General features: G+C 36.7%; 3 protein-coding genes across 11 annotated transcripts; 2 read left to right on the plus strand and 1 right to left on the minus strand.

Moving 5' to 3' along the window:
* Positions 1-13,720: 13,720 nt before the first annotated feature.
* Positions 13,721-22,874, minus strand: LOC131653994 (uncharacterized). 6 transcript variants are annotated; one of them, XM_058924363.1, is made up of 16 exons: positions 22,273-22,874; positions 21,937-22,197; positions 21,460-21,639; positions 20,577-20,727; positions 19,574-19,908; positions 18,386-18,515; positions 17,897-18,025; positions 17,735-17,779; positions 17,421-17,500; positions 16,737-16,833; positions 16,255-16,344; positions 15,866-15,919; positions 15,636-15,701; positions 15,139-15,531; positions 14,615-15,050; positions 13,721-14,016 (listed from the first exon to the last, which is right to left on the minus strand). In XM_058924363.1, the coding sequence occupies exons 1-14, from the start codon at positions 22,635-22,637 to the stop codon at positions 15,379-15,381; spliced, it is 2,136 nt and encodes a 711-aa protein (XP_058780346.1). In that variant the 5' UTR covers positions 22,638-22,874; the 3' UTR covers positions 13,721-14,016; positions 14,615-15,050; positions 15,139-15,378. The 6 variants fall into 6 exon arrangements, with proteins under 6 accessions (XP_058780346.1, XP_058780345.1, XP_058780348.1 ...); XM_058924362.1 differs by having other exon boundaries at positions 14,615-15,055; XM_058924365.1 differs by having other exon boundaries at positions 14,615-15,531; positions 20,592-20,727.
* On the plus strand, positions 22,847-23,839 carry LOC131653995 (uncharacterized). Its single transcript, XM_058924367.1, has one exon. It carries the CDS (start codon positions 22,887-22,889, stop codon positions 23,679-23,681), a length of 795 nt encoding a protein of 264 aa, XP_058780350.1. The 5' UTR covers positions 22,847-22,886; the 3' UTR covers positions 23,682-23,839.
* Positions 23,840-30,027: 6,188 nt separating this feature from the next.
* On the plus strand, positions 30,028-45,955 carry LOC131653997 (uncharacterized). 4 transcript variants are annotated; one of them, XM_058924368.1, is made up of 22 exons: positions 30,029-30,275; positions 30,472-30,856; positions 30,975-31,091; positions 31,182-31,261; positions 31,650-31,796; positions 31,899-32,047; positions 32,154-32,284; positions 32,421-32,543; positions 32,650-32,723; positions 34,143-34,745; positions 34,867-34,978; positions 35,117-35,254; positions 35,675-36,004; positions 36,445-36,718; positions 36,822-38,113; positions 38,884-39,283; positions 39,385-40,292; positions 40,384-40,449; positions 40,527-40,652; positions 43,063-43,307; positions 43,399-44,540; positions 45,409-45,955. In XM_058924368.1, the coding sequence occupies exons 1-22, from the start codon at positions 30,157-30,159 to the stop codon at positions 45,423-45,425; spliced, it is 6,978 nt and encodes a 2,325-aa protein (XP_058780351.1). In that variant the 5' UTR covers positions 30,029-30,156; the 3' UTR covers positions 45,426-45,955. The 4 variants fall into 4 exon arrangements, with proteins under 4 accessions (XP_058780354.1, XP_058780351.1, XP_058780352.1 ...); XM_058924371.1 differs by lacking the exons at positions 43,399-44,540; positions 45,409-45,955 and having other exon boundaries at positions 30,028-30,275; positions 43,068-43,247; XM_058924369.1 differs by lacking the exons at positions 30,029-30,275; positions 30,472-30,856; positions 30,975-31,091 and having other exon boundaries at positions 31,183-31,261; positions 31,658-31,796.
* The last annotated feature ends 26,134 nt before the right edge of the window (positions 45,956-72,089 follow it).

Here is a 72,089-nt window from a genome sequence, read left to right on the forward strand (position 1 = left end):
AAATTAGTCACTTTTTGATGAAATGCTATTAGTGAAAAATCTGTTTATTTGATTTAAAATCTATAAATTTCATGTTGGGAGATTTTGTAGTTCGTAGTTCCCATAATGAGGCCAAAATCACTTAACACCCTAATTTTGACTTTTGTTGACTTTTTTATTTTTGATTGATTCTCTTGATTTTCCTTGGTCAAATGACTTTAATATTCATAGGTTGATGAATTTGATCATCAAAAGTTCATAGTTGAACAATTTTCTCAAAAGTCAAAGGTTGACCCACACATTTGACTTTTTCCAAATAAACTGCAATCTTGTGGATTTCAATTGAATCAAGCTCTTCTCTTCAAATGGAAAATATGAATGAATTAGAATGTTGATTTCGAGACCCTTGAATCATAGTTTGAGCCATGGAGCTATTTCTTGATAAAAAGTCAACTCTCTATATGAATTAGGTTAAAACACTAATTTGGGCACCATATGAATTTGAAAATTCTCAATCTAGAACTGAGCCATCCTTGGGCTTTGATTTTGATGGGAGAATCCTTTGAACACATGAGATCTTTTGAACTTCTTTGTGGTCCTTAAAACCCTAATTTGCTTAGTCTCCTCTTGATCAATCTCCTATCTTGGAACATGGTGAAAATGGCCAAAAAGTTGGAAGAAATCCATGTGAAAACAGTTTAAATTTCTCTTAAGTTTTTTGAACATAAACTTGTGAATCCAATATCTCTCAAAATAATCAATTTTTGAAGAAATGCTAAAAGTGTCAAAGTTGTTTATTTGATCAAAATCTCCACCTTTCATGTTCATGTTTGAATTCAAGTGTTATGGAGACATATTGACAAAATCATATCTCATAGCTCAAGTATTGAAATTCCATGCTAATATGGTCTCTTTGGAAAGCCCTTGATACATACTTAAATCCACTAGTTAAAAGTTTTCTCAAACTTCTTTTGGATCATGATGAAAAATGGCCACAACGTTGGAAGAAATCCTTATGAAAACACTTACAATTTCTTTACGTTTTTTTAACATAATCTTCTTAATCCAATGTCTCTCAAATTAGTCACTTTTTGATGCAATGCTATTAGTGACAAATTTGTTTATTTGATTAAAATCTATAACTTTCATGTTGGGAGATTTTTTTAGTTCGTAGTTCCCATAATGAGGCCAAAATCACTTAAAACCCTAATTTTGACTTTTGATGACTTTTTGATTTTTGATTGATTCTCTTGATTTTCCTTGGTCAAATGACTTTAATATTCATAGGTTGGTGATTTTGATCTTCAAAAGTTCATAGTTGAACAATTTTCTCAAAAGTCAAAGGTTGACCCATACATTTGACTTTTTCCAAATAAACTGCAATCTTGTGGATTTCAATTGAATCAAGCTCTTCTCTTCAAATGGATGTTATGAATGGATTAGAATGTTGATTTCGAGACCCTTGAATCATAGTTTGAGCCATGGAGCTATTTTTTTATAAAAAGTAAACTCTCTATATGAATTAGGTTAAAACCGTAATTTGGGCACTCGATGAATTTGAAAGTTCTCAATCTGCAACTGAGCCATCCTTGGGCTTTAATTTTGATGGGAGGATCCTTTCAACACATGAGATCGTTTGAACTTCTTTGTGGGCCTTAAAACCCTAATTTGCTCAGCCTCCTCTTGATGAATCTCCTATCTTGGAACATGGTGAAAAATGGCCACAAAGTTGGAAGAAATCCATGTGAAAACAGTTTAAATTTCTCTTAAGTTTTTTGAACATAAACTTGTTAATCCAATATCTCTCAAATAAATAAATTTTTGAAGAAATGCTTCAAGTGTCAAAGTTGTTTATTTGATCAAAATCTCCAACTTTCATGTTCATGTTTGAATTCAAGTGTTATGGAGCCATATTGACAAAATCATATCTCATAGCTCAAGTATTGAAATTCTATGCTAATGGTCTCTTTTGAAATTCTATGCTAATGGTCTCTTTTGAAATTCCTTGCTACATACTTAAATCCACTAGTTAAAAGTTTTCTCAAACTTCTTTTGTATCATTATGAAAAATGGCCACAAAATTGGAAGAAATCCTTATGAAAACACTTAAAATTTATTTACTTTTTTTGAACATAATCTTCCTAATCCAATATATATCAAATATAGGTTGATGATTTTTATCTTAAAAATTTCAGAGTTAATTAATTTTCCCAAAAGTCAAATGTAGACCCACACAGTTAACTTTTTCCTAATGAACTGCAATCTTGTGGATTTTAATTGAATCAAGATCTTCTCTTAAAATGGATGATATGAATGGATTAGAATGTTGATTTGGATACCCTTGAATCATACTTTGATCCATGGATATATGTCTTGATAAAAAGTCAACTCTCTAGATGAATTAGGTCAAACCTTAATTTGGGCACTAGATGAATTTGAAAGTTCTCAATCTGGAACTGAGCCATCCTTGGGCTTTGATTTTGATGGGAGAATCATTTGAACACATGAGAATCTTTGAACTTATTTGTGGGCTTCAAAAACCTAATAAGCCCAATCTCCTCTTGATCAATCTCCTATCTTGGAACATGGTGAAAAATGGCCACAAAGTTGGAAGAAATCCATGTGAAAACACTTAAAATTTCCCTTAACTTTTTTGAAAATAAACTTGTTAATATAATATCTCTTAAATTAATCAATTTTTGAATAAATGCTTCAAATGTTAAAGTTGTTTATTTAATCAAAATCTCCAACTTTCATGTTCATGTTTAAATTCAAGTTTTATGGAGCCATATTGACAAAATCATATCTCATAGCTCAAGTATTGAAAATCCATGCTAACGGTCTGTTTAAAAGCCCTTGCTACATACTTAAATCCACTATTTAAAAGTTTTCTCAAACTTCTTTTGGTTCGTGATGAAAAATGGCCAGAAAGTTGGAAGAAATCCCTGTGAAAACACTTAAAAGTTCTTTATGTTTTTTGAACATAAACTTCTTAATCCAATATCTCTCAGATTTGTCACTTTTTGAAGAAATGAAATTAGTGACAAATTTTTTTATTTGATCAAAATCTATAACTTTCATTTTGGGAGAGTTTTGAGTTCGTAGATCCCAAAATAAGGCAAAATCACTTAAAACTATAATTTTGACTTTTGTTGACATTTTTTATTTTTGATTGATTTTCTTGATTTACCTTGGCCAAATGACTTTAATAATCATAGGTTGATGATTTTGATCTTCAAAATTTCATATTGACCAATTTTCTCAAAAGTCAAAGGTTGACCCACACAGTCGACTTTTTCCAAATAAACTGCAATCTAGTAGATTTCAATTGAATCAAGCTCTTCTCTTCAAATGGATGTTATGAGTGTATTAGAATGTTGATTTGGAGACCCTTGAATCATAGTTTGATCGATGGAGATATGTCTTGGTAAAAAGTCAACTGTCTAGATGAATTAGGTCAAAACCTTAATTCGGGCACCAGATGAATTTGTAAGTTCTCAATATGGAACTGAGCCTTACTTGGCATTTGATTTTGATGGGAGAATCCTATGAACATATGATAATGTTTGAACTTATTTGTGGGCCTCAAAACCCTAATTTTCCCAGTCTCCTCTTGATCAATCTCCTATCTTAGAACATGGTGAAAAATGGCCACAAAGTTTGAAAAAATCCATGTGAAACACTTAAAATTTCCCTTAAGTTTTTTGAACATAAACTGGTTAATCCAAAATCTCTCAAATTAATCAATTTTTTAAGAAATGCTACTATTGTCAAAGTTGTTTATTTGATCAAAATCTCCAACTTTCATGTTCATGTTTAAATTCAAGTGTTATGGAGTCATATAGACAAAATCATATCTCATAGCTCAAGTATTGAAATTCCATGCTAATGGTCTCTTTGGAAAGCCCTTGATACATACTTAAATCCACTAGTTAAAAGTTTTCTCAAACATCTTTTGGATCATGATGAAAAATGGCCACAAAGTTAGAAGAAATCCATGTGAAAACAATTAAAATTTCTTTACGTTTTTTGAACATAAACTTCTTAATCCAATATCTCTCAAATTAGTCACTTTTTGAAGAAATGCTATTAGTGACAAATTTGTATATATGATCAAAATCTATAACTTTCATGTTAGGAGATTTTTGAGTTCGTAGTTCCCATAATGAGGCCAAAATCACTTAAAACCCTAATTTTGACTTTTGTTGACTTTTTTATTTTTGATTGATTTTCTTGATTTTCCTTGGTCAAATGACTTTAATAATCATAGGTTGATGATTTTGATCTTCAAAAGTTCATAGTTGACCAATTTTCTCAAAAGTCAAAGGTTGACCCACACAGTTGACTTTTTCCAAATGTACTACAATCATGTGGATTTCAATTGAATCAAGCTCTTCTTTTCAAATGGATGATATGAATGGATTATAATGTTGTTTTGGAGACCCTTGAATCATATTTTGCGCCATGGAGCTATTTCTTGATAAAAAGTCAACTCTCTAGATGAATTGGGTCAAACCCTAATTTGGGCACTAGATGAATTTGGAAGTTCTCAATTTGGAATTGAGCCATCCTTGGGATTTGATTTTGATGGGAGAATCCTTTGAACACATGAGAGTGTTTGAACTTCTTTGTGGGCCACAAAACCCTAATTTGCTTAGTCTCCTCTTGACCAATCGCCTATCTTAGAACATGGTGAAAATGGCCACAAAGTTAGAAGAAATCCATGTGAAAACACTTAAAAGTTCTCTTAAGTTTTTTGATCATAAACTTGTTAATCCAATATCTCTCAAATTAATCAATTTTGAAGAAATGCTACAAGTGTCTAAGCTGTTTATTTGATCAAAATCTCCAACTTTCATGTTCATGTTTGAATTCAAGTGTTATGGATTCATATTGACAAAAGCATATCTCATAGCTCAAGTACTGAAATTCCATGTTAATGGTCTCTTTGGAACGCCCTTGCTACATACTTAAATCCCCTAGTTAAAATTTTTCTCAAACTTCTTTTGGATCATGATGAAAAATGGCCACAAAGTTGGAAGAAATCAATGTGAAAACACTTAAAATTTCTTTATGTTTTTTGAACATAAACTTCTTAATCTAATATCTCTCAAATTATTCACTTTTTGAAGAAATTCTATTAATGACAAATTTTTTTATTTGATCAAAATCTATAACTTTCATGTTGGGAGATTTTTTAGTATGTCAGAAAAGCGACATGCTCTTCCTTAGTGATGTCGGCAGTATCCTTTTGGTGATGGGTGAGAAAATTGGTGTATGTCAGGTTCTTGGTTTCCCCGACGTCGAATTCCACAGACACCAGATTGACATCTAAGTGGTTAAATACGGTACCAGAGGGTTTTAACCCTATGATGGCTGCGACATCCAGGAGAGTCGAAGTGATCATACCACAGCCAGTATGGAATATGTTTGTCGAACCCTCCCAGAAGTACAAAGCAACTGTCAACATGCTGTGGGAATAAGGAATACCTGTGCAAGAGAGGCACAACAAGGTATAGATACCCAATTCCTTCCTCAAAGCTCCTTTGGTGGGTTCCAAGCGTGCCATCCAAGCACTAAACTTTAGACAATCCAAAGGTGGAGTCATCCTGAAGTTTCTGTCGAAATGACGCAGAGAAATAGGGTTCATAGAAGATATTAACGGTTTAGTTTCTTGACTGGTTGGGAAGAAAGCATCGTCATCAGTGGTGTAAATCTCAGAAGGAGCATCAACAGATAAAGGTCCTAGGAAAGATAAGGGTTTATCCTCGAGTTGGAAAGGAATTAGTACCTGAGATTTCCAGACATTTGCCTTCTCGTCTGAAAAGGGTGGCTTTGGAACGTAGGGTTTGCCATCAACGTGACAGATTTCGTAAGCCTTGGCCGAAGCAGTTCACATTTGAGTGTTTGCCATTGAAAATGAGAGAAGAAGAATAGTGATAAAGGGTAGAGTTTCTGAGTTTAAAAAAATGAGAAAAGCCGGAAACGAGAGAGAAGAAAATTTTTGTTTGAACAAAGGAGGCTATTTGTAGCCAACGCATCATGGTGGAAGAAGTGGGAAGGTTTTGATTTTTCCCAAATGCCAGATCGTGAAAAAGCTTGGGACACATGTGGTTGGATTGTTGCAATAGCGTGGGGGCCACTTCCGCCGTCAAAAACGCCATCACGATGCATTTAATGGACCCACGCCTTGAAGAAAAAAGCGTGATACGAAATCATGATTTCCTGATGTCACCGAAAAGACGGAATAGTAACTCCACTTTATGGGGTAGTGGGAACGACTGGGTAGAAGTAAATGTCTATAGCTTCATCGATGCCATTGTCTCATGAGTCGACAAATACCAATTTCGAAAATGGCATCTCTGGGGGGCATTTTGTTACCCTAAAAATCCCTTGCAGTAGGGGGAAACGTGTATGCCCAGCTGATAGCCTTAAGGGTTAAGGGAAGATTCCTACAAATAAAGTCGTTTCAGGCGACTAAGACTTGTATGGAGAAATATACATGAAAAAGTCGAAGTGAAGATACGTCGAATGAGAATATAGGTCGAATCAACCATGATGTGAATCATAGGTAATGGTCAAGAGTAGTCTTGTCGATCACAGAGGCTTCCCATACTTAGCGAAAATTATCATGTTTATGTCTTTGCCAAAAGCAAGCGTCGAAGCCAGGAACGGTTAATCCGTAAAGAGTCAAAGGCGGGAAGTTTCAAATTTCAAGATTACTGACAGTTACTTAAGAGGGTCGTGCATTGTAGACGCCAAATATATGGAAAGATCTCATGAAGCGGATGTTTGTGGTTTCAATTTTAGCCATAGATTACTGTTGAATAAACTTTAATGTTATTAAGTGGGCTTTTATTGATAAGTTAGTGAAAAATAAAGAGTCTCTTGTAGTTGAAAGGTTAAGAGTTTTTGTAGTGGAAAAGCCAAGAGATAGTGGCATATTAAGAGTATTTATTTGCTTTAATTTCCTAGTATAGCAGAAGTCTTTTAGGTCTATATAAAGACTTGTTTGTATTTTCATTTTAAACCAGGAAGTAAAAAAGTGCAGTTTTAAAGTAAGATATCCACCTGGAAGTATAGTGTAAAAAGTGTTCTGTGCAGTTTTAAAGCAAGCCTTCCACCAGTGGAAGTATAGTGTTAAAAGTGTCCAAAATTGTTACAACTGCAGAAAAGAAGTAGCAGTCAGTTTTTTTACAAATTGGCATCAGAGCTAATGGCGAATACGATGAGTCAAATGCCGCTACCACGATTAACGAAGGCGAATTACGAAAACTGGAGTATCCAAATGAAAGCTCTTCTTGGATCTCTAGATTCGTGGGAGACGGTCGAAACTGGTTTCACAGAACCAGATACCACGGGGTATACAGCGGCTCAAACCAAGGCGTTGAAAGAGACGCGTTCGAAGGATAAGACGGCACTGTACATCTTGTTCCGAGCAGTTGATGAATCAGACTTTGAAAAGATTGCAGGTGCAAGGACTTTGAAACAAGCATGGGACACGTTAGAAAAAGTATACAAAGGAGCTGACCGAGTCAAGCAAGTTCGTCTTCAAACTCTTCGAGGAGAATTGGAGAGAATGAAGATGAAGAAGTCAGAAATTGTATCAGAATACATCACGCGTCTGCAAACAGTGGTGAATAAACTCAATCGAAATGGAGAAACGATGACTGATGCTCGTATTGTCGAAAAGATTCTCAGATCTTTAACTGATAACTTTGAGAATGTTGTGTGCGCGATAGAAGAGTCGAAGGACCTTGCAACGCTCATAGTCGAAGAGCTAGCTGGTTCTCTCGAGGCACACGAACAACGTAAGATCAAAAAGAAGGAGGAGACAAACGACGAAGCAGTTCAAACCAAGGAGTCCACCAAAGACGAAAAGGTGCTCTTTTCTCAAAACTTTCGAGGAAGAGGACGTGGCCGTGGAGGTCGTGACAGTGGTCGAAGTGGTCGAGGCAGCAACTTCAAGAGAGGACAGTCGAGCCAGCAAAATTGGCGTGGCAGAGGACGTGGTCAAAGAGGTGGTCGGTCGAACTACTCCAACATTGAATGTTACAAGTGTAACAAACATGGTCATTATGCAAAGGATTGCAACTCCTACAAATGCTATAACTGTGATAAAGTGGGACATCTTGCAAAAGATTGTCGAGTCGAAAAGAAGGTAGAAGAAACAACCCATCTAGCTTTGGAAGCCAAAGCCAATGAAGGCTTTCTGCTGATGACTCAAAAAGAAGTAGACGCGAATAATGATAATATGTGGTATCTTGACTCAGGGGCAAGTAACCATATGTGTGGTCACAAACAGCTATTTAAAGAAATGCAAAAGATTGAAGATGGTCATGTGTCTTTCGGAGATGCATCGAAAGTGAAGGTCGAAGGCAAAGGTACAATTTGTTACTTGCAAAAGGATGACTTGACTGGGTCAATCCAAGATGTGTACTATGTACCAGATCTCAAGACAAATATTTTGAGTTTGGGGCAACTCACTGAAAAAGGTTATTCGATATTCATGAAAGATCGGATATTACACTTGAAGGACAAGCTAGGGCATCTGGTTGCTCAAGTCGAAAAGGGGAAAAATCGAATGTACAAACTGAACTTGAGAAGCGTTCGAGGAAAATGTTTGCAAATCAATGTTGAAGACAAAGCGTCGTTGTGGCATCTACGTTTTGGTCATCTACATCATGCTGGTCTGAGAAGGTTAGCAAAGAGGAACATGGTGCACGGGCTACCAGACATGGACTATGAAGGAAAGTTTTGTGAAGAGTGTGTGCTTAGCAAACAAACAAGAACCCCATTTCAAAAGAAGGCAGAATATCAATCTAAACATATTCTCGAACTGATTCATACCGACATATGTGGGCCAATCACTCCGGAATCTTTCAGTGGCAAAAGGTATTTCATTTCATTTATCGATGATTTCTCACGAAAGACCTGGGTTTATTTCTTAAAAGAAAAATCTAAAGCATTCGAGGTGTTCAAAAAGTTCAAAGTGATGGTGGAGAACGCAACTGACAGACACATTAAAGCAGTTCGATTTGACAGAGGTGGTGAGTATACTTCGACAGCCTTTATGAAGTATTGTGAAGAGCAGGGCATAAGGAGATTTCTAACTGCACCATATTCACCTCAACAAAACGGTGTGGCTGAAAGGAAGAATCGAACAGTTCTCGACATGGTTCGATCAATGCTTAAGAGCAAGAACATGTCGAAGGAATTTTGGGAAGAAGCTGTACAATGTGCCATTAATGTTCAGAATCGATGTCCTCATTCGAAGTTAGAAGATCAAACACCACAAGAAGCATGGAGCGGACAAAAGCCAACAGTTTCTCATTTCAAAGTATTTGGTAGTGTGGCTTATGCACACATACCGGATCAACGAAGAACAAAGCTTGAAGACAAAAGTCAGAAATACATATTCATTGGATATGATGAAAAGACAAAAGGGTACAGGCTGTTTGATCCCATAAGCAAGAAGGTGATAGTGAGTAGAGACGTTCGAGTAAACGAAATGAGCAAGTGGGACTGGAACAATTCGACAGAAGTTATCGTCGAAGTTGGAGAAACATCAATCGCTGTACCGACAAGCACTTCATCTGACCTTGAAGATTCTGACAATGAAGATGAACCTCTACAACCTAGAATGCGAAGTCTGCAGGATTTGTATGATACAACAGAAGAGGTGCATCTTGTATGTCTTTTGGCAGATACCGAAAACATTAGCCTCGAAGAGGCAATGCGAGACGAAAAATGGAAAACTGCCATGAACGAAGAGATCAAGGCCATTGAACGTAACAACACATGGGAACTAGCAGAATTACCAAAAGGAATTCAACCCATCGGTGTGAAGTGGGTGTTCAAGAAAAAGATGAATGCTCAAGGCGAAATAGAACGGTATAAAGCGCGGCTTGTTGCGAAGGGATACAAACAGAAAGCTGGAATCGATTATGACGAAGTATTTGCTCCTGTTGCAAGAATGGAGACAATTCGATTACTTATATCACAAGCTGATCAATTTAAATGGCCGATATTTCAAATGGATGTCAAGACAGCATTTCTAAATGGTGTGCTCGAAGAAGAAGTTTACATCGAACAACCACCTGGATACATGAAAGTTGGAAAAGAAGAAAAGGTGCTAAAGTTGAAAAAGGCGCTTTATGGGTTGAAGCAAGCACCGCGAGCATGGAATACACGCATCGACACATACTTCAAAGAGAACAGTTTCAAGCAATGTCCTTACGAACATGCTCTGTATGTAAAGAAGAATGGAGGTAACTTGTTACTCGTTGCTCTCTATGTCGATGATCTAATTTTCTTGAGTAACAACAGTCAGATGATAGAAGAATTCAAGGGCACAATGACACGTGAATTCGAGATGACAGATTTGGGCTTGATGAGATTCTTTCTTGGTCTAGAGGTTCGACAAGAAGAAACAGGAATTTTCATTTCACAGGAGAAATATGCAAAAGAAATCTTGAAAAGATATAAGATGGAAAACTGTAATCCGATTTCGACGCCAATGGAACCAGGTGCAAAGTTGTCGAAATTTGATGGAGGAGAACGCATCGAAGCAAGCAAATATCGAATTTTGGTAGGAAGTCTTCGATATCTCACATGTACAAGGCCAGATCTTTCGCTTAGTGTCGGAATTGTAAGTCGTTTCATGGAGGAACCAGTATATACACATTGGAAGGCATTGAAAAGAATCCTTCGATACATCCAAGGCACTGTGTCACTTGGAATGTTTTATTCAAGAGCAGAAGATTACAAGTTGATTGGTTATTCCGACAGCGATTGGTGCGGAGATGTAGACGATCGGAAAAGCACCTCAGGATATGTGTTCTTTATGGGAAATACCGCTTTTACATGGATTTCAAAGAAACAGCCGATTGTAACACTCTCGACATGTGAAGCTGAATACATAGCAGCATCTTGGTGCGTTTGTCATGCAATATGGCTTAGAAGATTGTTAAGCAAAATGGAGCTAAAGCAGGTAGGTGGAACAATAATTCAAGTGGATAACAAGTCAGCAATTGAGTTAGCAAGGAATCCAGTGAATCATGAAAGGAGCAAACACATCGACGTTCGCTTCCACTTCATTCGAGAACATGTGAAGGAAGGTAGTGTCGAATTGAGACATGTAACAAGCAAGGATCAAGCAGCAGATATTTTCACAAAACCATTATCGAAAGAAACTTTTGACAGAGGCAAGAAAATGATAGGCATGATGGATAGAAGAAACATTTAAGTTTACAGGGGAGTTTTGTTGAATAAACTTTAATGTTATTAAGTGGGCTTTTATTGATAAGTTAGTGAAAAATAAAGAGTCTCTTGTAGTTGAAAGGTTAAGAGTTTTTGTAGTGGAAAAGCCAAGAGATAGTGGCATATTAAGAGTATTTATTTGCTTTAATTTCCTAGTATAGCAGAAGTCTTTTAGGTCTATATAAAGACTTGTTTGTATTTTCATTTTAAACCAGGAAGTAAAAAAGTGCAGTTTTAAAGTAAGATATCCACCAGTGGAAGTATAGTGTAAAAAGTGTTCTGTGCAGTTTTAAAGCAAGTCTTCCACCAGTGGAAGTATAGTGTTAAAAGTGTCCAAAATTGTTACAACTGCAGAAAAGAAGTAGCAGTCAGTTTTTTTACAATTACTTTAGGCAGTTATCTTTGTACATTACTATAAATAAGTCATTTTGATGTAGAATTAGTGTGTTCACTGGTATACTCAAATTGCTTGCCAAAACTCTGTCTAATTTCCGACCTTGGGAAAAAAGAGTTATTAAGTGTTTGATATCCGTGAACCACCACTTTTATTTCAATGCAAAACCTTTACGTTTCAATTATTTACTTTGAAGTTTTTATGTGCATTTTATTCATTGATCAGCACGCATTCTACGTTTTCGTGTACGTTGACACTCTTTTGACTACAAGTCTCGAGTTCACAAAAGAGTCAGTCGACCCGTACTTTGTGTAGAACAAACCTGGATTCACGACTTTCTGTCGACCACGAGTCACCATAGTAGTCAAGATTAGTGAATACCCAAATTTGTTAAGTTATTACGTTTAGGTCTGTTTTCGTCGGTCACGAGTCACCTGTCGGTCGAACCTAATCTATCGTGTGGAAAGTCGTTGTACTTGTTCTTCTGGTCTTGGAAAACCGTTTCTTTAGCTAGCACCATCAACAGAACTGGTACAATATCAAAACCTTAGCACTTTTATTACCAATTTCCGCAGTAATCAAAGGGCCCTCTACAATTCCTACTGTCCAGATTTGTCGCCTTAAAAGCCGAAGAACTACTTCATCCTTCATTGAATTTGCACGCAATCATTACCAAAGCAAACGCATCATGAGTAAGCACGGTGAAATAAAAAAAAAAGCCAAGAAATTACTTGCCAAATATAATCTTTCTTTCTTCACTAATACAAACATCCACTATCAAGCGGGGTAACGATGAGGCGTTTTAAGTGTCGCCCCCGAGATAACCCAGGTCGCTTCTTCAGATACGTCTCTTCTTGAGAGATGTATTTCTCTTTGTAGACGAACACCCTATTTCCCATTTGAAAATGACTTTCAGTCTAGTACTAAGGGAACAACTCAACATATTTACCCTCCAATCCATTCAAAATGGTGCAAACTGTTACATGAGCCTCTCGGAAGATAAAGGTAACCAGAAAAAAATCAATCTTCAAAATGGTGCATGTTCTCATAAAAAACCCTAAATCCCCAGACGGTCGGCACCATAGAAATCAAGCATCTACTCCATGTTCGGGCCATTAGGCCATAATGAACTTTAAAAATACGAAAGAAAAGGATCAGAGAAGGCTTCTCCTTCAAGTATTCACATCAATACTTAAAGAATTTCATGTACGCCCAACTCATTGGATAAGGTTGCGACAGAGCCACCACCAGATGCTTAAGAACTTTCATCTCAAAATCATTGAGAGGCAGACGAAGGTTCAAGATAGAGAATATGCATTCGTAAAAGAGAATGACACAATCACCATATTCACTACATATTCGATCATTTTCACCAAGTGTCAAGACACCCCAATTCAAAAATAGACCCACCTCCACAAAGGCTCCATCAATATCATCCTATATGGAAAAGATAGAGATATTTGAAGAATAATCAGAGTCGACCCACAAAGATCGAGCAATTCTCTGTGATTTGAGCATTAAATTGCTAACCTTGCATGTCACCCCTTTCTCTGTCGTACTAAAAGCTTAGATCCATTGTTACCTCTGATCCTTACTCAATTTTTATTTTTAGAACGGAACAATAAGAGAGAGCCAAAAAATATAAAGCCTTATGTTTGAGAGTAAAAAAGATATCTTTAGCTCTCTAGATTGTAAAGTCTCATATTTGAGAGTAATAGAAATAAGTACAAGAGCTCTCTGGATTGGTTATTTTACTTCATCTTTTGCTTCACCCTCCTTAAAATCAGGTAAATATCTCAAGGTATCTTTCATAACCACTTTAGGATTTTTAAATACACGCTAAAGTAGACATCTTATTATTTTTAATGATAGATAAATTTTAAAGAAAACTCGAAAGATGCAGGCACATAGAATTTTCTTGACTAGGAGTTTATATTGCAATTTTACTAAGATATAATTCAAAATAATGTCAAATAACTTCCCCTAATCACATTTCATAAGGCTATAAAGCAAGTTAGGAAATAGTGTGGGTTAAGTATCACCGCGATGCTTGAGAAAGTTACTAATGTAAGTGGAAACATGACGTTTGATAAAAATGCCTTAAGAATTTATAAATTTAGCATATGTTTATGCATTGAATTCTTTTGTTGATAGTAGATTGAACCTAAATATTCTCCATACAAGAAAAGAGGGAGCGAACAAATTGTTAATACGCCAGAGGTGCATGCTAGATGTTGTTTGAGCAGAAAGTTTTGGAGTTGTAATGAATGGCAACAAAATCTTGAGCATTGCTTTGAATCATGGACCTGTTCTGTGGTGTTAGTGAGATGGAAGGAAATTTGTTACAGCAACAGCAACATTTTTGTATAAACCATTCCAACCTGTTGTTATTGATACAAAAGGGTTAGTTAGTGTTCATTTGACTTGACTGGTGGTGAGTATCTCCAAAAAAGAATGTGCTAAACCTTTAGAGTGTGTTTGGATGAGGCAATTAAGAATTTTTTAGGAATTTAAAATTCTAAGCAATTCAAATGATTCAATTGAAATTCATTCTATTTAAAATTCTTTTGTTTGGATTAAGTATTAAAATAATTCATTGTTAAATATTTTGGTCATTTTCATCAATTTTAAAACTTTTGAGCCAAATTTGAAATATAAAAAATAGGGATTAATTTGCAATTTTTGAAAATTTTAAGGGACCATTTTGTAAATTTGGAAAATTATTAGGGACTTATTTACATCATTTTAACAATTCTCTATATTTTTCATCCAAACAATGAATTTTGGTCAAATCATTTTCAATTCCCTCAAAAAAATTACTTTTCGTCATTAAAATGCTCCATCCAAACACACTCTTAACCTACTATAACCTACTAGTCAAGAAATTCATTGAACTACTAGTATAGTATAGTCTAGAACACAACACAACACAACACAAGGAATTGAAGCCTGTAAAGAGAAGAGACGGGTCATACTTACAAGTCCTTGAGGCATGTACTCTTGAATTCCAGTTCTGGAAGATCTTGGAGATCCACTGAAAATACAGATGGCACATGCAGAAGGGAGAGATTTTCAGGAGACGAGAAAGGTGGTGATAGAGTTGAAGAAGCTGAGAAAGAGTATCTTTTGTTTCCTGCTCCATAACTAATAGGGAGTGGAGAGGGAAGTGTAGGAGGTGATGATGATGGAGAATCCCACTCTAACTCCAAACTCATATTATTAATCAACAACATTATTAATATTCATTCACAAACACTCTCCTTTTGCTTCTATTTCAAAGGACTAGTAAATGTATAACCTAACTAACAGTCAAGCCAAATATACCAACCATCACTCGGTCAAACCTTAGTTATTGTTGAGTTTGACTTTCAGCTTGAGAACACTGGACATTGCCACAGCTTTAGACTGCAGTCACCTACACTTTAAGAGTATATAAAGAACCTCAGCTGATAGTTTTGAGTTTTATATCTAATTGATGTGAATTCATAATCAACCATTATTACCTTCTCAAAATGTCATCCTGCATAGTAGTCAGAATTACAATAAACACTCGTAACTAATTGAATTGACGCAATGGATTCAGAAGCTTTTAATTAAGCTTTGTGTACTTAATAAAGGTCTAAACTTTGTGTTTATATATCAACACAAGGTGTAGAATGAATATGTAACCATATAATGCCTTTATTTGGTAAGTCGTAAATGTTGATTCTACAGTACCTAATGAAACGTACAAATTTTACATTTTAACAAAACAAACTATTCCATCGCTCTTTAAGGGCTTCATAGGCCTGAGGACAAGGTATAGCCAACAATCCATGTTTTCCATCAATACAAGTTTCAGTTGCTAGGCTCAGCCTTAATAACGTATTGAGTGCCTTGTCAATTGGCATTTCAACCTGGCAATTTCAAATTATGCAATGATTATAGTCAATACTACTACTGCATAACAGATTAAAGTATTAACTTCAGATATGATAGAAGAAACCCCTCAATATCTTACCTTCACTTTAAAAACTTCATACATGAATCTCTCACATTCCTCTCCTACTCTTTGCCGAGAAGTCACCTGAAATAAGGAATGTTACACGCATTTAATGTATCAATGAGTGAAATATCATAAGTTGGCTTTGCAAACAATTATTACTAACAAAAAAAAACTACTTCTGAACATGGAAATTTTCAAGTTCGGAGAATATTTAACAAACCAAGTTGGGAGGATATCTAACTAACCTGGCCCTTATCAGCTTTGAGCAGCACTGCATAAGCCAAAATAGCTTCCTTGTACTGCACATGAAAATTTTGGAGGAAACAAGTTTCCAAAGTCAAATTACATAGTCATGATAATGAGTTTACGAAAGATTATAAGTTAGATTAAAAGTTAGATTATAAGTCAGAATATCTACTCAGTAAAACTGTCGTGCAACGGGTATAAAATTATACCTTAAAATTGATAAGTAAAATGATTACTTTGATAGTTTCATGAGGAAAAATATTAAGCACCATCTATTTAATCGATTGATTCAGCAGCAATGGTTGCCCCCTTCCCCAAGAACATCAAAATTATAGATGGAGACTGAAAATGTAGTTACACGGAAAGCATAAGAGAGAAAGTTTCTCACTTGTTGCTGTTCAGAAGCATCTAAAAGAAAGTGCACTGAGCCAAAGCCACTTGCTAAGGTCTTTTCATAAAGTGTTTTGTTCACTAATAGCTGCAACATAACATTTTTGACAGTTCAGATAGTTTCATTTCCATAGAATGCTGACGGTAGAACTATATTACTTTTGTCAGGGCCGGCCCAAGGGCCAAGCTACCCAAGCTAGGGCTTTAGGCCTCAAGAGTATGGGTTTAAAAAAGGCCTCAAATTTTTTTCATTTAGTTATAAAAATATATAATGAGACTTGAGTTACATATATTATTGTAGTTGAGTTGGTAAATTATAGGCCTCTTTTTCTTTTGGTCTTTAGTTCAACTCTTAGTATCCACAAAATCAATATTTTAAAATACATTTTAAAGACCTGACTTTAAAATTTGCTTTAGGCCTCTAAACGGGTTGGGCCGGTCCTGATTTTTGTGTAATAGCACAAGAAAATGTCATGTTACCTGATACCGATCCCATGTCTGTTTGTAGCCTAGAGCCACACGACTCCCATATATCATTAGAGCACTTACAGCAACTACATCAAGTAATACAGCAGATCTGACGTAAAAAGGAAAGTAAAATATTGTAAACAAGAGCTCTAACAGTTTCATAGATGATGTAACTTCTAAGCAGGAAAGAAGTTCATATAGTAGTATATAGAAATGAGGTGTTTCCTTTTAGTCCTTCCGAAAAAATGTGTGAACATGTGCTCATATGTATCATAATTTGGTTTATGTACTTCTTACTTTTGCATGCTCAACCTAATCCATGACTTCAAAATTTTAAATCCAAATATCTAAAGCTGTATAATCAATATACAAACAATTTCTTAAATACTTGTTAGTGCTAAAATAAAACCGCAACAAGATCCAATAAATAAACAATTAATTTAAAATAACAAATAAAGGTATAGGTGAATGATAGTTCATATGTGTTGAAATTAAAGGATTTTTAAGACGGAGAGGGGGGGAAGAAGAGTATAACTATTTCTGAATAAAAGAATTAGTCTGCATTGATTGATATATGGACCTATAGTGTAAATGATGTGTTACACAAGACATAACACTATCTAGCATAAAAAATAATTGAGCCTAACTGAGAGAAAACTAGAACCATAGTTAAAATTGAAATTCAGATGTACATACGGGGAAGATAAGACATTCTCAAATTTGTAGTTTATAAAATATGCCAAGAGTCCCAAAATTGTGGCAATATCCAAGCGCACCTGTAAGTTTGCAGATAAAAGTTACAACACTAAACAAATAAGGTAATTCAAGTTACATTTACAAACAATATTCTAAAATAATTTCATCACTGCATTCTTATTAAATTATTACAGAAAAATAAATGAAGTATGAAATAAACATATAGAAACACTTATAGACATAGCATACAACTTTAAAAAAGAATTTAAAACCAAATCAAAAACAAAAGGTGAGACTTCTAGAAGATTTCTTACCGTGTCTATGATGCGGAATGATAGCTTTTTATGAGGAAAAACCACCTGCAAAGAAATTAATTATCATCCGAAGAACCAAACATATAAAAATCCAAAGTTACAACACCAAGAAGAATCTTCTCATCCGACATCATACGGCCTTTGAAGTGGCAAAATAATTACCGCTAAATCTGGAAAAGGAATTCTCTCATAGATCTTTAACTGCAATGATGGAACCTCCGCTTTATCTTTACCATTGATTTCTCCAACTTCCTCTGTATACAATAGAATTAGTTCCTCGAAGGCTGGTTCCTATTTTGCAAACGTATAAGATTTGGGTCAATTTTCCAGAATAATTATATCACTCCTCAAAAAAATGCTCCCAGTAAGGAACTCTATCAATTATTGCATTGCAACTATGAACTTGCTAATTCCTTGTCTGAAAAATAGAAAACCTCTCTAAATCGTTATTAATAAAATTTGGAGAGCATCAAATTTTTATAAGTAATAATAGATGCATAATCTATCTTTGACATTTTGCCAAAATGCTGAAAAAGGAAGAGAATCCCATTTAGACATGAATGTCACAAAGATAAGACATGTCGTCATAATGGCTTTCCTAAATACACATATTTATGAGCCCTACAAAAAATTGTAGATTATGGGTAATACCTGCAGGACTGATTTTGAGAAAAGTATGGAAATGGAAGTTTTTAACATTTTCCAAGGATCATTTCCGCAGTACTTTCTTGTTGCAGGTCTCCATGTATCACTAAGTGATATCCTTGATAAAAAAGTAGGCCTGGATGTAGAATTTCAATGATTGTATCACTAGTAAAGTAAACATGAAATCAACACAAATTTGTAGTTTGGTGATATTTGATCACTCATAGTGCATCCAATCTATTTCAATTTCAAGTTTTCATTTTTATACATGATTCAAAGTCATTACAACCTACTAAACAGTATAAGACATTAAGAATAAATTATAACCAGTCTTAAAGTGGGAGTTAATGCATAAATAATGTCAAACTGTGGGTAGTTGAACTGGCACTGACCCTAGTCTTCCATATAGGCACCTACTCCCCTCCCAAACCAGTATGCGTTCACTTCCAATGTGCAAAAAGAAATGCAGAAATGATAATGGAATGAACTTTCAATGTTAATAGAGTTTAAAGCCATTTATAATAAGGATAAAGCTAACATGTGCCCCAAGGGCACATGTTAAGAAACCTAAATATAGTAAATTAGTATTGGAAAATGTAATAAACACATTAATTATGAACTTTTTATGAAAACAATGCACAATTTCTTAGAAACAATTTCTACATTTAGCTCTTAACATGTGCCCTTAGGGCACATGTTAGCATGACCCTTATAATAATACTGTTTGAGTTTAGTTGCAAGCTATGAAGCACCAAACCTTCAAGAAAGGAGCCATTTCTGTCTCCAAAATGGATCACTGAGAAAATAGGCACTCGCAGCACTCTGCTACTTCTGAATAGTGAGTTTAGGACAAAAAATATTTGGTTTAAATATTTGAGTGTGTTTGATACTGTCAAGACATTCTTTACATACGTTGGATGAGCAAGAACATTTCGTAAGAACCTAAAGTATCTGACATGAAAATGCTATATAGGTAGTATTTTGGTATTCAATTATATTTTCAGTAGATATACTATATATGCCTATACTACATTGCTTAGATTTTTGCCATCCCACTGTTGCTGCAATAAAAAATATCAGTTTAAAGCTGATATCTTGGAATCGTGGAAAAAAATCCGCTCCTATATGATTCAAATAAAAGGAGCTTCTAGCAAGGGTAACAGACAGTAATAAAAGAGCTGTTTGTGGAGCAACCTTAGATAAGGTTCAGGAGAGTCACCGTCATTTTCAACCTGAAAAGGTGTTTCTGATTTAAGGGGAATGAGTCCAATCCAAGAAAGCAATCTCCTTAAGAGTCTTTCACGGGGACCAACAGGTGACAAAATCCCTTCATATCGAGCTACTGCTCTCTGAGCTGCCAGCCAAATAGGGAGTTCTTCATTTGGTACTTGGTTTACACCTATTTGCTCATCCAAAGCATTGTCATTATGGAGCAGAGACTTTTGAAATACTGACAGTTCCTTTAGCCAAAGCCTCAATCTTTCTGTCCAACTGTGCACTACATGTTTCTGACTGAAATTTTCATAAAGCTGCAGAAGTGAACATGCCATATTATACCTGATACCTAAGTTGTTAAAATTTGTAAGATAATTTTGACAAGTTAGACATAATCATGATATTACACATAACTTATAAACCTAACAGTGCCAAACCAGAGTATGCTATGCCTTTATAGATTGATAGCTCGGATGAGTTGATTAAACTCAAAAGAGCTGTTTTTTCCAAGTAAGAAAAAAGATACCAAACAATTGTTTAAGACCATGCATAGCCTACATGTCAGCGTATTCAAATAGACTCTAATCTAGTTAAAACTTGCCTGTCATATTCTAGTAATAGAAGATCAAAGACTATCAACCTAAACTAATTAATTCCATTGAATGAATAAATATAAAAGCCAATATCAGCAAGGGATCTTCCTGATATAATCCATGTCAAGGGTAAGAAAATGGTTTTAAACTTCACCTCTTGAAAACCGACACTGAATTTCCTTGATATGTGCTAATCATTTGAATATCTACTGAAAATTAAAGAGTAAAGACAGTGGAAGCATTTAAGCAATATTGATGCATCTTTCAAATATAAATTATATTTTCATATGCACGACAACGTACGTCAAGGACTTTCTTTGACATGCCTGAATAATGGGATGACTTTATGTCTCCACTCAGATATCAAGAAAGGTAAATAACAAAACTACCACGCAAAAAGTAACCTCGCTGATCTTGGTGCCAAGTTTTGCTAGTGGTTTTGATACAAGAGAGAAGATTGTTTCTAGAAGCTTGGACTGTAAGTAATCCAGTTTTTCAACAATTAATAGGCCATTTTGCTTCTCAGTTGCATAACCCCGCCTACAACAGAAAAAAGATAATATATTTATCACAGATAAAGAGTAGATATGTGCTAAATTATATACTTTGTATCAAAGTAGTCATTCCCGGGTAGCGGAGCGGAGCGGCCAACCCCAAAAGTGGGATAGCGGGATAGCGAATAGCGGGATGGCCTCTCTATTTGATATTTTTTGGACAAATTACATATAACAATTATAAACATATATTTAATGTAAAATTAAACAAATAACTCAACTCATAAAATATTCATAAATCAAAGCACACATGACTCTTGAAGTGCATTAACGACTATGAAGGAAGGTTAACGTTGAGTCTCAACTCAAATTTGATTGAAAAACCCCGAAATTACCCTTTAAACATTGTAAATTTAAGGAGGTAATTTCAATTTTTTAGAGGGGAAAAGGATAACGGGTCAGAAACCGCTCTGGGCCGGGAACCACTCTGCTCCGCAATCCCGCTATTTATCCAAAACACCGGTCTTGGGCAATTATGCAGCAAATAGCTCAACAATGGAAAGGAACTACAAATTTTTTGTATGGAATAAGGGAAATAATAGAGTATAAGCTGGTTGTTTGAAGCATTGATAGCGAAACTATACCTTTCAAAAGTTCCTACCATGCCATACAAATATTTCATTTATGCATTTTCAAATCTAAAAAGTTTAATTTTTTAAATTTTGATTTAAAATTTGATTTAATTGATGTAGAAAATATGTATATGAAATTACCTTACCTAAATATTATGGCATTAGACTCATATGCTTTCTCCCAATCAACATATATTGGCAAGGTAAGGAGATAGTCTGTATTCAATGCAGATGTCAACATTAGATCCCGAGCTGATAGTTCTTCGAATTGTGCATCAGCAAGAAGTTGCATGAAAGCACGTTGGAAACGAGTAGCAACGGTAACTCTGCCAATAAGTTTGGAAAAATGAGTTAATTAAAGCATTATTTTGGAAATACATTGATACAAAATTAGAAGAAAAGAATGGAAAGATGAGAAGAATAAGCTTGAATAGACAGGTTCTCCTCTAATTTTTACGTTGTTGCTCGCCAATTGCCCCTCGAGTCTTTGTGATATAATTTTGATTCATTTCAAACTTATATTAACTAGGAACTCCAATCACAGTTTTTCCTTTATTAATCTAAAGAATTGAGAGGAAAAATTGAATTGAAAGAAGCAAATTAATTAGAAAGGAACAACAAACCTGGACCCCCTGTCATAATCATTGTCGGGAGTTGGGTCGAAAGAACGCAAAAGAGTCCCGAGGTTGAGAGCATAATCGGAAAGCATAGACTTTTGTGATTGAAGCTGCTGCATGTCCTCCTGATAGACATTCCCATTCCCATTATTGGCATAGTTTGAAATGTCTTGATCCTGAGTTTGGAGTGAATCGGTGAGGTGATAATCTGAACGCATCTCCTCTAAGATGGTTTTGTGTTCAGCATGAAGTATAGAGTCCAAACATCTGTGGGTGATAAAAGAAGAAAGTGTTGTTGGAAATGAATATAGGAAAGTGTGAATTGAAATTGATAGTGCTTACGAGGTGAGAAGGCGAAAGTGATGAGCAGCATCTTGATGAAGCATGATAGAGAGGATGGCATCTAGAAGTTGGGACTTGGAAACGGGGATGTGTTTTTGTCTGGGCACTTGTATTTTAGAAGTAGTTTTGACCTCCTTGGAGGAGTTGTTGTTGTTGCTGTTGAGGTTTTCACTCTGCCCGTCTTGGTGTTCATGTGAAGCCTCTGAGGCAACAGATACTTGTTGAAGCCTTGAACAGGAAAGCCTGTGTCTGAGAAGTGGTGATTGTGAGCAAGAGAGTGACCGGTGGTGCTGATGGCGGTGTGGCTGCCAAATTGGAAGAGGTTTGGTGGTAGTGAATGGATGATAATACGAGTATGATGACATCTGGAAGGTGAAGGAACAAGAAGCAGCAGCACCATATCAAAAACACACCAACGGCTTTTGCTAATGCTGCATGGTTTCTAAAACAAACAAACAAAAACTCATTTTATTATTAATATTTATTTATTTGGTTTATAAATAAGTGGGTGGAAAGAAAGCAGTCCACGTGGACCGAGGGAAGACTGAAAATCTTTTTATTTGAGATATCTAAACCTAATCTTGTTTGTTGTGAAGGCGTGGTGGTCATCAATCATGTATCCGGTATTGCAGCAGCAGGCAATGCTATATGATGTTGCGTTTAGGAGGAATACTTGTTGTATAACAAATCAAAATCAAAAGCAACAGCATCAGCAGCGGAGAAGCAACTCGGCCAGAGACAGAGTAATAGATTTCGGTAAATATAAAGGGAAGATGCTGGGAAGCCTCCCATCAACGTATCTGAAATGGGTTTCAAAAAACTTACGTGCACGGGATTTTGAGGAATGGGCGATTCTTGCAGACCAAGTCCTTGTGGATCCGATCTACAGAGACCGCATCGAGTGGGAGTTTGCTCTCGATGTGTTAGATGGAAACTGTGCTAGATTATCATCCACTGGATCCGCAGATTCTAAACTCCACGAGATAAGCGAGAGGTTTGGTTGGGATAATCTCGATAAGATTGGTTGGAGCAAAGTTGATTTCGACCTTCTTGGTACTTCTAAAGGAGGCAGAATTCCGAGACTAGACAATCGCAATCCAAGTGACGCCGACGCCGCCAGTGAATCCAATAAGTACCCAAGAAGTGCCAAGTATCAACTAACTCCAACCGACGCCACTGATGCTACTACTGGTATCAGTAGTAATAGTAGTAATAGGAGTAGGAGGACGGAGAGAAGAGAGAAACTGAAACTGAAAATGAGGACCACGACACAAGAAGCACAACAACAACACAAGGAGGACGATACTACTGTGGCTGCTGATATTAAACAACAAGTTGCCGCCGCCAATCCATTCCCAGGACGTCAGGCTCTTCTCCGCAAAGCCATCAACCACCGCGCACAATCCTAAACCACATCTCATATCGTATTTTTTTTTTCTTCTTTTCTAATTAATTCCATATTTCATTGTCGTCTCTAGTAGATGCATTTAGTATGGTTTGTAATTGTAGACACTTTGCCTTGCTTGCTCACTGATTGAATCCTATCTCTGCATATTTTGTGCTCAAATTAGATTCATTTTAATATAATATGCCTTTTCTAAAAAAAAAAGATAGCAACCCTTTTTTTATTTCATTCTTGGCACTTCTGAAAATTCCAGAAAATGTCATTGGATATACATTGTAACAACTCATGAATCCAAGAGAGATGAAGAAATGAAATCTTCAAGTTATATTCAATAAACTTTAGAATAGAAGAAGATAATGTTAGAATTAAGGGTGGCAAAAACAGTTAAAATGGCGGGTTGGGTTGGGATTTTGGGCCCGTTATCTATCAAAGTCCGTCCCGCCAAGACTCACCGCACGCCAAAGTCCCCCTCACCCATTCGTTAAACTCGTCTCGCCTTAGGTTTGCGCTTTTTTAGTTAATTCTAGTAATTCAAATTCTTGATGATTTTATTTTATACATTTATTTGAAAATATATGCAATACTTTTTTAGGTCAAATTTGTTTAAAAGATGCTTTATAAAAAATAAGTAAAATTTTTAATTGAAAGGTAAAAAAGACTATTAATCTATAAAAAAATGAAAGAAAAATAAATAAAAAATAGACGGGCAAGCCCGCCGCACGCGAATCCGATTTTTGTGCCCATTTTATTTAGCGGGCTTGCCCCGGCCGTTTACTTTTTGGCGGACTTAAGGAGGAGCGGACGGGTAGGCGGTCCGTTTTGTCACCCCTAGTTAGAATGATAAAGGAAAGTTAAAGAAGGATAACAATGCTATAGCTTAAGTACAAGACTAATAGCAACCAGAAGAGCATAAGCTCATAAAGAGAAGAGGGTGATTCCAATCATTTTCCTAGACCCCCTTTCATGCTAATCCTTTCTTTCTTTTATTGGCACGATGTCGATGGTACAGAAATGCTCCCTCCGTCTGTCGCCCTAATGATACCATCTAGTATACGCTTGTGATCAGACCCCTCGGGGAAGAAACTATCAGCAATGTCTGTCTGCGACATGTCAAATGTAACACCCCATTTCTACCCAGCGGGCATTATAAAATTAGAGTTACAAAATTTCCAACAAAACACCGGATGTTACACTTTCAACTTAAAAACAACGACATTCAATCACCTGTAATTCAGGTACATAACACATGATTTTGGATGAATCGATAACAACCTGTTTAGTCTTTAAAAATAAAAACAACTTTCATTACTACGCAGCGGATTCTTAAATTCAATTGAAAATACCAAAACGTCTCGTCCAACTCAAAACAACTTCAAGACATCAAGTCTTTAATGAAAACAACTTAAAAATTCAGCAACATAATAAAACCAACAAATAAAGTAACATGCGTTCAGCCCCCGGGTGTTACATATTAGAGCGACAACACCGACTCGAACTAATGAAGGTAAGCAACCTTCACTCTAGATTACCTACACGTTACCAACATAGGAGTAGCATTCAAACAGAAGGAGTGAGATATCGAACCATATAATTGAGTGTATGTTAAACAATATATTAGATCAGATTATATAAAATCATCACTTCAACAACTTTCAAACAGCATAAATCATCAAAATTTAACCGCACAATATATCATTATATTATAATGACAACAATTCAAATATGCGACACGAGAGTCAACTTGTACAATGCACGTGCATGTGGTACCAATGAAGCAAAACTCCCAACTTAAAATTTGCCAGTTAATAGAGGCGTCAACAAAACATAAGCCTTTAACTTAATATTTGTCAATCCAGACCAACTTACCAAGCATCAGCTCCAACTTGATATGCCGTGTATGCGACAACAATGAATGCGACAATACCAACTCAACAACAATTGTTAAACAACAAAATAACAACATCAACATTGGCCATAAGCCTGCAACTTGAATTTGCCAATTAATAAAGGCAATACGACAACATTCATTCCACCTACAATTTCACATTTTTCAGCAAGTATACAACACACTGAATCAACCAAAATATGCGACAAACATTCCGTAAATATTCAGACAATTCAACTATACCGGTCAATTAATTATCGGTTACGAGTTCTATTATTTCTACTTCGTATTAATGGTTATTATTATGCCTCTGTTAAATTAACTACTGATATTTTTTGCTATGAATTACTGTTAGAATTTCCAAAATGTTGTTGTTATTAATATTCTGCTAATTCACTTCCTATTAAAGACCTACAGTCAAAATCTGCTACTATTATTCCTCCTTTGTTATTGTTACTACTTATGTCCACTAACTAAATATATCATGAAGCTCTACCTACCAATTCAATTCATAACATAAGACTCCATGTGCAGTGGCGGAACTAGGGGTGACTAAGGAAGGCCACGACCACCCATTGTTTATTTAAAAATTAAATTCATACCATGAATAAATGCAATGTAGTTGTCATTTAATATGATATATTGAAATATTGAAAAATCAACACTTTTTCAAATACAAGCGATAACTTGTTCATTAAGTTTAAGTTTTGAAGTATTGATGTATGATTAGTCATGATTAGCTCTCATAATCTCATTCCATATGTTACACTCAACTAAGTTAGTAGAACACATTAACCTAAATTTTTTTATCAATAATTTACGCTACAAATTACAAATTAATTATTTCATTTATTATTAATATTCTTAATTATGTTAAATTAGTTTCTATAATGACAAAGATTTGAGATAAAATTTCTATAAAAAATAAGTAAAATAAATAATAACAGTGATTTTTGTTTCAAATTCGTCTTAATATTTCACACAAATTTGAGACAAAATATAAAAAATAGTAAAATAAATAACAATTTTGTATTATGTTTAAAATTTTTCTCAAAGTCTATATACATAATAGAGATCAGTCTCAAATGCATCTCAGTATATATTACACATATTTGAAAATGAATTTTTATAAAAAATATAAAAAAGTTAACAATTATAATTTTTCTCTGAAATCTATCTTAAAAGTCTTTTTAATTGAAATTTTTTCCAAACCCTTTTCAATATATCACACGAATTTGGAATAAATTTTTTAAAATATAACAAAATAAACAACAATTATATAATTCGTCTCAGAGTCTTTACATGAATGAAATTCATCTCAAATTTAATATTATCTAAGACGAAATTTATTTCATCCCAAATTTCTATTTAAAAATGTCAATATTTCAATACTGTCACAACTACATGTATCATATACATTTATTTTATATTTTATATTTGTTTCTCATATTCCTATCTATTTATCATAATCCTATCTATTTAGTAAGTTTATTTCTTTTCTTTTTTCGTGTATTTTTAATTTCAATTTTTTAAGTTAAAATATGTATTTTAGTGTTGAAATTATGTTTGTTGTTACATATAATGTTTTATTATACTAAGTACAAATTAAATCTTTTATATAATATACTTTTTATATTATTTTTAATTATTTTATTTATCGTAGCTGTCATCTCAAATATTTTGGCCCGACTCCGCCACTGTCCATATGCTACCTACTAATTAAATTGATAATATAATACACCGTGTGCTACTTACTAATTAAAGTATTGATATTAACTAATGACATAAGGTGCCATGAATAATTGGTGGTCCCCACCACTACAAGGGGGTGACCGCCCCCATTATAGTTCCACAAGGAGCAAACGCTCCTTGTTCCATGGGTGGAATCCCCTCCTTATTTCACATTGGGGGTGGGCGCCCCTGTTCCTTTTTTTTTATTTTCTTCTTTCTCTCCTACCTACATAGAACTTGTCCAACTTTTTCCTTCACTCACATACCAGTCCAACACAATACAATATTACGGCAACATAAAATTTATGCACAATCAACATAGAACAATTATTCAGCAGAGAATTCATCAGCAATAATTAATTTTCTGGATCAACCATAACAATCAACACAAACAGAGACAATTTTACAAACCCAATTCCACATACTATTCATCATATATCCTATTATAGAGTCAGAACTCCACCCTTATCTTAGATTGAAAGTTGCTCTGAGACTCTCCGATCGAATTTTAAGTTTTGCCCTTTTTTGGTTCTCATCTTCTTTGCACTCTCACGTTCCAATTTTTGTTATGATAAAACCTAATCTCCTACTGCCACTTTTTAAATTTTCTTTTTATTCTAACTAACTAATATAATATTACTTTTACTTTATTATTCTTGTTGGGCTTAATATCTACACTCCCACTTTGCTACACACAACTATAAAATGAGCCCAACATAATTAATCTCATATACTACTAATAATTATATTAATATTATTTCTAATATTAATTATTTCTAATATTAATAATACTAAATGATACTATTAGTAACCGACCGACTAATCAACTTAAATAATCAACTTAGCGACTTAATCACAACATATAACAACTTATCAACAAATAATATGAAATTAATTTAATTAAATAATTAATTAAATTACGGGCGTTACATCAAGTATCTCACGACAGCGAGGAAGAACATCGTTAGTGTGGTCCAACTGTGACTGATGAGTCTGCAAGATCTCCTCATGGGCTGGTCTGGGTGGTGATCCCGCTGCAGTGGGGATCATGTATGGGTGCGACACTGTGAAGTACCAAGTGATGTACATCAGCGCAACTCCAATCTCTCTCAAATCTGGTCGCCCGAGCCTCGTTAGGAACCATGTGATGCTCAAAGTCTGCAAAGACCCCGTCTATCTGTCGACGAGTAATCATGATAGGAGCGGAGACAGAAGGGTGGCGAGGTATCATCTAACAATAGTCAAACTACCGAATGACGAACTCCAGAAGATAACAAACAATAATGGTCAAACTGACAGCCAACCATCCAAAATATAGGGCAATGTCATCCCACGTAATCGTCTCACGGTGAGCAGCATATCAGTCGTATCAGATGTCCTCGCAGCCATATGGCCAAGATAGCGTCTGTAAGGATCCGACACTTGGTTCCCTCTAAGGGGGATGAAGGCACTAGCACGCAGTATGTCCTTAGTTTAGCCAGCCAACCAATGATCATAGGGAAGTGTTGTAATATCCATCCCTAAAATGAAAATAAAAAACACGGGGATCAAACATTATCACAAATATATAATGAACACCTTTGAGAAAATAGAAGGATATAAGATTGTTATCACTAAGAGTGAACAACTTCCAGCCACAGTCCTTGCCTTCCATAGACATCCCTCTCAAAGTTTATAGTAGATCTACATCAGTGTAGCCGCTCCCCAGTTGTACTAATGGATCTATGCAGTATCCGATAAGTACCTTAGGTAAACGACATTTGTGTACGAGGAGCTCGTGTCCATAAACAACTAAGTGCCTAACAAAAATAGGAAGTAACATCTCAGTACCTGCTGTCTGTGTATCTCCGCCTCTACTGGGTCACCAGCAGCCTGGGTGTCGCAAGGAGCTCGACATCAAATCTCTGCGTCAAGAAGGAAAACCTCACCTGCGCGCCGCGGGTCTTCTCTACCTCCTCAAGCGCATCCTCAGGATCAGTGTCGAGCTCCTCAATCAGAGTCTCTCTCGCTTCCTCCTTCGTCATCCTACTATGACCAAGGAGGGTACTTTAGATATGTATAAGAAGGAGGCATGCGAAATCGTCCAAAGTGATGGTAACCTAACCATGAGGTAGATGGAATGACGACGTCTCTGGGTGCCACCACTCTACAAATGCCATCAGCATCCCATCATGTATTGTGTTATACCCGATTTAACAGAGGTCCTTTAGTCCAGAAGCTATGATGACATCCTGGAACCACGACTCGGTAAGCTGCACGAGAGATGCAATCTTCCGACCGTGGTGGTAGAACTTCTAGGGATTCCTGTCCTAAATTTTCTCAAAGAAAACATTGTTAATAATAAGCAAAGTTAGAAATAAATAATTTTCACCAAGGACAAAAAAGGTAATAAGTATACATCAATGACATCTATCACTGTTCTGAAACTTCGAAGACTCAACAACGACATCTGTCACTGTTCCTCAATCTATAAAACCCCATTTTGATGGCTCGATCGTCTGTTTTATACATCAAAAAATACTTACATTATCTCTAAACTATGTTTCTAAGACTAATTAATGATTTATATACCTAAAAGTGTACTCAAATTCTATTACGCGAAATACACGAAAATAACTCGAAAATTCCAAAACTTACTAATTAAATTGAATTTTGAAGCATGAGACATAAATGAAATTTCGCTGGTTAAGAGATTATTGGGGTGGATTGAAAAATTTTCAATAAATAAAATAGTTGGAAAATAAAGGAAAATAATTGTAGAGAAATAGTGCAGCGCGCGAATAACCTAATTTCTTGATTCGTTGATTCACAATTGATAATCTGAAGTATAAACCCTAAACTCAAGTACTCAACGTGAACGTGAATGGCGAACGAAGTTGCTACCAGACGAGACCTACTCCAAAGGTGGAGAAGCATCGAGGAAGAAGAAGGGGACGCTGACGATGATGATCACACTCGCCTCCATCTCCATAAAGAGAAATGGTTCTTTTCTTTTGTGTTTATGCTACTACATTTTTATGTTTTCTTTTGAATGCTAGTTGCTAGTTGCATGTTTGTCATATCCTACTAGAGTAAGCACCCGGTGTGGTGGTTTCAAATAAATAATTGCGTGTTAATCATACTTGTGTCATATAAATATGTTAGGTCCTTATCATGAAGATTTGTATCTTCTTCACAGGTTTGCTGATGCATATAAATTTCTAATTGCCTTGCCTACTCAAAGTCATATATGGTGTGGTTCCTGGGATATAATGGGCCCTCTTTTGGAGACTTTTTACAATTACTACAAAGACCACCGGAAACAATCACCTCTTAGGCAGTTATGGAACAGAATCTCCAATGAAATGCGCAACTGCCTGCAGTGTATTTCCCAGCATCATCAAGCCCAAGACATGTATACTATGGAGTATGACTCTACCTCCATTGCTCCTCTTCTTGATATCTTACGAAAGCTTGATTATGAGAGGGTCACATCGCACCTGACTGATATCAATGCAAGAATAACAGGGAAAGACTATGATTCTGCACGCGATAATGCTCATGTTGTTAATGTCTTGTACGAGGTAGGTGTTTTTCTGATGCTTTCCTCTGTCACTAGTTCCGACTTCTGAGTCAGACTACTATAGTCGATATACATTTTATACTATTCCACATCTTATTTTGTATTCAATTTTGAAATAGGTATTGATGTTCCCAATTCTCTTAGATTATCAGCCTCTGTTCACTGAGTTTGAGTTGTTTGTCGAGGCTATTGATAATAAGCACGAACTGGCTTTGTCTGGCCATCAACAATTTCCGGTAATTTTTGTTTCTTTTCCCTGCTGTATATTTCTGCTTCAAGATCCATTATCATTATTTTTTTTAGACATTCAACCTATTTTCTTCCAGGGAGTGTATGCATTGCTTTTTTGTAAGAGAAGCGTTCGTTCTGTTGGATACCGCCTAGCAGGATCAATGGGAAGAGTAAGGTACTCATTTGTTGGTTGACACGAAATTGCTTCAGCTATGCTAGTTGTAATTTCATTTTGTAGCTGTTAATGCGCTGTGGAACTTGTGTTTTCTGAAATCAATTCATTGTATGTCTATAAATCCTAGAAAGGTATTTAGTAATATCTTATCTTAAAACCAAGTTTTTGACTAAAAAAATATATGAGGATGCGAACGGTGAACCCAAATCTTTTAAATGCATGGTAGGAAGTTGTTATTACCAATTACCGTTGATAGAGTCATGGAAATATACCATGTTGCTTATCTTTTTTTTCCGTACTGTTTTCACTTATATTTTTCTCCTTCCAGACATTTTAAGCATTTTTGTCTTTTTGGTAACGGTTAATGATTGTGTATGCGCATGCTTAGGAGCGCAGTAGACTTGGAACCTCTTCAACCATTGCTTAAGAAATTTATTGGCTGTTTAGAGGCAGATACTTTGCCATTGGCTATGGAGACTTCAACACCAAAAACTCCACTGGATCGCATGTCCATATGGATTGGTATCAAATCACTGTAAGTAGTTTGTTTTTCTTTTCTTTTAAGAGTATCAAGATTTAGCTTAGTCAGCTCTTTTCTAATATTTACATGGTACATTTTGACGCATGTCTTGTGAAGACTCGGTTTCTTGGATCCTCCAGCTTTTGAAGAAGGGATATTGGAAAATTATCCCTTTTTTCTTGATATTGTACTCAATCATATTAGTGGCGATTCACTTGAATTTTCACATGCTGTTACTTGCTTGAGACTACTTTTTGAAATGCTCGGTACACATTTTCCTTTTCCAGTTCCTAAAGTTACTTGTTTCCCCCTACTTTTTCCTTAATTTCAAAATATTTGTTTTTCTGACATTTTCTTTTGGTTTGGTTTAAGGCTGTAAGCTTTGGTTAAGCTCTACACTTTCTCCAAGTGCAATGCGCAACACTCTACTTGGTCAGTGCTTCCATATTCGCAATGAGAAAATCCATATAGATATTTTTGGTCTATTCCAACCCTTTCTACAGGCATGTGCGTATTAATCTGGTGTTTGTTTGTTTGCTTGCTCTGTGTGTGTTTTGTTTTTTTGTGGGCGGGTTGGGGTGGAGAAGGATGGCTTGCTCTGCTGCTGACATTATTTGAATGTCTGATCAAATCTTCCAGTCTCTTGAAGCTTTGCATGATGGGGAGCATGAAAAGCAACGTAGGCATTTTCTCTATTTTCTCCTTCATCAAGTGCCAGCAAGCAGTAACTTCAGCATTCTAACAAGAAGATTGGCATGTCAGGTTATTACATTTACATTTTTGCATGGTGGCTGTTGCATAGTTTGTGTAGCTTTAGTAATTGATGAATGCAAGATTTTTGGGCTTATCTTAGTTGCTATGTTTTCAGATGGCACTTCTTATTGTACACCGAGGTTACAAGATGAGCCCTCCTTGCCCTCCTTTTGAGTGTGCGCATATGTGGTATGTAGTTTTACTCTCCCTCTTGTCTGTCCTGGTTTAAATTAAAATTCTGGAACTTGGAAGTCACTGCTAACCGAAAGAGAAGTAAATTTTCCTATCTTCAGGTTAACAATGCAAAAAATAGGGACTAAGAAATTGACTTAAATGGATAGAGCTTTAGAGGAAAATAAAAGTAAATGGCTTTATAGATGTACTTCACGTGGATAACTTTTGTGACTATCCGTTGGATCTATTAATCATTGTTATCTCTGAGTATAAGACAAATATAAGCAATAGTGGCCACATATTGTTCTAGCAAATGACTTAGAATGCAGTAATACTTTGCATAGGAAATTCCTATTTACCAAGGCGCAAGGAAATCCTTTTAATTATATTTCTTACTGAAAATGTAAGTTGTGTCGTATTTATAGATAATCCTTTTGTAGGTATATTAAAACTTATTGAGAAGGCCAAAGTTGTCTGGAGTTTCTTGATCTGTTTAGTAAATATCGCAATAGGGCTTTATCCTTTGAATCTAGTTCCTGGCACTGATCCTGCTGTTCGAAGCAAATGTACTTTGCAGTAACTGCTAAGTTCACTAATCACAATATTCTGATTCAAAGCACAGTGGAAACTTTGGATTAACAACCAATCTTTGCATCCTTTAGTTACCGATTCAATCTGTTGCTTTCACACAAGGAATTTTTCTCATTTTAGTTAACAGAGACAGTGAGAGAAGTTTAATGGTTTAAATGTAAAAAATAATTAAAAAAGAAAGCAACGTTTCTGGTCCAAGAAACCACTCTCAATACCATAATAAGAATGTTTTAGAGAGAAAATGGGGTAAAAAGTGAAACTGGGAAAGGGGTAAAAAATATCTATCATAGATGATTCTCTGAGAAAGTGTTATGAAAAATGTCACCAAATTTTCTAGAAGTTCATACACAATATCTTAACTCTGCTATATTCTAATCTAACAGAATTGTAACAGATCGTCCAGTCTATAACAGACTCTAAATAATTCTAACAGCTGACTGCATCAGCTCTGTAACAATTATTGCACATGCAGAAACATCTTCACAGAACAGAGACTCAGACTACACGCACACGTCGTACACTCTATTACTGTTACTTTCTACTTGTTACTCAGGAAGTCAGGAAAAACTCAAATAGTGACTTTAAATTTAATGAGTTGAGGCACAATAGCAGGCCTTGTTTGGTGATGCATTTCCATTTCCACCACAGAAAGATATGGGCTAGGATAATGACTTCATGAATTGTACAATGTTAGTGTACTGACTGAACTGTCCTAGAACATATACAAAAACTACTACTGCATTTAAAGTATGACTGAATTTAATCATACGGTGATGTGTATGATATTCTTGGATTACTCTTCAGTTCATTACCTGACTATTTATCAACCTTTGTGTTGGACAGGGGACCCTCGCTCGTCTCATCTTTGAAGGACTCCTCACTTCACAGTTCTCTGAGGCAACCTGCTTTTGACCTTATACAGACAATCATAGTATCAGATGCTACTGCTTTAATATATTCAGTGCTGAATTGCTGCGTAACTCGTAGCACTGGTAGCAGCATGGCATACGAGTTCCCTAAATTGGATGATGAAAGTGATGATATTTGGCCGTCATCTATTCTAGATGGCAAAGAGCAGGATTGTAATAGTTCTTGGAGTGAATTCAATGTGCAGAGTGGTATAGCCTCTCAAGAGTGTCAAGATTGGATGTGCATTCCAATGCTATGGGTTGATGTTTTAGTTGATACCAGTCCGTCAATTCTTCCACTTTCATTTTCCAAAGCTGTTTTTTGGGCACGATCTCGTTTTCCGATGGTAGAGTTTGAGAGTAGTGCTGAAATGATGCCTCCAGTCAGATCTTGCCTTTCATCTTTTGCTGCAGAAATATCAACTTCGTTTGGGTGGAAAGTTCCAACTGGATCTAATGATGGTGGTGATGGAAACAAAACCAAGAACTCAGTGGAAGTGTTGACTATGTCTGTTCCTCTAATAAGAACATTTAACAGGTTGAACTCCTGCTTGATTCCATATTCATCTTATGTTATATTGAAGTTCGAGGGCCTTGTACTTTTAAGTTAGAAGTAGGTTTTTAATTTATTGACTAAGTAATTTGGAGTTGCCCCTCAGGTTCACTACACATTTTCTGGTTCAGATGAGACAAGGAGAACTTCGAAGTCAGTGGATTTGGGAACCACTTATGAGTCAAAGCTTGATCCTTTCACTATTGGATCCAAATGACGTAATATGCCAAATTTATCCTGAACTTATAGATCATGTGTTATTGCCCTTGTCAAATCTTGATGAGTTTTATTCTCATTCTTTTACTTATTTATGAGATACTACAACCTAAGATACGCCCTTTGCCTTTTCCATGCAGGATGTTAGACAGTTTGGAAAGTCTATGTTGGAACAAGTTTCAGATACCCGTGGTCTTTCTTGTGGTTTGAAGTTTCTTTGTTCTTACAGACCCTCGTTGCATGCAACTATTTTGGGACTTAAACATGCTATGAAACTGGTAATATTTTCAGCAAATGTTACTGGATAATAGCGTGGTTGCTATCTATCCTTCCTTTGTGTGTGTTTAAAAGAGGAAAGATCATGAGCTTGTTATGCTCTTTTTTTTGTGCCGAGTCAAAAAGCTAGTATGTGATTTGTGAATTTGTGTATCCATGTTGAATTATGTTTGTCTGGTCACTGGTCATGTCTAGTAACTGGATATTTTTTAGATAGTTGAATATTTACTATGCACATAGTATTAAATCATCTTTTCGTAAACACAATTTTTGTATTAAGTCATCTCTTAGAAGTTTATGTGTCGAGTTTGCAGAGATTCCAGTGCAAATTTTAGAGTTTGACAATCCTGATCTAGTGATCATTGACCAATTGCCCTTTTTTTTCTTCCAATTGTACTAATATCATTGTGTTTCCATGCTAGGTCCAACTGGATTCTGTTCTGTTGAAGTTTCATGCTTTACATCATTTTTGGTTTCTTTTATGCAAATTACTCAAAGATGAGGGTGCACTTGGCCCAGAGTTGCTCGAAAATAGACATGGTGATTCAAGTGTGCCAAAGTTCTCTTCACAAGGCGGGTTTTTGAAACAGCCAGCTTTTGATTCTCTGCCTGTGGATATTGATAAACATGTTGTCAACGTTGAACTAAAAATAAAGGAAACATTTAGTCGCTTACTATCTGAAATGGCATGGCCTGTTTTCTGTAGGTGCCTGGTAAAAGGCAAGGAATTCATTGATTACAATTTCTGCCAGGTATTATGTTGTCTGTTGTTTTCCGTTGTGGAATTGTAAATTTTTTTCTAGTTATGTTTAGTGGCATTTTAAAATACTGTTATTTCACACTCAAAGTACATTCAGCTCATTGCTTTTATAATGCTTTCATCATTTGATGTCATACAAATGTGAAACTTGGCTACTGTCCATAATTTATTAATGAACATTTTTGTAAATGATTTGATACGTCAATTCTTGCTGCTGATTTCTGAATTCAGGTTTAAATGAGTAATTGAGATTTCATCACATTTGAGTTTTTTTTAGCTTTTCCAACTTCTCTCTTTGAATTTTCTCTCTATTTAATATCAATAAGTTTGTTTTACAAAAGAAAGTTAGCTTATTTACTTTTGCAGTTCTCAGATCATCTGGGTTGTAAAATCAGGAAGTACTTCACATTTAATAGTTCTTTGTTGTTTCAGATGACTTGTGTTCGGTTGCTCGAGATTCTCCCTGTTCTTGTTGAAAAACTCTGCCAATTTGGTGGAGAAGAGCTTAGAAATTTCACAATGCTGGTCAAAAATAAATTGGGTGTCAAATGGATTCACAATCTCATGGAATGGGGAAAGTCAATGCTAAAAGTTGTAATTATTTATTGGAAGCGAGCACTTACTTATTTACTGAATCTGTTCAAAGGTTCTTGTAATAAAACTTCTGCGTCAGCAATCATGATCATTGAAAATCTTATTACAAGCAGTGAGTTTTTTTTCATTTCTTTTTCATGTCCTTGTTTTCCCCATGTTTCTATGAGTTCTATGCCATTAATATGTTTTGTTTTTGTTTTGCATTGTCAATTTAGATGGTTATACCTTGGAAGAATTGACAGAACATGTCTCTCGCCTGACCATGTCTCTATCTAGTGAAGACTCTCATAATTTTCAGGAGGAAAATGCGAAGTTCAAATCATCATTAACTAGAAGCCTGACTTTTAAAAATAACTTTTTAAGGTCTGATATTCATTCCTCATCCACAGAAGATAAAGACTTGCAAATTTTGGACTCTGAAGTGATGACTGGCAAAAAAGATACGGAAACTATAGTTATTCTTTCAGATGATGAATTTGAACCAAATGTGTTTTCTAATGCCATTTTATCAGTTAGTGAGACAGGTCAAAACTTATCTGATGGCAACATAATGCCTCATACTGCTGGTAATAGTTCACCAGCATCTGACCATGCAATCCAGAATGTTGCTTATATGAAAACTTCTAAGGAAATAAAGGAGGCCTTCCAGAAAAAGGATACTGCTGAACCTTTCAGTCTTCCTTCTCAGAAACAAGACTCTGGTAATTTACGCAATAAGCTTGCAGTTGCTTCATATGTTGATTCAAAGGGCCCGGAGAGTTGTAAGAGGGAAGGAATTTCAAAATCCAAGGATAGGGTCAATTCGATAAAATCTTCTGTTGAAACTGTTAGTACTAAGAGTTTGAATAGAACAGGCAGTAATATAGCTTCCAAAATTAGTGACACTCTGTCATGTTCTGGTAACAAAGTTTTAAGTGATTTTCGGGATTCTGAAGATGACCCGCTAGAAACTGCATTGAAGTCTGTGGGGCGTACCCAGTTGTATGTACCAAAGCCCACTTCAATTTTGAAAAGACAAGTTATTCAACTAAAAACTACTCTTGAAAACAGATCCGGTAGTCTTCATAAGGCAGGGGACCAAACGAGAAGATTCAAGCCACCAAGTTTGGATGATTGGTATAAACCTATTCTTGAAATAGATTATTTTACAATAGTTGGTTTGTCATCTGCAAGAAAAGATGAAAGCCGAGCTGTTAACAAATTAAAGGAAGTTCCTGTATGTTTTCAATCAGCTGAACAATATGTGGAAATATTCCGACCATTAGTTTTGGAGGAGTTTAAAGCACAACTTCAAAATTCTTTTCTTGAGATGTCTTCATGGGAGGAGATGTTTTATGGAAGCCTTTCTGTGATGTCAATAGAGAGAATTGATGATTTTCATATTGTTCGTTTTGTCCATGACGATGGTGATTCTGCAACATGCAAGAGCTTTTCAGAAAATGACTTCGTTTTGCTATCGAAAGATCCTCCACAAAAATCTAATCAGGATATTCACATGCTTGGAAAGGTATACTGTTCTCTTTATATGATTTATATAGGGAGTTTTCTCACCAGTCTATGAAGTTCTGTAGTTGATTGTTTTGGGCTATGCATTATGGAGTATGTGCAAAATGTGAAGGTTGAAAGTGAAGGGAAATCTCTTGATATTTGCATTGTACAATAAAAATGCAGAAAGTTTGCAATTGTAACATAACTTTTTTTCAGTCCACCTCACATATGTTGGCCACTCCAATCTGAAATGGGAGTGAAAAGTTAAGACATTTTTATCCCACTCCATTTTCACTCTCCTCTTCATTTTCTTCCTTCCTAAACAAGTATTGCCTTAATGATTCTTGCAAATGATGATTTTTTTGGCTGCCATATGGATGCACTCTGTTGGCATTATTATGTTTTATTGAGAGTTTTAACTTATATGAAGAATTGTTTAAATCTAATGTGGCAAACCATGTCCGTTTTTCTTATAATTGATTCCTAATCCAATGCTCCCGCGGGTTGTTTTCGTTTTAACTATTGAGATTGAAGGTTAAATAAGAATGGATAGAAGAGGTAAAATTAATGTTCTGAAGAACTCTGAATATAAATTATTATTTCTCATTTGACATAACTGTCAACTCATTTATGAACTGAAATTAGCTGGCTCCCCAATGTGTCAAACACTAACCTCAAGCCAATATGGCAAACACTACCCTCAAGCCAATGTGGCTTTTCTCATCAATGCAACTTGAATAATGGAAACAATAATTTTGTCATGCTAAAGCAATCAATATGTGTTTGCAGGTTGAAAGGCGTGAGAAAGACAATAAAAGAAGTTTAAGTATCATTATCATACGGTTCTATTTTCAAAACGGTTCTTCTCGTTTAAATCAAGCTAGAAGAAATCTCACTGAACGAAGTAAATGGCACGGATGCCGAATAATGAGCATTACCCCCCAAATTCGAGAATTTCATGCACTGTCATCTGTAAAACACATTCCGTTACTTCCGCTCATTCTAAATCCTGTCAAGGATTCCTTTTGTCGTGGTGAATATAAAGTAGATCTCAGCAAGTTGTGCCAGTCATTGCAGCAAACTCTGAGGTCATCGTTTAATGTCACTCAACTCCAAGCAATAAGTGTTTCTGTTGGAAGGGCGAAGGCAAATAAAACTGTTGAGTTATCTCTTATTCAGGGTCCTCCTGGTATGACGTCCACCCTGAGCTATCTCTTAATTTTAGAGATCTTATAACTTTTTATGTATGATTTTTACTCAGAAATTTGGATGTTTGTTATGTATATGTAGGAACTGGGAAGACACGTACTATTGTTGCAATTGTCAGTGTCCTTCTAGCTTCTCCTCTACATAAGATGAATGGTCTAAAAAATCCGTTAGATGAAAACATGACCCAAAATTCTTTTTCCACCAATTCAAGACCTAAGATTAACCAGAGTGTTGCCATTGCGAGGGCATGGCAGGATGCAGCAGTGGCTAGGCAATTGGTTGATGATGGCCAGAGTTCATCAAAATCTTCCGAAAACGGTGCGAGACGAAGGATTCTTATCTGTGCTCAATCTAATGCTGCTGTAGATGAATTGGTATCAAGAATTTCTAGCCCTGGTCTTTATGGAAGTAATGGAAAAATGTACAAGCCTTATCTTGTGAGGGTTGGAAATGCTAAAACAGTCCATCAAAATTCACTCCCATTCTTTATTGATACACTTGTCGATCAACGTATAGCAGAAGATAGGATGCATTCAAAAGATGGGAAGAATGATTTGAGGGTAGATTCATCAGCAGTGTTGCGGTCTAATATGGAGAAACTGGTTGATTCTATCAGGTTCTATGAAACCAAACGTGCTAACTTAAGGGATGGTGATTCTGATGTTAAAAGTCGCATGGGGGATGAGACAAAAATGTCTGATGCTGAAATTGAAAAGAAGTTATGCAAACTGTATGAGCAAAAAAGGCAAATATATAAAGATCTTCGGAATGTTCAGGCTCAGGAGAAGAAAGCCAATGAAGAAACCAAGACTCTTAGGCATCAGCTGCGGAAGTCTATACTAAGGGAAGCTGAGATAGTGGTAACTACATTGAGTGGATGTGGTGGAGACCTTTATGGAGTTTGCTCCGAGAGAATGTTAAGCTCCAAGTTTCGGGGTCCTTCTGAACATACCCTTTTCGATGCTGTTGTAATTGATGAAGCTGCCCAAGTATATATAAATATCTCTGTGCTGCTATAAATAATTTGTTTATAATCTTCTAGTTTCCATTTTGCCTTATGACCTGTTTCTATTGTTACAGGCTCTTGAGCCAGCTACTCTAATTCCTCTTCAGCTTTTAAAATCAAATGGAACCCAATGTATTATGGTAAGAGTTTCTAACTCAAACTTTCGAAGTTCAGATATCGGGTAAGTAATTTGACTTACCTTTGTTATGTATTTAAGGTTGGTGACCCAAAGCAGCTTCCTGCAACCGTCTTATCAAATGTTGCAAGTAAATTTCGTTATGAGTGCAGCATGTTTGAACGTTTACAAAGGGCTGGGCATCCTGTTATTATGCTTACTGAACAGGTACTTTAGTTTTCTTCAGGATATGATCCAGTAGCATGCTTTTGTTAGGGAAGTTAATAAGGAGCGTAATACCAAGGTTCTGCAAGTTTAACACAGAATATTTTTTGTTTTAAGTTAGTTTTTTTAGTCAGCTAATTTTGGCTGTTTTGTTAGTTAATTAGGGTGGTTGTGATCCCTTTAGCAAAGGTTGTCTAGGAAGGCTATAAATAAAGCGTCCTTTCCTTTTGGAGGGATCTTTTGGCATTGGTTCATTTTGATGGGAAATTTTCCAGTGGAAGAGGATATTCACTCTTGTTTTCCTTGTATCTTTTCAATCAATTAAACTATTGGGGACGAACAAATTCCCTTTCCCTTATTGTTATTGGAAGTTGATGACAGAAATGAAGATTGACATAAATCACATCAAGGAAGGTTTACTGGACATGATAGGTTCACTGCACAAGCCATATCTCTAAGCAACATGGCTTAAATCCCAACACTAAATAGGTGTTGGAAGCTGCTATGAAGGCAAGCCAAATGCCATAATCAGGCGACTAGTGGCAGACCACAATAAAGGCGGAAATTTCCACACTCCCCCTTACGCTTGGGCACCAATGAGCCTGAAGCGGGGAAGATGCGGGAAGCCCAACAACGGATCTTGGATAGACTTTGATACCATCTTAGGATGTATGGGTTGATCCTAACTCATCCCTACAAAATCGGGTTGTAAGGGGACAGCTGCCCAAGCCTTATAAACACAAGCCATATCTTTAAGCTATGTAAGACTAAATCCACCCCTTCAAACCCAACACAGTGTAGGTGTTATAGGCTGCAATGAGGGCAAGCCAAATGCTCCAAATGTTTAGTTTTGAGTGTGAGGTGTGTGTGTGTTGAGAGTCTCACATTGGACGTGATATGGCATTAAAAGGTGTTTGTAAGGGGGATACATACATTACCGGCTTTGTAGGATGTGTTAGGCCTAATCCAAATACTTAACAACAACCTTTGATTTATAACTTTGGATAAGTTTCTTTGAAGAGGCATCAACTGTTCTTACCCATAAGGAGTCTAAAGCTCCTTGGGGAACCCTTGAGGTACTTAGGGTTGCATTTGCCATTCAGTTTTGTTAAAGATCCTTCTTTTATTTTTTGCAATTCTCTTTCCTGGTCATGTTGGGGAATGGATCTTGTCATGTTAAAAATTTGCATGCCCTTGGTATGTGAAAATATTATGTCTATTTCAATAAATATTTACGATCTTTAATGACGCTCTCTTATTTAATGTCTACAAAGAGAAAGACAAACAATTTTCACATGATAAGGTCATGCAAAATTCTAACCTGTGTACATTTTCATCTTGTTGTGCTTGAGCTTATGGGTCTTGGAGACCATCATAAAAATTCCTGTCAACTCAATACTATTTCTACTGAATTCAATCATAAGACTAAAGCTGGTCGGGATTGAACTGTAGATCATAAAGTCAATCATGCTTGATAGTGTATTTAACAGCCAACCACTTTTCCTAAAATCCTTGCAACTTATATTTGCACCTCCTGATTCTTAAAGTTGTCTCGTGCTCTGTAGTCGGTTGCAGTGTTGTGTAGCAGCCCTTAGGATCAACGTTAAACTCCATTGCATTTTTTAGTAGCGGCCAATTAGCAGCTAGTTCAGTGAAGCTCTTGTAAACCCTGAATATGCTCTCAACTTATAAATGTTCCCTATGTTTTTTTTGTTGAACTTTTATGTTTATTTCATACTAAAACCTATTTGCTTTATATTATGTTTGAATATTAGTAGAAACAAACTTTGATTCTTACTTATGAATATGTATTTTATTGTGTATTCTTTTACTTTTGAGCTTTTATCTGTGTATGTTACGGTTAAGAGTCCCACATCGGGCAATATATAGCCTAAGCATGTGCTTATAAGTGGGGGCAATCCTCACCCTACTAATCGGTTTTGTAGGGATGAGTTATGCCCAACCACATTTTCTTAACATGGTATCAGAGCCTGATTTAAGATCCGGTGGGCCACCTATTATGGTTTCCGCTATCGGGCCACCCACCATTTATTTCCACGCTCCAATTGTCTAGTCCTGGGGGTGAGAGGGTGTGTTAACTGTTAAGACTCCCACACAATATATGGCCTAAACATGTGCTTATAAGTGGGGGAATTCCTCACCCTACTAACCGGTTTTGTAGGGATGAGTTAGGCCCAACTACATTTTCTTAACAGTTACTATGATATAACTTTCTTTTATTGTACTTTCCCAAAATTTCGACATCCATACCACTATCCACCATTGATTACATAAGTCTTGTTCTTATTGTATATTCTTTGGTTATTTTGGTGCACACTTGATTATATTTTTGTTACCCTGTTTTATGTTAAAGAGCTGAATCCCTTCCCTTTGCTTTTTCTCACAATGACAGTATAGAATGCATCCCGATATATGCAAGTTTCCTTCGTTGCATTTCTATGAAAACAAATTACTAAATGGTAGCCAAATGTCTAGCAAGTCAGCACCATTTCATCAGACCGAGGGTCTTGGGCCTTATGTATTCTATGATATTATTGATGGTCGGGAGGCTCATGGAAAAAACTCTGGTGCAATGTCGCTTTGTAATGAAAATGAAGCTGATGCTGCGGTTGAAATACTAAGATTTTTCAAGAAAAGGTACCGGTACCGCTGTACTCTCTCTATCTCTCTTGTCTATAAGTTTATTATTGATGACAGCTTACAAAACTTTGTATCGTATGCTCCTTAGATACCCATCTGAGTTTATTGGTGGAAGAATTGGCATTATTACACCATACAAATCTCAACTTTCTCTTCTGCGGTCTCGTTTTCTTAATGCATTTGGATCTTCAACCATAGCTGACGTTGAATTTAACACCGTGGATGGTTTCCAAGGTAGAGAGGTTGATATATTGTTACTTTCTACGGTTAGAGCAGCTCATTCTAGCACTGCTACATCTCAAATAAACTCAAGCTCTATTGGATTTGTTGCTGATATAAGACGGATGAACGTTGCCTTGACAAGGGCCAAGTTATCACTTTGGATTTTGGGTAATGCGAGAACTTTACAGACAAACAATAACTGGGCAGCTCTTGTTAAAGATGCCAAAGAGAGAAACTTGATCATGACAGCTAAGATGCCATATCATTCAATGTTCAAAACTACTAATAGTAAGCGTGTTTTTGAAAATTCTGATAATCATGCAAGACCATTGAAGCATGAGAAGAAGGCTAAGGATAATGGCCACAATGTACCAAAAAAAGTTGTTAATGACAATCATACCCTTGTGGGGAAAAATAAATGTGTTTCTGAAGTCAAGGGCAGGAATAAGGGTAGTCGGGATGAGAGTAATTTTTCAGTTTTGGAAAAAGATTCCCTGACCAAAGAAAGAGATTCCAAAAATAAGCATGTTTACATAAAGAAGGATACAGTATGTGTAGATGCTGAAAGAGAAGATAAACATAAAATGAAGATGAGCTTGGGAAAGACACCCTCAAGTAAAAGGCAATCCAAGTTTCAAAATTCAAAGAATGACTTAGACTATCCGGTGGAAAAAACAGGTGGTGGACATAAGGCATCAAATCCTTCAAAGTCAGAAAAACTGTCTATGTATCCTGGAGTGGATAGGAGCAGTTCTACAGAAGTTTCTACTTCCTCAATGAAAGGATGTCATGGCGAAAGAGATACAAACAATAAAGGGAAAGCTTCTAATCAAAGTATGGTTGCTGAAATTTCAAAAAGGAAAAAACAGCGTGAAGCTGTTGATGCTATTCTTAACTCATGTTTGATATCTACGAAGAAGGATGAGAGATCTACAATAGTTTCTGCAAAAAGACCCATTTCCTCATCTGGTGCGGACAGGAGTATCAGACCACCTAAGAAAAGAAGCGGTAAACTTCCTCATCTATGCTTACTAATTTTGATGATGTAGATGTTGTTTCCCTTTAGTTGATGCAAATGTGATGATGCCATGAAATCAATATTTTTGGAGCCATGATAACAGATATTAAGTTCTTCTCGATTTTTTTCCTAGCTTTACTTGATTCTCTTTTATCTCTATCTACATAAAATCAATTAATATTATTCCATCCCGTGTTCTTATATTTCTGTCTCTGTCTAATCATTACCCGGTCATGATTGGTCATCCTAAAAGTGCTATGGAAGAATAATTTGATTTAAGTATCTTTTGCATCATGTTTAATTGTATTCTTTTCTTACCTGTACTGTACCTGAATATATGTGAAGTGTCATATTTTAAGTCATGTCACTCCAAAAATGCTATAAAAGGAATACAAGACTTTCCACCTCTTGGTGTCCTGTAATTAGATTTTTTTTCATCTTAGTTTTAAATGTATATCACCACCATTCATGATATTCATTTCTTGTTTAGTTATATTTTTCTTTATTTTTCATTATTCGGTCATTTCAAGCTCTGAAGCAAGCCACAGCTGCTATGATAGAATAATGCTACACTGTCGAACAAATTTGACAGAATTCACCCCTAATTTGATAAGATTTAGTCAATGTAGTGGAAGATTACCAATCCATCAAAGAGTCAACTATAATGACAATTTATGCTGCAAATTTTTTGAATATTCGTCTCTAGTATTTTCTGCTAGAAACCCATGTGTTTAAGATGCAAATAAAATATGGTTGTGTTTTTTATCTTTCTGTGTAAGCAAATAAATATATTAAGAGGAGTAAAAACTGTTTATTTGTTTTTGTTTGCATATCCCTCTAAATTTGTGACTTTTTCAGTGCGACCTGATGAATGAGCACGGGATTATGGAAGAAACAATTTTTCTATAAGGATTTAGGCTGAAGTCTTTTTCCTGATCCTGTTATGATCACCCTTTTGACATATGGCACTTGGATGAAGAGCAGTGGTGGAGTCAGAAAAAATTTAGGCAGTCTGGGCAAAAATGATTAATTGGGCTGGATCATTGGTTATTTATCTGTTTTAGTTGGCACACCCTGTTTTTACTAATTTTGCCCCTGATTTTGTCTAAAAACCGACTATTAGATTGGGGAAAATACAAAGAAAGTAGGGGGTTGAGCCCGGGCGCATGCCCAAGCTCGCTAGTGAAGAGGTTTTTTTGGCGCTCACTTGGTGCTTTCCGTCTATGATCTAATGGGGGAGTGAGATTTTATTTCCGTGACATGAAATCACTGGAAATTTACTGATTTAATTTACTCTGATGATGTTAGTTAAAATGAGGAACAAGAGCTATTTGTATATATGATGGCAGGTTTATGTAAATACAAGAAAATTTATTCACAGTGGAATGTCTATCTTTTTTTTTAATGGTTAAGTAGAGTAATTTATTTTATAATGGTAAAACGGGATTTTTTTTTTCGGCAGAAAAATGGAATAGTTGAGTGCATTATACAACTTTTCATTATTTACTAGCCGAAATTTATCCTTTAAGTTTTCCCCCATAGTGACTGTCAAATTTTCATTTTCTTCCGTTTTAGTTTTTTAACTGAAAGAAACTAAATATATCTGTTGGCTATCTTGGTTTTAAGGGTATGCATCTCATGGGTAGCTATTATTTTTGTAAAATCAGAGTAATAATTCTTTCTTTTCAAATTGTCTAGTGGTAAAATTTCCCTTTTAAAGATGAAAGTGAGATATTGCGGGTTAAAAAATCAGAGTAATAATTTTTTTTCTTCCTTTTTCCTAATATATACACCATTTTTTAGTACTTGTGAAGCTTTCCTTTTCCCTAATATATACACCATTTTATAGTACTTGTGAAGTTTTTGTTTTCTTTATATTATTTGTGTTACATGTTAAAGCTCTTTGTTGAAGTAGTATCTAGTAAAAAAAAAAGTTTTATTAAAGTAGATGAGATTCATACCCGCTAATTGTCTATTTTGTAGATTTTTGACAATTTCTCATCTTACTTTTGTTATATGGGGCGCATTTATGAAAATTCAGAAATGCCCTTGGGTTAATTTGGATATTCATATCCGAATGCACAAAATATAATTTTTCTTAAAAATTAATACGCATATGCAACTCTGAATTAACATGAGGGAAAATTTGCATATGCAATTTCGAAATTACCTTTCATAATTAGAAAATCAATTAGCCCTCATTTATTAAAAGAATTGGTTCGGAGATGCATATGTGAATCATATTAAATAGAAAATTTGGACTGACATCAGCAAGACGTCAACAACATGATCATCATATGCCTACATATTCTCTGAGATCTCCTCATGGGCAGGTCTATGTGGACGTCCAGGACCATCCAGTGTCATGTAAGGATGTGACACCCTGTAGAACCATGTCATGTAACCATCCACATAAGCCCATTCAGATGTGACTTCCTGTGCCTGATACTCCTCTGGTACCATATAACTCTCAAAATTGTCAAAATGGTCTCTAGGTCTCTGCGAACAATAGAGATGGGAGCAGCGTGAAAGGGGGACCTCAGAATAATCTGGACGTACCCAAACTGCCGCATCTGCTCGGGCAGACATCGACACATGATGTTGGTCCCACATGGCAACCATCTAGAGTATAAGGTAATGGATTCGAATGACACTATGTCACGGTGACCATCGTATGACCTCCATTTGACGTCGTCGTGCTGAGTCTGGTCGATATACACACAGTACGATAATATATAATCATCCCCTCTGCTAGGTACAAATTGGGTAGCATATGACTAATCATGAGTATAAGAGGCCGCATGCTGAAAGTCGTGGATGCGATGAAAGTGAGCAAGGATCCATCTCTGAAAACGAATTAGAAAAAACAAGTATGAGTAAAAACTGTGAAATGCATATTAGTTTGCAACTTAATAGTGGGATTTGGAAATTATCGTAAGTAGTGTGCATGAGCTCGTCATCTACTTTGTCGTCCATTTGCAACCTTTGTTCAGGTTGTAGCACAGGTAAACCAAGCACGCTGCCCCTAATATATGATCGACTTCCTCCCCTGTGACCTTAGAATGATCAAGCAACCTTTCTCTGATGGAAAGGTGTAGGAGGCATGCTACGTCATCCAGCGTAATAGTCATCTCACCAATGGGGAGGTGGAAAAATGACGTTTCATTGTTCCATCTCTTGACAAATGCAACCTGCATGCCATGGATGATGTTGGTGTATCCTGAAGCACAAAGACCAACAAGACTGGAGTTATGGAGCATATTTTTGAACCAGGCATCCTTGGGCTGATAAAGATTGTGAATCTTTCTTGCATGATTCACATATTTCAGACAGTCATGCTCTTGTTGAAAATAAAATATAACCTGATCAGTTGAGTTGAATTTGGATACAAAATAAAAAACAGAGGCATTCTAGAAAAACACTTCTCCTTCCCATACACGAGGAGCCACATGCTCTCCAAAGTATATAAGCGAAGATGTTTCGGTGGGTGAAACGGGTCTGCAAGGGCGCACATCCGTAGAAACAGGGATCTCGGGGTCAACTGGGGTATCCTCCTCATGGGGAGCACCTCTATGGGATCTCATTCCACGTGATAGTCTACTCCTCCTCCTAGATCCCGACGCCTCCATATCGTGAGGGTGAGGGAGTGAGGCTTTAGCCTGCTCGTGCTACTAAGCCCTCTCGCGACGCACAAAGGCAGTAAGGGTGGGTCGCATTAGTCTCAATCTTTCAGGGTTATCGGCCATTGTCATGAAAAAAAGAAACCCAAACTTTGAGCAAGGAACTGGTTCGAATAGGCGTATTCGAAAATCTGGAACAGACCAGTTCAGATATGCATGTCTGAAAAAAGCTTCGCAATCATCAATGGCAAAAAAGGTTATGCAGGAGTCCTAGATCGTCCAAACCAAACCAAACTCATCCAAATCATATAAAAATTATCTCTAAACTAATATACTAACCTATTTGAGCTATCTAATGCATTAAAACTAGTAGGTTTGAGCAAATGCAATAATAGAAAAAATTAAAATAAGATAAATGACAAACTTACTCTTAAACGTGTTGGGGTGGGTGTAGAGAGCTTTGATGTTGAATGCAGTAGGTAGAATGTGTTTGGATGAGTATGAAACAAAAGAAAATAGCTTCAAAACTTGCTCTTCAATGTGTATTGAAAATGGATGTTAAGAGGTAGAGAGTTTGATGTTGTTTGGTGAAAATGAACAAAGGAAAAAGAAGACGGAAGGTCTGGCGCGACATTTAAATAACCTCAACTAGTTCGGAGATGCATCTCCGAACGGCTTTGGCTAATATGCATAAGGATTTACTTATGCACCGTGCATAAATCTACATAAGTCATTGGATCATGTTTTTAATCCAGTATTGAGTATTGAGTATTGAGTGGTGAGTATTGAGTATTGAGTAATAACAATTGATGTTTAGAATTTGATGCAAGGGTCCATAATAATCTATGCATGGTGCATAGATTTTTATCTATGCACGGTAACTGCACCCTCTCCGAACTAGTTTTTTAAATATAAAAAAAATGCGTATTCGGAGATGTCTAGCCGAACCCACCCTTTAATTACTTAGAGTTCGCATATCCAATTTTAACTTTGAAAAAAAAGTGAAATTTGGTGCGTTCAGGTTGGCATATCCGAGCACAAAGGTTTTTTGAGAATTTCATGCGGGGCTTGAGAGAAATAGCAAAGATGAGTTGAGAAATTTCCATATGTTTATCTTATCTATTGTGAGTAATTTTTGTAGGTGTGCAATAAAAATAAGTCCAATTGTCATTCATATGAGGTCGGTATCATATTCAGTAGTTCACATATTCCATGTGCATAGCGAATAGCCGAATAGCGATTGAGCAACTTTCTTTCTGTCAAATTATCTTATGAAATAACAATATTATTAATAACTAGATTAAGACTTCAACTTTTAATTAAACTTTAAATATTTAAAGATTTCAATACATGTATGATATGAATATACGTAAGCCTTAACACAAAGTATAAGTAGAAGAAACATTGAATACTATTTAAGAAGATTTGATATTGTACAACAAATCCAAAACTAGCCGTTTTTAAAAAACTTAATTAATGTGATGAATATATAGTTGTATGGAATAAGCTTAGGTTTAAGTGTGACCGTATACATTTTTTTTCACTAATCTAAAAAAAAATTAATAATTACTAGAAAGCATCAACAAATTATAATAATGATGTAATGCATATAAAACTTTATATCAATTTCCTTTGCTTTGCCAATGCTCTCATCTCATGCATAAATTTTTTTTATGGTAAAGAAATTTCCTTTAAAGAGGAAAAACTGAGATACATTCAACAATGGCTCAATAGATGGGTAACCATCAATCTAAGTTTTAAAACCATAAACTTTTCCCAACCCAACTAAGTTGTGTGCATCAACATTAAACACCCTACTAATAAATATTACATAAGCAAATTTAAAACTACTAAGAAGCGTCCTACAGTCCACAGCTATAGGCTCAAGGACAACACTCACTCTAACGTCATTTATACAAACCACATTATGAAGGATAGAAAAAAACACTTAGAAAGGGGGGGATTGAATAAGTGTGACTTTAAATCTTGGACGATAAAAATAAATTGCACAATTATTTTTATCCTGGTTCGCTGTTAACGAAGCTACTCCAGTCCACCCCCGCAGAGATGATTTACCTCAACCTGAGGATTTAATCCACTAATCGCACGGATTACAATGGTTTTCCACTTAGTCCACGACTAAGTCTTCTAGAGTATTCTGATCACAACTTGATCACTCTAGGAACAACTGCTTAGTTCACTCCTAAGACTTTTCTAGAGTATACTGATCAACCTGATCACTCTAGTTACAAACTGCTCAGCCAACTGCCAAGACTTCCTAGAGTATACTGATCAACACGATCACTCTAGTTACCTTACAACTTAATGTAATCAATTCTAAGAGTTTACAAATGCTTCTTAAAAGCGATAATCACAACTGTGATATTTCTCTTAACGTTTAAGCTTATTCTCACTAAAATATTACAACAGCAATGTAGTGAGTTGATGAAGATTCTGAGCTTTGATTGAATAGCGTTTCAGCAAGTTTAATATAAGTTGTTTTGGTGCAGAATCGTTAACCTTGCTTCTCATCAGAACTTCATATTTATAGGCGTTGAGAAGATGACCGTTGAGTGCATTTAATGCTTTGCGTGTTCCGTACAGCATTGCATTTAATGTTATACGCTTTTGTCAACTACCTCGAGCCTTGTTCACGCTGTGTCTACTGACGTTGCCTTTAGTAGCTTTAACGTTCCTTTTGTCAGTCAGCGTAGTCTGCCACGTGTACTTCCTTCTGATCTGATGTTTGTGAATATAACGTTTGAATATCATCAGAGTCAAACAGCTTGGTGCATAGCATCTTCTGATCTTCTGATGTTGAAGTGCTTCTGTTGCGTGATACCATCTTCTGATCTTCAGTGCTTCTGATCTCATGTTCTTCTGATGCTTCCATAGACCCATGTTCTGATTCTGCTTCGACCATCTTCTGATGTCTTGCCAGACCATGTTCTGATGTTGCATGCTGAACCATTTGAGACACAACTTCTGAGCGCTGAATTATGCGTACTCTTTATATATATTTCCTGAAAGGGAAATTGCATTGGATTAGAGTACCATATTATCTTAAGCAAAATTCATATTATTGTTATCATCAAAACTAAGATAATTGATAAGAACAAATCTTGTTCTAACAATCTCCCCCTTTTTGATGATGACAAAAACATATATAAATGATATGAATTTGCGATCAGAAAGAGTAGACGGCAAAAGACAAATTACACAGCTATAGCATAAGCATATGAATATGTCTCCCCCTGAGATTAACAATCTCCCCCTGAGATAAATAATCTCCCCCTGAAATAAATACTCGAAGAACTTTGATAAAAGACTTCCCTGATTATTTCGGTAGAGACGATCATATAAGCTTCTGCCTTCAGAGAATTCATAGCTTCTGACTTCTGCTTCCATTGGACAGCTTCAGAACTTGAATTTCTTTAGATCCTTAGAACACTCACAGCTTCTGATTCCTGCTTCCATCGTGGACAGCTTCAGAACTTGAATTTCTTTGATCTTCAGAACATTCACAGCTTCTGACTTCTGCTTCCATTCAGGACAGCTTCAGAACTTGAATTTCTTTGATCTTCAGAACATTCACAGCTTCTGATTTCTGCTTCCATTCAGGACAGCTTCAGAACTTGAGTTTTCTGGATCTTCTAGAACATTCACATCTTCTGATTTCTGCTTCCCTCGGATAGCTTCAGAACTTTGAATGTCTACCAACATCACTTCATGCTAGATTTGTATCAGAACATTGTTGAATGTACCAGAGCATCATCAGAGCATCTCTACATCCTGAAATGTTACAGAGCAAAAACTAAACGACAAAAGTCAGCATGAACGAGTTAGAACATAAAATGTATATTCAAATACATGATATGTATCAGAGCCAAATGTATCAGAGCATTTAGGCTAAAAACGTGTATCAGAGCAAATAATGTATCAGAGCCATAACATTATATGTATCAGAGCAAATAGAATTTTGTCAGAACAGGATAGACAATGATATTCAAATTCTATTATCAGTGCTTCTGATTCATTCTTCTTTCTTGCTTCTGATCTCTGAAGCTTGACAGCACTCAGCTTGCTTCAGTTTCCAAGAGCTTATTCCTTTTACAGAATAACGCTTCTTATGGTTTTGCTTCTAGTGCTTGCTTTGAAGATTCTCTTCACTTCTCTGTACCTGCAAAACACTTAAACCATATAGAACTTGCAGTTCTTGTTAGTGAATGCAACTGATTAAATCAAATCATTTATCACAGTATTTCTCCCCCTTTTTGTCATATCATCAAAAAATAGAAAAGATTCAGATGAATAAAACAGAACACATGGAGGAAGAAGATGATTTCATTAAGGTTCAACCAATGGGTACAAAAGTACAGGATGAAAAGATCAGATGCACAGAAACAAAACAGATGCAAAGAAAAGAAAGAAACAACACAGACTCAATCTAAGATGGCCCTAGTCTTGACAAGATCTTGGCCAGCATCTCTTTAACATCGTTGTTGTGTCCTTCTTGCCTTTCAATGAAAGCATCATACTTGTCATTGAGTGAGCTTTGCTCATCCTGTCTCCTCTGAATCGCTTCTAGAGTCCTTGCAAGACGAGAAGGTTCATCAGAAGAAGCTTCACCGCTTTCAACCACAGGAATGGCATGTTGATCTGCAGCTTCCATAGAAGTATCATTTGCTGGGATATCCTCAACAGGGTCTGATTCAGCAACATGATCTTCAGCATCTGCTTCTTGCATAGAAGCATCTCCATATTCTGCAGCAGGAATTTCCGAGTCTCCATTCTCAAGTGCCTGAAGAATGGCAGCTAGATTCCTGGGAGCAGAGGGACCTTCAGCTTCTGGTGGGTCAACAACTTCTGGAATGACCAAGCTAGGGTCTTTCTTAGAAGGGTTTTCCCTCAGAAAGTCAAATAAGGTCTTGAAGTCTCCAAGCAGAACAGGATACTCAGGAATCCAGAGAACCATGTCCCTGCATGGGTTTGCTTCCATTGCAGCAGCCAGTCTCAACTGTTCCATCTCATCCACAAAGGGCTTCTCCTCAGCAGCAACACAATTTCTGAGAGGATGGTAGTATATACCATTATCTTCCTCCAGAAGGTAACCAGGGTAACCAGGGGCAGCAGCCACTAGTCTTTTCTGAACTCCCATTGCTTCTACTTGAAAATCCTTGCGAAATCTTCTCCAGAGATTTCTTGTAGAAACATCATCCAGACCATTTAGGAATGCATCCTTCAGAAGGTCTAGACTGCTAATCACCTCATGTCTGAAGAGTTCCAGGTATGTAGAAGGTTCAGGTTCAGGCGGATTGAAGGTGAATTTGTAGTCAGGATAGAGAAGACAGTAGGGTTGGGATTTTCTGGTAGGTAATGGATGGGATATAGAAGGTGGAGGTGCGGTGGTTGAGGAGGAGGGGATATCTGAGAGAATGATTGATGAGGTTGGAGTGTCAGATGGGATGGATTGAGGAGAGGGTGGAGTATTTGTAAAGGGAATTGGTGAGGGGAAATTATCAGAAGGAGTTGGTGGAAGAATGCTCAACGGTGTGGGGTTTAGAATGGGAGAGGAGAAGGATGATGGAGAAGGATTTTGTAAAGTGAAGTTTACTTTTGGTCCAGAAGGAGGTGATTGGGGAGAAGGTTTAGGGACAGAAGGAGGTGGAGTATAAACCTGCCTTGAAGATCTGGTTCTGTGTAGGGAGTCTCTGATCCTCTTATTTCTGTATTCAGAAGATCCCACCTTGTCAGGATCATAGGTGACCCTTAACTTCTTGGCTCTTTCAGCCTCATCTTCTTCAGCCTTTCTTTTTAACCTCGCCTGTCGTTCCTTCTTATCCTTCTTCAAAATATCCTCTTTAGACGGAAGTACTCTGCCACGGATCCAAGCAGGATCAACATCTGATTGCTTCCTCACGCAATCTTCCAAGTAAAACTTGACAACTTGATCAAGTTCTTTATGAAACAGAGAGATGAACCCTTTAACAGCAATTCTTCTAGACAGAATGTCAGGAAAGCTTGTGCACATAACAGGTACATTCTTAATGACTTCCAGTCCGAACAGATCAACACCATTGAAGATGGGACCTTGAGTTACTCCAAGAAAATGCGAGGCATTACAATTTCTGATGGAGTCCACCACTTTGCTTTCAATCAGAATGTCTGAAATCATCCTTCCGAAAGGAATGGTTGTTCTTGGAATATGAGGGTACTTCGCCCTTTCATCTTCTCTTGACTCAAAGATAGAGGTTTTCAGATTCTCAAATAGAATATGAGAGATGTTGATCTCTATCTTTTTGCCAATGCAGAAAAGAGTATACTTGTGAGTCGGACTGATGTAGGAGGAGCAGCGCATCTTTTTTCTATGGTGAAGAGAACCCAGAATAATCTCAGCCCATACTTTATAAAAAGGCTTTAAGTTGCCCGTAAAATGAGAATCAGTTCCAACAACCGTAGAGATTTGTTTTTCAACTAAAGTCCAGTCAACTGTATGGGGTTGAAACTCAGCCCAACCTTCTTCATCATTAAGACTGTACAGCTTTCTGATGAGTTTCTCAGTGATGATCACTTCATGCCCTAGCACGAAAGAAATAATGGCAGTTGGAGTAACTGTTGCATGTACCCAAAACTCCTTTACAAGTTCAGGATAAATTGGACCAACCAATCTATCAAGATATTTAGACCATCCTTGCTCAAAGATTCTTGCATCACACTGAAAGCCATTTGCTTTAAGGTTGTTGACGTCCACAGCCGATTCACATAGAACTTCCAGTTCTTTCGTGGGTATTAAGCATGTTTTCAATGGAGCATCATTTTTGCTTAAACGGTTCTGTGTGGAAGTGATTCTATCTTTAGAGATTGATGAACGAGAAGATGGATTCATTATGATAATGCTTAGAGATCAAATCAAGAACTAGGGTTTGAAGAGAGATGCAACGAAGTGAATGCACAAAAGAGAGAGAAAGAGAGAAAAAGAGGGAATGAAGATGAAGCGGGTTATTTAAAAGATTTAAAAAGAAATCATTATGCATTTAATGAGAAATGACATTAGGAGAGAGAACACAGTAAATGAAATGATTTAATACAGTTACCTAGGTCGGCGTCTTTTCAACTGCACGCTTTGTACAAACCGTACAGACACGTGTTCACCATCAGATAATAGATGACAGCTGTAAATATCAGAATAGACTTTACGCCTTCAGATTCTGATCACTGCTTCTGATCTGATCAAGTTTCTCTTCTGGAAATACTCCTTCTGAAGTGTGCTGATATAAGTCTGAATGATCTTCTGATCCATTACTTCTGATATACACAGCTTCTGAAGATTCACTTCTTTGTTCTGCAGCTTCTGATAAGACACAATTGTATCTGCAGAAATTCTTAAGCTCTTTGTTTCATCAGAAACAAGTTTATCATCAAAACAGATGTTTATTGATTTGTCCACAATCAATGTTTCAATGTTGTATATTCTGTAGCATTTAGAGCATTCAGAATAATCAAGAAAGAAACATCAAAGCCTTAGAGGCAAACATCATAGATGGTTCCAAGACTAATAAGCTTCTTTTCTGAATTCCTACAAACAAATTTTCTTCAACAGATTTAAGAACCAGAACTTGGAAGACAATCTTTCTTCCCTTCAAGTGTTGAGAGCAACTTGAGTCCAGGTGTCATGTCATGTTGAATGTTGTCTTCTTTGTTATCAAGAGAATCTGCAAAAGAAATAATCTTTTTCTTTGGTACCCACATCTTCTTGGGTCCTTTCTTGTTAGATTTTCCCAAGTTCTGATTGAACTTGGGTTTGACATTATAAGCAATAGGAGAAACAGCATGATATTTTTTAATATGAGTTTCATGATATTTCCTAGGTTGTGTCACATGCTTTTTGGTGTGTGTTATGTGAAAACTTTGAGCATGTGAAGTGTGCCTAATATCATGGGAGTGGCCATACTTGAACTGATCATACAATGGCTTGTATGTGAGTTTCATTTCATCAACAGGTTCAAGTTTGTATGGGGTTTCACCTTCATAACCAATGCCAACTCTTTTGTTTCCAGATACAGCATATATCATAGAAGCTAGCTGACTTCTGCCAATACTTCTAGATAAGAACTTCCTGAAGCTTAAATCATATTCTTTCAGAATATGGTTTAGACTAGGAGTGGATTTTTCTGAATCAGAAGGAGATCCAACATTATTGGATAATTTTAAAAGTTTTTCTCTTAATTCAGAATTTTCCAACTCAAGCTTCTTTGTTTCAAATTCAAATTGCTTTTTCAGCTTTTTGTATTTGAGACTAATTTGAGACTTGAGTTCCAGAAGTTCAGTTAGACCGGAAACTAACTCATCTCTAGTAAGTTCAGAAAATACCTCTTCAGAATCTGATTCTGATGTAGATTCTGATTCGTCATCTTCTGTCGCCATCAGCGCACAGTTGGCCTGCTCATCTTCTGAATCATCTTCTGACTCATCCCAGGTTGCCATAAGACCTTTCTTCTTATGAAACTTCTTCTTGGGACTTTCCTTCTGAAGATTTGGACATTCATTCTTGTAGTGTCCAGGCTCATTGCATTCATAGCACATGACTTTCTTCTTGTCAAATCTTCTATCATCAGAAGATTCTCCACGTTCAAATTTCTTTGAACTTCTGAAGCCTCTGAACTTCCTTTGCTTGGTTTTCCAGAGTTGATTTAGCCTTCTGGAAATCATGGACAGTTCATCTTCTTCTTCAGATTCTGATTCTTCAGGATCTTCTTCTTTGGCCTGAAAAGCGTTAGTGCATTTCTTGATATTAGATTTTAATGCAATAGATTTACCTTTCTTTTGAGGCTCATTTGCATCCAGCTCAATCTCATGGCTTCTCAAGGCACTGATCAGCTCTTCCAGAGAAACTTCATTCAGATTCTTTGCAATCTTGAATGCAGTCACCATAGGACCCCATCTTCTGGGTAAGCTTCTGATGATCTTCTTTACGTGATCAGCCTTGGTGTATCCCTTGTCAAGAACTCTCAATCCAGCAGTAAGGGTTTGAAATCTTGAAAACATCTTTTCAATGTCTTCATCATCCTCCATCTTGAAGGCTTCATACTTCTGGATTAAAGCTAGAGCTTTAGTCTCCTTGACTTGAGCATTTCCTTCATGAGTCATTTTCAAGGACTCATATATGTCATAGGCCGTTTCCCTGTTAGATATCTTCTCATACTCAGCATGAGAGATAGCATTCAGCAAAACAGTTCTGCATTTATGATGATTCCTGAAAAGCTTCTTCTGATCATCATTCATTTCTTGCCTAGACAGCTTTACTCCACTAGCATTTACTGGATGTTTGTAACCATCCATCAGAAGATCCCATAGATCACCATCTAGACCCAGAAAGTAACTTTCCAGTTTATCTTTCCAGTATTCAAAGTTTTCACCATCAAATACCGGCGGTCTAGTATAACCATTGTTACCGTTGTATTGCTCAGCAGAGCCAGATGTAGATGCAGGTGTAGGTGTAGACTTTTCACTTTCATCAACCATCTTTTACTGAAGCGTTTTTCTCTTCCTGAATCTTTTCTAAACACGGTTAAGTGCTTGCACCTTAGAACCGGCGCTCTGATGCCAATTGAAGGATAGAAAAAAACACTTAGAAAGGGGGGGATTGAATAAGTGTGACTTTAAATCTTGGACGATAAAAATAAATTGCACAATTATTTTTATCCTGGTTCGCTGTTAACGAAGCTACTCCAGTCCACCCCCGCAGAGATGATTTACCTCAACCTGAGGATTTAATCCACTAATCGCACGGATTACAATGGTTTTCCACTTAGTCCACGACTAAGTCTTCTAGAGTATTCTGATCACAACTTGATCACTCTAGGAACAACTGCTTAGTTCACTCCTAAGACTTTTCTAGAGTATACTGATCAACCTGATCACTCTAGTTACAAACTGCTCAGCCAACTGCCAAGACTTCCTAGAGTATACTGATCAACACGATCACTCTAGTTACCTTACAACTTAATGTAATCAATTCTAAGAGTTTACAAATGCTTCTTAAAAGCGATAATCACAACTGTGATATTTCTCTTAACGTTTAAGCTTATTCTCACTAAAATATTACAACAGCAATGTAGTGAGTTGATGAAGATTCTGAGCTTTGATTGAATAGCGTTTCAGCAAGTTTAATATAAGTTGTTTTGGTGCAGAATCGTTAACCTTGCTTCTCATCAGAACTTCATATTTATAGGCGTTGAGAAGATGACCGTTGAGTGCATTTAATGCTTTGCGTGTTCCGTACAGCATTGCATTTAATGTTATACGCTTTTGTCAACTACCTCGAGCCTTGTTCACGCTGTGTCTACTGACGTTGCCTTTAGTAGCTTTAACGTTCCTTTTGTCAGTCAGCGTAGTCTGCCACGTGTACTTCCTTCTGATCTGATGTTTGTGAATATAACGTTTGAATATCATCAGAGTCAAACAGCTTGGTGCATAGCATCTTCTGATCTTCTGATGTTGAAGTGCTTCTGTTGCGTGATACCATCTTCTGATCTTCAGTGCTTCTGATCTCATGTTCTTCTGATGCTTCCATAGACCCATGTTCTGATTCTGCTTCGACCATCTTCTGATGTCTTGCCAGACCATGTTCTGATGTTGCATGCTGAACCATTTGAGACACAACTTCTGAGCGCTAAATTATGCGTACTCTTTATATATATTTCCTGAAAGGGAAATTGCATTGGATTAGAGTACCATATTATCTTAAGCAAAATTCATATTATTGTTATCATCAAAACTAAGATAATTGATAAGAACAAATCTTGTTCTAACACATTATTGAGGGTGTGAAGGATGAACAAGATATTATTGCACCAGCTGAAGTTACTAACTAACTTAGAAAGTTAGTTATGTCAGTTTTTTCTGTTTTGTGATTAGTGGATAGTTAGTTAGGGTTGTTACTAGCTAGCTATATATAGTGGATGTAACTGTAATAACAGATTGAGATTGAGATAACAAAATTTTGATTCCTTCTTTCTTCTCTATTCTCATGCAAGCTTAAACTGCTCATCAATGGCTGCATTGATATCTCCATGAATTTCTTCAGCAGTGTTGCATGTTTACATGGTATCATTGTTGAATGCAGTATAGGGCAAGCAACAAAAAAGATTTGGAAATATTGATCCGGGAATTATCGTCCTCAGAGATGGAGAGATGCCATTCAACAGTTTCTATGGTTTCGAACTTTGGATTGAATGAGCAAAAAGTAAACAAAGATATAAACAGGAAGAGAATAAACACATTCTTAGAAGAGAAATAACTTATCAGGAATGCAAATATATTCACTCTTCACAAACATACACTTACCAACCCGTTATACTCAACCTACGATACTCATCTATGTTATCACGTATCTCTCACATAAGCGTCCATCTCTGGAGCACAAACAAGATCATCTCACAACTAAGGTTATCTCTAACGCGAAGTCGCGAGAACATCCGTATTCTCGCGTCAGCGATCTCTCGCGCGCCGCTTAAACACGAAAGCATTAAGTACAGATACAAACGGTGAATGCTAGCTCTAAATCTATCTCTAGAGTTCAGAACCAACAGATAATCATCCTAGATAAGGATTCAAGAAGTTTATCTCTAAAGCACCCCAAATCCCCAGCATAGAGCAAAAATCCAGGATAACATCAACATAGATTTGTAAAGCAAGTTAAACATAACATTATAATCGGTAAATATACATAAGATTCAAGTAAATATACAAACAAAACCCAACCAAAGAGAAATACACAAAGAAGAAGAGAAATGAACCGAAGATCTCCCGGTTTGTCAGCTCCGTTCGACGCTCAATCCACCCCCGATCATCCTTATGCAACTTCCGAAGTTGTTTTCTAAGCTAATCTTGATCTAAGAATGAAAATGATGGTGTTGGGACTCAAAAATACCCAACCCATGACCTAAAAATGTGATTTTGGCCCCTTTTAACGAGCTGCTGTCTTAGCAGGTCCGCTTAGCGGACCCCCTCCGCTCAGCGGACTCAAAATTGCTTCCAGACGCTGATTTGCTCCGCTGGAGCTCCGCTCAGCGGACCCCCTCCGCTTAGCGGAGTCTGCTAAAAATCAGATTTTGTTTTCGCCATAACTCGAGAACCGTAACTCCGAATTGCGCCCGGTTCGAAGCGTTGGAAAGCTTATTCAATGCTCTATCCAATAATTAATGAATGGAAACCAAAATGATGATTTTGGTCATCCTTATTTTGAGTCTTTGGAAGTCCGCTTCATGGTGGCTAAGCGGGCTTTCACCAAAATTGCAAAATCGAAGCCGTGCCTTTGACACTTTATTCCTCAAGGCTCCAATAAGCATGAACACCTATAAAAACAAAGGAAAAACTATCAAATGGTATAAAAGTATATGAAAATACAACTATTCACAAAGTATACGTATTTATACACAAAACGGGGAATTATTCAAACGGTATTAACAAAAGTATCGATAAGTGCCACTATTTACATACACAAAATAAGTACATTTTGGCACTTATCAAACTCTCCCCAACTTGAAACTTTGTTTGTCCTCAAACAATGTCAAATAAATCAAAGAATTGAAAGTAATAAACCAAAGAATTGTGAATCAACAAGTTTTGAAAACCAAAAACAAATGTATGGTTTAATACAAAAACATATAAACAAAGTAAATACTTACCACTATACTACAACGACAACATGTAAACGAAACGAATCCTAAGCACAAAAAGCATACCAAACATTCTAACACAATACATGCTCACATCATGAATCACACCTAGCAAAATTTCATCAATGGATGAAGAACACACAAAGGTGGAGGACTTTTAACACTCATCCAACAATCTTGCAAACAAAAGATTAAATTATGCATTCATCCAAAAATCACATTGAAGATATAAAAGCAAGAATCACAAGGACTTTTCAAGGTTGTAATGTGGCTTGGTTAACAAACAAGGGATATGTCCTAAGGCTAATCGAAACAAAAACTTGCCTAAACCTAAGGGAGTGATCAATCCACAGAGTTATAAGCAACAAAATCTCGATCAAACTTCTTCCTTAACCACAAGTTTCTCAAACCAATCACAATACTTATTAGCACAATTATTCACTTCTCTTTTCTTTTTCTTTTTCAAAACTTTTTCTCCCTTTTTCTTTTCTTTTCTTTTCTTTTCACATTTTTTTCTTTTTTCTTTCTTTTCAACCTCATAGCAACAACCAAATAAGTAGCAACCATTTCTCTCCCCAACTTGAATTCAACCACACCATCATATGAATACTCCCTACTTTCTAAGGCAAGGTAAAAATTCATACCAAAAATCATGATTGAGGGTTCAAGAAAACAAAGAATCAATCATCCATGCAAAAATGAGAACTAAACACTCAAAGATAAGCATTTAGCAAAAACAACATGGACATTGACAAAAAGGTTCAAAAGGGTTAACAAATGATCACACACTCACAAGGTGAATTGACTATTTGGTTATGGTGGTTGTGCTCAAAATGAAACAAAATGCCTTGATCCTTTTCATGCTTTCATAAAATCAACATAGACAAAAGATTAAGCATAATAAAATCCAGTTAAAACAAAGATTGTGGCCTCCAGCATATGTAAACAATGGAAAACTTCCTCACATTTATGGTTTGGGAACTAAAGTGATTCAATCAACAAGCAAGTAATGCAAAAGAATAAATGGTATGGTAATTGTACAAATGAAAAGTTTCCTAAACATGTTATGCTATAGAAAGCGATAAATAAGTACCTTGAATGATACAACTTCAAAAACAATATCCTACCATACATCCGCAAGTTGAAACACTCAAGCTTTGGAAAATCTCCTAAAAAATCTTCGAATCACCGAAAAAATTCGAGTACAAACAACCAATACAAGAATTAGAAAAATAAAACTAGTATCTACTATTAATTAGCCTTGGTGAAAGTGGGAAAAGTGAGTGAACCAAGTGGAATGGGAACCCCACTGGTACAAAGCAGAAAAACAAAATTCTGCTATGCTCGCTTAGCGGGCACATCAGAACTCAGAAAAATCAGAATTGCACCAGCTGTTTCAATCACTCGCCATTTCACCTAAATTCCTCTTAAACATAAAAATAAACAAAACTTTACAACCGTTGGGGTGCCTCCCAACAAGCGCTTGTTTTACGTCGTTAGCTCGACGCCTTTATTGTTTCGGTGTTCGGAAAGTAGCTTCCTCTCGTCATGCCATGGTGACGTCTCACCGCACAAGCCTAAAGAAAGTGTCCTAACCAAAGCACTCAACAAACGTTATGGGTACAAATATATACAACAATTATACAAACATAAAAGAAAACGCAAGTATACAATTATGTACACACGCCAACACATATGCACAAGTATGGAGCACAAACAACTATTATCATACAAAAAGGAAAAATTTGTGAATGTAAACAAGTAAACATATACAAGTGAAAATATACAAGTGAAACTATACAATATATACGATATATACAAAGATCAAGACCACGGAAACTATTGCGATGCAATTCAAACAACCATCCCCGGCAACGGCGCCATTTTGTTGAATGCAGTATAGGGCAAGCAACAAAAAAGATTTGGAAATATTGATCCGGGAATTATCGTCCTCAGAGATGGAGAGATGCCATTCAACAGTTTCTATGGTTTCGAACTTTGGATTGAATGAGCAAAAAGTAAACAAAGATATAAACAGGAAGAGAATAAACACATTCTTAGAAGAGAAATAACTTATCAGGAATGCAAATATATTCACTCTTCACAAACATACACTTACCAACCCGTTATACTCAACCTACGATACTCATCTATGTTATCACGTATCTCTCACATAAGCGTCCATCTCTGGAGCACAAACAAGATCATCTCACAACTAAGGTTATCTCTAACGCGAAGTCGCGAGAACATCCGTATTCTCGCGTCGGCGATCTCTCGCGCGCCGCTTAAACACGAAAGCATTAAGTACAGATACAAACGGTGAATGCTAGCTCTAAATCTATCTCTAGAGTTCAGAACCAACAGATAATCATCCTAGATAAGGATTCAAGAAGTTTATCTCTAAAGCACCCCAAATCCCCAGCGTAGAGCAAAAATCCAGGATAACATCAACATAGATTTGTAAAGCAAGTTAAACATAACATTATAATCGGTAAATATACATAAGATTCAAGTAAATATACAAACAAAACCCAACCAAAGAGAAATACACAAAGAAGAAGAGAAATGAACCGAAGATCTCCCGGTTTGTCAGCTCCGTTCGACGCTCAATCCACCCCCGATCATCCTTATGCAACCTCCGAAGTTGTTTTCTAAGCTAATCTTGATCTAAGAATGAAAATGATGGTGTTGGGACTCAAAAATACCCAACCCATGACCTAAAAATGTGATTTTGGCCCCTTTTAACGAGCTGCTGTCTTAGCAGGTCCGCTTAGCGGACCCCCTCCGCTCAGCAGACTCAAAATTGCTTCCAGACGCTGATTTGCTCCGCTGGAGCTCCGCTCAGCGGACCCCCTCCGCTTAGCGGAGTCTGCTAAAAATCAGATTTTGTTTTCGCCATAACTCGAGAACCGTAACTCCGAATTGCGCCCGGTTCGAAGCGTTGGAAAGCTTATTCAATGCTCTATCCAATAATTAATGAATGGAAACCAAAATGATGATTTTGGTCATCCTTATTTTGAGTCTTTGGAAGTCCGCTTCATGGTGGCTAAGCGGGCTTTCACCAAAATTGCAAAATCGAAGCCGTGCCTTTGACACTTTATTCCTCAAGGCTCCAATAAGCATGAACACCTATAAAAACAAAGGAAAAACTATCAAATGGTATAAAAGTATATGAAAATACAACTATTCACAAAGTATACGTATTTATACACAAAACGGGGAATTATTCAAACGTTATTAACAAAAGTATCGATAAGTGCCACTATTTACATACACAAAATAAGTACATTTTGGCACTTATCAATCATCGTCTTGTGATCCATTGTTTCCGCTGTGCTTCGAAGGTTCTCAATCTCCCCCATTGTTTCAATCAGTTTCTTGATTCTTTCTTGCCATTATTTCTGTTTCTCCTTTCGCAACCTTCCTTTTCTCCTTCCTTTTCCCATCATGTCTGCCACCACTGAAGGTAGCGTTCATGGCGAATCTGGTTTTCGCAATCATCAGAAGAGTTATCAAACAGACACTCTCAACCCTTACTTCATGCATCCGAATGAAAACCCTGCCTTGATTCTCGTCACTCATCCACTTTCCAGCAATAACTACCACTCGTGGTCTCGCTCCATGACCATGGCACTACGATCCAAGAACAAGTTGCACTTCATCAATGGTGCACTGCCTCGCCCTACAGGTCTTAATTTCAACTCAATTGCGTGGGATCGGTGCAACACTATGATTATGTCGTGGATCAAGAACTCAGTGGAACTGGAAATCGCTCAGAGCATTCTTTGGATGGACAATGCAGCTGACATGTGGACTGAATTGAAGGAAAGATTTTACCAAGGTGATGTGTTTCGAATTTCAGATATTCAGGAAGAAATTTGCACTTTGAAACAAGGTGATTCTTCCATTTCTTCATACTATACAAAACTGAAAATTTTGTGGCAAGAACTTGACAACTTTCGCCCTATTCCGGAATGTGACTGTGTCACAACATGTCAAGCTATCTCCAAAATTCGTGCCTATAAGGATAGTGATCAAGTCATTCGTTTTTTGAAAGGTTTAAATGATCAGTATGCAGCTACTCGGTCACAGATCATGTTAATGGACCCATTACCAAATAGTTGTAAAGTGTATTCCTTACTTGTTCAACAAGAAAGACAAACTGGAACTCCCCTTGATGAGTCAAAAATCTTGGTGACTCCCACTAATGGCAATCGCGATTCTCATCCCAGGTCTCAGCATAGCAACAGAGGCAGAGGCAGATCTAGGGGAGGTCGATCCTATGGTGGTAGAGGTAGAGGAAATAGAGTATGCACACACTGTGGTATGACCAACCATACCATTGATTCATGCTTCAAAAAACATGGATATCCTCCTAAGTGGAAGGCAGATGGTAGTGTCAACAACTATGCTGCAACTCAAGATAAGGCAGATGACCAAACAGCTGCTATTTCTGAAGATAATGTGCAAGCATCTCCTGGCTTGGCTTTTACACCAGAGCAACATAAAGCCTTGCTAGCCTTACTCCAGGACGCCTCACAATTTCAGCCTTATAGCATTAACCACCTCACTTCCCACACTGTTTTAGGTTCAGGTATCATGTGCACCATCCCTAACTCATTTCATCATGAAACTTTCATTTTAGACACAGGGGCAACTGATCATGTTTGTTTTACTCAAAACTATTTTCAATGCCTCAAGAAAATTAAGCCAATAACTATCAAATTACCTAATGGAAGCATTGTTTCCACAAACCTTTCAGGCACAGTCAAGTTTACAAATTCCTTCTATATTACTGATGTACTCTATATGTCTCAATTTACATTTAATCTCATTTCTGTTCCAAAATTAACTAAACAACTTCAATGCATCTTTTGTTTAATGAGCTCAATTGTGTCATACAGGATCTATCATCCAAGAAGATGATTGGCACAACTGAATTACATGGTGGACTGTATCTTTTAAAGACTCCCTCAGTTTCCTTGCATCATGCACCAGCTGATCATGTTATCAACTCTGCCGTCCTTTCATCTATAGCTCATAATTCCAATTGTAGCCTTTGGCATCTTAGACTTGGACATGCATCTCATGCCAAGATTTTAGAGCTCAATAAACATTTCCCTTTCATTAAATCTACCAATTTTAATACACCATGTGATGTTTGTTTCTATTCCAAACAAAAGCGGTTACCCTTTTCTCTTAGTACTCATACATCTAAATCTAATTTTGACCTTGTCCACATGGATATATGGGGTCCTTTGGCAACTCCATCCATGATGGGGTTTAGATATTTTCTTACCATTGTTGATGAAAAAAGTAGATATACTTGGTTGTTTCTCATGAGACATAAATCTGAAACCTCACCCCTTGTTCAGTCATTTGTAGCCATTGGTCAAAACACAACATAATTGCCAAATTAAGACCATAAGATCAGATAATGGCCCTAAGTTTAAACTCTTTGATTTTTATCAAAAATTTGGCATTACACACCAAACCTCTTGTGTGGCTACCCCTCAACAAAATGGCATTGTTGAGAGGAAACATCAACACCTCCTTGGCATCACTAGAGCCCTTTTATTTCAGGCACATCTCCCTCACATTTTTTGGGCACATGCTGTTAGTCATGCAACTCATATCATCAATAGATTACCAACCCTATTCTTAAAGAACATGTCTCCTTACCAAGTTTTTCACCAAACATTACCTGATATGTCCCATTTCAAAGTTTTTGGCTCACTGTGCTATGCCACAACCCTGACAGCCAATAGAAAGAAGCTAGATTCAAGATCTAGAAAGTGCATGTATCTAGGTTACAAGAATGGTGTTAAAGGTCATATTTTGTTTGACTTAAAATGCAAAGAATTGTTTATCTCCAGAGATGTTACTTTCTTTGAGAATTATTTTCCATACAAACACAGTCCTACCACATCTCCCAATAGCAACCAACCTAACTTTTCTTTTGATGATTTTTTTGACCACACCTTCCTAACTGAATCATCTAATTCTTCTCAATCAACATCCTCCCATTCTCCATCACCCTTGCCTCAATCTCAGTCTATAATCCTACCTGCCTCCCCATCTCAACCTTTATCTCAACCTTTATCTCAACCTGACTCAGCATTACCTATCAGGAAATCTTCTAGAATAGCACAACCTCCCTCATACCTTAAGGACTATCATTGCAACCTCATGTCTACTACAATCCCCATGTCCAATTCAACTGAGGCAGCATCATCTTCTACTTGTAAGTACCCTCTCTCTTCTGTGCTTACTTATGAATTTTTATCTAATAACCACAAACATTTCATTTTGAACCTGTCCAACATTCATGAACCATATACATATGAGGCTGCTATTTGTGATGTTAATTGGAGCAAGGCTATCAAATCTGAGTTGGATGCTTTGGTTATAAACAAGACATGGGAACTTGTATCATTACCTCCACAGAAAAAGGCTATTGGTTGTAAATGGGTGTTCAAGGTCAAACTACATGCCAATGGGACTATTGAACGATATAAAGCGCGTTTGGTGGCTAAGGGCTTTACTCAAACAGAAGGCTTGGATTATACTGATACATTCAGTCCAGTGGTGAAGATGACTACCATTAGAGTTCTTCTAGCTATTGCATCTGTTCACAATTGGCCCTTATTCCAATTAGATGTCAACATAGCATTCCTTCATGGGGATCTTCATGAAGAGGTCTATATGAAAGCTCCTCCTGACCTTGAACTCCCACATGCAAATCTTGAATGCAAGCTGCAGAGACCCCTTTATGGGCTAAAACAAGCAAGCAGGCAGTGGAACACAAAATTATCTGACACTCTCATCAGTTCTGGTTTCATTCAATCCAAGGCAGATTATTCACTCTTTACCAAAGCTTCTAGTTCTGGATTCACAGTCATTCTAGTGTATGTCGATGATTTGGTCCTTGGAGGAACTGACCTTCAGGAGATTCAACAAATCAAAGCCTTATTGGATGCTAAGTTTAGTATCAAGGATCTGGGCACCCTGAAATATTTTTTAGGCTTTGAAGTTGCTCGTAGTGCTCTTGGCATTTCCATTTGCCAACGCAAATATGCCCTCGATCTCATACAGGATGCTGGATTATTAGGCTCAAAGCCATGTGCTACTCCCATGCAGCCCCATCTGCAACTTCACAAATCATTTGGTGCTCCTATTTCTGAGCCTACTACTTATAGGAGGTTACTTGGTCGATTTCTATATCTTACTCAAACTAGGCCTGAGATAGATTATGCTGTCAGCAAACTCAGCCAATTCCAGCTCCATCATCCTATGCCTATTATCCTTTATTGTGACAACAAGTCCGCTATGCACATTGATGCCAACCCTGTCTTTCACGAAAGAACGAAGCACATCGAGATTGATTGCCATGTCGTAAGTGAAAAGGTGTTGGCTGGCCTCATTCACCTCATGCCCGTGACCACACAAGAGCAAGTTGCAGACATATTCACTAAATCTCTCCACCCGGGTCCCTTCAACATTCTTCAGTCCAAGCTTGGCATGATCGACATTCATTCCAGCTTGAGGGGGGCTGTGAAGGATGAACAGGATATTATTGCACCAGCTGAAGTTACTAACTAACTTAGAAAGTTAGTTATGTCAGTTTTTTCTGTTTTGTGATTAGTGGATAGTTAGTTAGGGTTGTTACTAGCTAGCTATATATAGTGGATGTAACTGTAATAACAGATTGAGATTGAGATAACAAAATTTTGTTTCCTTCTTTCTTCTCTATTCTCATGCAAGCTTAAACTGCTCATCAATGGCTGCATTGATATCTCCATGAATTTCTTCAGTAGTGTTGCATGTTTACAGAGGGCATCAAATTGGATGATAATACTTTGTAGCTTCAACTCCTTTTCCATCGTGAGATACCACCGAATAGTGAGATTTTCGGCCATCACCTGCTCGACAAAGATAATCTTATTTATGCTAGCAGCGAGAATAATATCCAAGTTATGCAGCCAAAACACACAAAACCCTCCCTGAACAGACCCGCGTCCATCTGCACTATATGAAGACCGTGCCGAGTAGAGTCCACAACAGGCTTAACAACAGCCTTTTCCTTCACTCCTACTTCAAGGTTCGACTTGTTATATTCAATCACGCATTCAAGAGCTTCCTTCGCCACTTTGAAAGGATCCACACACCTCTGCTGGTACAGGAGCGAGTTCTTGACATTCCAAATCTTGTAGATTACCGAACACAACAACTGGATACTAAATGTATCACCACAAGTCAGCAGACTAAACAACCAAGCATTAATATCCCAGTCTGGAGGAACACAGTATTCCAGAATAGTGGAAAATAAATCTTGTTTTGAAAACTCACATTTTAAAAAGATATGAGATGCGGATTCAGTGGCACTGTGACAGAAAGATCACAAATCACTAAGTCTTATACCTTTCTTGATAAGATTGTCCTTTGAAGGTGGGATGTTTTTCGCTAATCTCCAAAGCAAATTGTGAGTTCTAGTGTGAATTGGATCCTTCCAAACCGCCTTCCACATGTGCTAACATAGAATACGCGAAGGACTTGGACTTTGAGCAACCTTATACTGCATATTGATGTGGTAAGCTAGCCAGGCATAATAATCTCTGTTCCTCTCAAAGTGCCAAACCAATTCATCTTCAGTTCTTCTATAAGAGAAAGGAAGGCTAACAATTTGCATTGCTTCCTCTGGATCGAAACAAGTAAACATCAGGCCCCTCTTCCATGAGACAATGTCATCATCAATCAGATCCTTCACCTTAGAGTCCAAGTTTAAGCCTCTCACTGTACAAAAGGATCTTGAAACCAGAACTCTCCAAAAGCCACCTATCTTGGAAAATTTGAACTTTTCCCTTATTTCCAATCCTCCAACAAACTCCCTTCCGAATTAAATCTTGAGCACTTAGAATACTCCTCCACGCATAACTACGAGCAAAGCCAGCTGAACTTTCCTCAATAATGCTTATAGGGTAATACCCGCCCTTGAAAATCCTGCTCACTAAGGACTTCTCATCTGACATCAAACACCAATAATGCTTCCCTAGCAAACTTTTATTGAATTCACTAATACCACAGAAGCCCGATCCCCCATCTACTTTTTCCCGTGCTATCTTTTCCCAAACTAACCAATGAACTTTCCTCTAACCATTCTTCACGCCCACCAAAAGTTGGCTAACATAGCTTCTAATTCATGACAAATTGTCTCCGGAAGTTTATAACAACTCATGATGAATGTTGGAATTTCCTAAATAGATTTGATCAAAAATTCCTAACCTGGTCTAGATAAAAGTTGTTCCTTCCAGCCTTTGATCTTTTCCCAAACCCTTTCAATAAGCAAAGCAAAATTCTCCTTCTTGGATCTTCCGAAGACTACTGGTAACCCGAGATATTTGGTGTGGCTTGATATAGTCTTTACTCTCATCTTTAACCGGATCAACTGTTTATCCGTAATGAGTCTCCCTTTCACAAAATTACTTTGCTCCTCATCAATGATATTAGGCAGAATATGTTTGATTCTGTTAACTATCGTTTTTGTAATCACCTTCATCACCACATTACAAAGACTTATGGGGCGGGAATCTTTGGCACTTGAGGAATTTTTACATTTTAGAATCAGGCCAATGTGGGTATTATTAATCAATCAGGGATCCATGTTATGGTTCAGAACCTCCAGAGCAAGAGAGATAACATCATAGACAACATTATTCTAATACTTTTGGAAGAAAGACAAAGGGACGCCATCAGAACTAGGTGCCTTAAAGGGATGCATTTGGAACAAGGCATCCTTAACCTCCTAATAAGTGAATTTGTTGTTGCACCAACTAATATGTTCTGGTTTCAACCTCCCCTTAACCACAAAACTAACATCATGAACATTTAATGGTGTGAAAGATGAAAATAACTTTGAAAATAGTTAACCAAGAGTCTTTCACAGTGTTTGTCGCCCCTCCACCACCACCCATTGTCATCCTTAAGCTTCTGAATAGTGTTTGTATTCCTTCTTTGGTTTGCTTTCCTGTGAAAAAACTTAGTATTCTTATCACCAAGTTGAGCCATGGCGCTTTACTCCCTTGCCTCCATATTACCTCCTTCACTTGAAGTAAGTTATTTCTTTGTCTTTCAAGGGCCCTGTATGCTTCAATCTCAGCCGAATCTGTATCCCACTTGATTTCATCCATCAAAAGATCTTCAATTATTCTTAACTCCTTACTAATAGTTCCACTTTTATACTCCTTGAAAAAATCATCCAAGACTTTCATAGCTTCGAGCTTTTATTGATCACTGATATTACGGTTACTCCACAACTGAGCCACAAAATCTTCACATATTGGATCTTTACTCTACACTCATTCAAACCCAAGGATGCATCTCCTTTTCCTGCTCTTACTTTCGTTATAAGCTTCCAAGTCAATTCTGATCACAACATGGTCTGTACCATATATAGATAGGTGATTCACTCTAATAGGAGACAATATGTTAATAAATCTCTCAATTGCCAAGCTCCTATCCATCCTGCATTGAATATTATCACTTTCTTTCCTAGAGTTAGTCCAGGTGAAAGGATATCCCTTAAAGCCGGGGTCAGTTAAACCACAAATATCCATTGTATACATTCCCACAGAAAGTTGACCTGAAGTTCTGTTAATTCCTCCTCTTTTCCCGCTCTTATCCAACGCGTCGTTAAGGTTCCCAAAGCAAATAAAATTGTCCCCACTTTTACTAACCAACTTCTGAATTAATAGCCATATTTTCCTTTTATTTTGTTCCTCCGGGAAACCAACAATCCCGCACAAAAACCATTCCTCCTGGTCGCTATCATCAACTACAGACCCCTCAATGTGAATGAGGGAGTAAGAAATTATGTTAAGCTAAATTTTCTCCTTCCAAAAAAGAATCACGCCCATAAATCATTCCCGTCCCACTCCACTGCAATCCACACTAAGGAAGCACTCAAAACTACTTCGAATTTTGATGCTATGGACTTCAACACTCTTTATGCGTGTTTCCATAAGGAACAACACATTAGAATTTTCAATACGATTGAGCCTCAACAAGGCTTGAACTGCATGGAGACTCCCTAACCCTTGACAATTCCAACTGATTATTTTCATTGGGCTAGGCGGTGTTGATCATCCAACACCACCTCTGGAATATTTTCTTGAACTTCCTTTACATTACCTTGTCTATTCCTGTTCTTCTCCACAACTTCCACACCCTTCTGAATTACCTT

Source organism: Vicia villosa, linkage group LG2, assembly GCF_029867415.1.
Source record: "Vicia villosa cultivar HV-30 ecotype Madison, WI linkage group LG2, Vvil1.0, whole genome shotgun sequence".
Lineage (NCBI taxonomy): Eukaryota > Viridiplantae > Streptophyta > Magnoliopsida > Fabales > Fabaceae > Vicia > Vicia villosa.

Excerpts from the sequence above, each read along its gene's own strand:
- LOC131653994 (XM_058924363.1), bottom strand. The coding sequence starts at position 22,637 with ATGTCATCATACTCGTATTATCATCCATTCACTACCACCAAACCTCTT. Across the intron at positions 18,026-18,385 it reads TCTCAAAATCAGTCCTGCAG|GAACCAGCCTTCGAGGAACT; the intron begins GTATTACCCATA and ends TTTGCAAAATAG. Across the intron at positions 17,780-17,896 it reads TTCCTTTTCCAGATTTAGCG|GTGGTTTTTCCTCATAAAAA; the intron begins GTAATTATTTTG and ends ATTTCTTTGCAG.
- LOC131653995 (XM_058924367.1), top strand. The coding sequence starts at position 22,887 with ATGTATCCGGTATTGCAGCAGCAGGCAATGCTATATGATGTTGCGTTT.
- LOC131653997 (XM_058924368.1), top strand. The coding sequence starts at position 30,157 with ATGGCGAACGAAGTTGCTACCAGACGAGACCTACTCCAAAGGTGGAGA. Across the intron at positions 32,544-32,649 it reads CAAGAAGATTGGCATGTCAG|ATGGCACTTCTTATTGTACA; the intron begins GTTATTACATTT and ends CTATGTTTTCAG. Across the intron at positions 40,450-40,526 it reads ATGGAACCCAATGTATTATG|GTTGGTGACCCAAAGCAGCT; the intron begins GTAAGAGTTTCT and ends TATGTATTTAAG.